The sequence below is a fragment of the Astatotilapia calliptera genome, chromosome 19, assembly GCF_900246225.1.
Source record: "Astatotilapia calliptera chromosome 19, fAstCal1.2, whole genome shotgun sequence".
Classification (NCBI taxonomy): domain Eukaryota; kingdom Metazoa; phylum Chordata; class Actinopteri; order Cichliformes; family Cichlidae; genus Astatotilapia; species Astatotilapia calliptera.
This window is the reverse complement of record NC_039320.1, coordinates 4,066,011-4,138,099: the sequence shown is the minus strand read 5'-3', so window position 1 is coordinate 4,138,099 and position 72,089 is coordinate 4,066,011. Positions and strand designations below refer to the sequence as shown.

At 40.2% G+C, this 72,089-nt stretch overlaps 2 protein-coding genes across 3 annotated transcripts; both read left to right on the top strand.

Moving 5' to 3' along the window:
• The first annotated feature begins 24,255 nt into the window (after positions 1–24,255).
• Positions 24,256–31,217, top strand: cdc25b (cell division cycle 25B). 2 transcript variants are annotated; one of them, XM_026152738.1, is made up of 15 exons: positions 24,256–24,808; positions 24,981–25,063; positions 25,436–25,487; positions 26,664–26,705; positions 26,852–26,885; positions 27,112–27,240; positions 27,474–27,593; positions 27,685–27,819; positions 27,918–27,995; positions 28,249–28,437; positions 28,944–29,048; positions 29,133–29,195; positions 29,290–29,388; positions 29,605–29,850; positions 30,038–31,217. In XM_026152738.1, exons 1-15 carry the CDS (start codon positions 24,609–24,611, stop codon positions 30,176–30,178), a joined length of 1,716 nt encoding a protein of 571 aa, XP_026008523.1. In that variant the 5' UTR covers positions 24,256–24,608; the 3' UTR covers positions 30,179–31,217. The 2 variants fall into 2 exon arrangements, with proteins under 2 accessions (XP_026008523.1, XP_026008522.1); XM_026152737.1 differs by having other exon boundaries at positions 27,918–28,001.
• A 7,776-nt stretch (positions 31,218–38,993) lies between these two features.
• On the top strand, positions 38,994–47,103 carry ap5s1 (adaptor related protein complex 5 subunit sigma 1). The gene is made up of 3 exons (XM_026153026.1): positions 38,994–39,297; positions 41,575–41,866; positions 46,003–47,103. The coding sequence occupies exons 1-3, from the start codon at positions 39,116–39,118 to the stop codon at positions 46,129–46,131; spliced, it is 603 nt and encodes a 200-aa protein (XP_026008811.1). The 5' UTR covers positions 38,994–39,115; the 3' UTR covers positions 46,132–47,103.
• Positions 47,104–72,089: the final 24,986 nt, after the last annotated feature.

The window sequence follows — 72,089 nt, the reverse complement described above, 5'->3', positions numbered from 1 at the left end:
TACGACCGGACCACCCACCCCATGACCGGTGTTTACTGGCGTGTACTGCGGAAAACCTCTGCCCCGACGAGTCCTTTAATTCACATTTAGTCTTGAAAAGGAAAAGCTTTAAGTTGGTGCGCAAATGTAAGCCATTTCAGAGTTAAAACAGCGTTGGAAATTATTTGTCGACTAAGGCCTTATTTTCTGACGCAGAGAAAAGGACTATTGTAGTGTCAAAAAATTATCAAAAGAAGGGAAAAATACATAAATTATTAACTTCACATTCTTCCTGTGAGGCCAAGACAATTAATAAGCAAATACAAAAATAGTCTAGGTCTATATAAGAGACATTTAGATCCAAAAGTTATGTTATAATATGTTAATTTGTATATTTCAAGGATTCTTTTCTGTTAAGATGGACAAAAGTGGAATATAGAACATAAATACATTCTTTGATGGATTCACATTGAGCTGTGGGGACTGGTGATGGACATTTCCTGCATTTTCTGGACAATTTAGGCTAAAAAAGAGAATTGAATAAATTCCATTTTAAGTCTGAACTATGTTTAATATATTTCTTTTTCATTTTCAGCCAAATCCTCCAATATTTCAGCTGTAAATATTTAATCTAATAACATTACTTCATCTTCAACAACACTCTTTTTCTTTATATTGAGAGTTAACCTGAAATAAAAACCCTCTCTGGGTCAAGGTAGTCACAGAGCATGCTTGTGTATTGGAGCCAGACAGGGAATACACGCGCCTTTGTCCAGGGGAGTTCCCTTTTCATAGTCATGGCTCAAGAGAAGAAAGACAACTAAGGGCTGCTCTCTAATAGCTCCGTGGGCCACCCTTCCCAAATGAGGCTCTCAGCAGAAGCTTGAAACTCATCAGCATCACTTAGTCATTCAGCATCTGGCTGCATGTAGTGATGGCTCATGTTTCTCTCGCCTCTTGGTATTTGTTTTACTTCTGTGAGTGATGCAAAACTCTACCAAGATAAAGGGGTCATACAGTAAAATCAACCCTCCACACACACTTGGTGAACAACCAAAACTCCATCTAATTAACATGATGCATAAATGGTAAATGGCCTGTATTTGTATAGCGCTTTACACATCCAGTCATCCACCCATTCACACACAATCTTAAAATTTCATAGAAAGTGAAACATTTTCATACATCAGAGTTTTAAAGGCAGTTTGTGGAATATGAGAGATCCATTAGCTGCTCTGACAGATGCCATTAATGTTATGTTAATACAACCAACAAGCATGCAAGCCTTCGCTTCTACAGGGAGAAAAAAATCACAGTAGTCTGTCAATGATGGGTGGCATTTAGATTCTCATTTTATTTGCGATTCAGTCAGTTGTGAAAGTTTACCCAAGGAGCAGTCACAAACATAGACAATAAAGGTGCTGTTTTTAATCAAAAAATAAAAAACACAAGAGCTGTCAGCAGAAATGAACCTCACATTCTCATATTTGGTATACAATCAAGTTGTGTAATAAATACTTGTATGAAAGATAATTCACCTACAGTTTAAGTAGCATGAAATAAAATAAAACAATCAATTAAAAGTTCCAACAAAACACGGCAACTGGAGATGTAAGCCTACTCTTGCCTACATGCTTCTGATTTCCTGTTTTACTTTCAGTTACAAGTTACTGCGAGGTTTTCAGGATCAAAGCCGTCATTTTAAAACAATGGATGTCAGAAATATTACTCCAGCTCATGGGCACATGACAGAGGAGTGAGAGCTATACAACTCTGTTTAGCTCTGTGCACATGCAGCTGAATGAGACAAAAGCAAAGAGAAACACTATCATCATCATCATCATCATTACCACTGCACTGAAAGGGATCTTTTTCTCACCTGCTCGACATATTTAACATACACTGTAATCTCAGTCTTTCCTGTCTCCACACATTCCCCACTAATGACTTTATGAAGCTACTTACTAAACGATCAAGAACGACTTGTTTCTATCACTTTGCCACTGGGAGTCATTAGGTATTACAGGGGCCTGCTGGGCTCTGGCCCTCAACTTGACTATGAATGAGAGTCCAGTGAATGGGCAGGTATGCCGTCTGACTCCAATACACATTCAGGGACTGCTGTGGGCTGTGACTGTAGTTGGTCAATGAAGAACCTCACACGCCCTAAAGATGAAACCATAACATGAGACTGTTTTTCAAAATTGTTACTTTCTAAGTGTTTTTTTTTTAAATTTCTTAAAAAAGCGAGTTGACCTGCTAGAAGTGGACAGCTTTAAAATCAGCTTCAGTGCTTGAACCCCCTGGGTTACTGTTTAAGGAAGTGTGAAGAGGCAGGACACAGAAATATTGAGATATATTAACAAAAAACAACAAAACACCAGTGCATATCATTCTCTGTCTCTGTATGGTGACTTCTAATAAATACTGTCGATAGCTTAATAATTGTTCTATATTTCTTTAGAAATAAGTCAGATCTTGTCACAACATGTCTCAAGACTTTCATGATAAGTCTGAGGGGGGGGGGGGGGGGGGTGTCACAGGCTATTAAATTGCAAATGAGTCTTTGAATGTAAAAGACTTTATACCCGTGTCATCAACCATTAGTTTCAGATAAAAATCTTTCAATCACATATAAATAACATTTATGATTAGCCCTGGGGAAACTTTCTTATATATATTTGGTTCTTTTGGCGTTTTACTAGCCCAAGTCATTAACTTGAATATATTTACCTGTAATCATACAGCAGGTCATTTAAAAGCAGTTATAAACTGGCTGTCTAGAATGTATGTGAACATACATGTGTTTAATTTTGCTCTATAACAGCGGTCCCCAACCCTCGGACCGGTACCGGTCCGTGAGTCGTTTGGTACCAGGCCGCGAGAGTTGAGGCTCAGGTGTGAAATGTATAGTTTTCAGGGTTTTTATCGGTTTTCAGCGTTATTTTGTTATCATTTTTATCGTTAACTCGTTTTTCCTGGGTCTTTTCACGTGTGTTATGAATAAATTTTCTTTTTTTCGGGACAGGTACTAGTTTTATTTTATTGTATTTATCCGGTCCATGAAAATATTGTCGGGCATAAACCGGTCCGTGGCGCAAAAAAGGTTGGAGACCGCTGCTCTATAAGACCTGATCTCATTAAAAGAGCTGGAGAGAAATAAAAATCGGTATAAAAGCGATGTTTTGTATTCCTCTAATGAACAAAGTAATTACAGTATTGGAAATAGCTTCTTTTGCATGTGACTATGTATATTCTGTGTGTTTTCCATTTATATGTGTGGCGGCAGAAACAGCCTCACTGCAGCTCTGTCCTTCAGTGTCGACACCGGAGCTGTGAACTGACTGCATGAGCTGCTTTCTGCCACCATTCACTTAAATAATCGTCTATACTGTCAACTTAATGAAGGATTAACTTTCTTGCTGAGGAGTTTCTGTTCACTGGCTTTACAGGCACCGCAGCATCAGTGTATTCAAGCTGTCAGACACAGACAAGCCACTACTGGGCCAAAGAAAGAGTCTGTTAATCGCTGATTTCAGCAGAGCAAAATCCAAAATAAAGAGCCAATTCCCTCGGTAACTTTTAAAAAATAAGGATTTCAATAAGTCATTTGATAGAGAAAAGTGGTGATGGTGAGACACAATAAAAACAGCATTTCAATATTTAGATAGGATAGCCTTTTCAGCCATGCTAGCAGCTTAGCTATCATATCTGTCAGCTACAGAAATATATATATATATTATATAGTTCTGTCCTCCGTCAACAAACCCCCAGTGTCTTTCCTTTAGGACCGCTATAAGGTGGACATTTGTGGTTTTAGTGGATCGTTTTTTAAAAGATGCTGCTTGCCATTAAATTGATGTCCCGTTCTATGGATTTCTGATAAGTTTCATGATCTAACAGCTAATCATCTGACCCCAGATTACATTTAACAAAACTGTAATTTTGTTCCTAATTTACTTTATGACCACATAATGACCTACAGAAATGAAAGTCCCATTAGCAAAACTTGTGTTTAGAACACAATTCAGTGTAAATTCAGCAAGCTAACAAGCTAAACCTAGCAAACATAATAGCAAGGTGTAGCCCAACATTACGCTTCAACCATGTATTCCAGCTGTGCACATTTTCCCTTACTTACAGGAATTCATGCTGCTGCTGCTGCTGCAGCTGCTGACCTTATAAAGTATTTATTGTTGCATACAATGTAAAAAAAATTGCACCATGAACTGAGACACTTGCTGTACGTGAAGCCTGTGCAGATAATTGTGGGTGCAAATCTGCCTGGTCTATTAGAACTGATTTCCATCATGCATGGTTCTGGCACACTGATGTGGTCAAATATATGTGCAGCCATTGTAAGCGACAAGCTTTGGTAGTGCTTCATATTACCGGTTACTTTCAGTACCTAAAAATGCTTACCAGTAGGCACAGACAAGAGGTAACAGCTAGTGCTTTAATAGGAAAAACAAATTATACTATAAGTATATTTCATGTATAAACAATGTGATTGCATTTTTTGGGGGAAATGGGCTGTAAAGTCCTCCAGATACTGTGTTTTTCAAGTGGCGCTAGTTTCCAAAAAAGATTTCAGAAGTAATAAATAAATAAAAAGAAAAGTACAAAAAAAATTGAATTAATTTCAGAGGCTTTGATTATCTCAATTTATTTAAAATTAAGGGTTGGATTAGTTAGTTCAAGACAATTTGTTCTTTTGCTTTTTAATATTATAATTTATTATTTGTTTAACATTCAGTTTATTCTGTTCAAAAGTCGACGTTAATTAAAACATTGGTCAATTAAAAATGTTGCAGTCTAATTTACTCATCACTTACTTTAATGCTGACAATTGTTACCCAATTATTCTCCCGTGCCTACATTTATCCCCTGAAAACATGCACATGTGTGCATTTTTTCTAATTATTACTCATGATATAACATTGTCCAGACATGCTCTGTAAGGACACGAGGAGGAAACGGTCACCAAAGGAGCTGTGTGAGGCTAAAAGCAGTGGATCCCTCACCAGCTGGGCTACAAAGAGCACAGGTCACAATAACACATGTACCAGTTGTTGCATTGCAGAGGTATTCAAGTATAAAAACAATAATAAACACAATGTTTTGGTTCTATAACATTTTTCTATCATTACTTTATCATGGATTAGGTGCAAGAGTTGTTAAGTGTGGATAACTGAATAACAGTTTAATGCAATAGCAAACTGTGCCTTGTTCTCAGATGGACAGCAAGTGGAGAGTGATGGATGAGATGAGGAGATGGAAGGAGGAAGAGCGTTTTTTTAAATCTCTTGCCTGATGGTTCCAAGTACTGTCACCAATCTTTGCATTTTATTATTATCTCATAACACTTGTTTAATCAGCTACCATCTCTCCTATGAACCTTTTACAGTCTACAGTCTCAGATCAGCACAGCCCTGCCCACCAGCACTATCAGCAGCAGGAGCAGCAGCAACCCCTCCACAGCAACCTTGTACCCATCAGGTAAAACATAGGCTACGTTTGCTTTGCATTGTCCCCACCTGATGACAGTGATATAATATGATGTGAGTCCATATTAGATTCTTGATGAATGTGTGTTGTTGTTAGTCAGCCTGTTTCTGTGTGGCCCTTTTTAACTTTGAGCACCTTCAAACATCTCTGCATGGCTCTGACCACTGCAGTGGATTTTAAATGAAAAAAAAAAAAAAAATCAAGATGTGATTGAAATACCAGCTTTCAGCTTTAATTCAAGGGTTTTTCCAAAAAAAAAAACTTTTTCTAGAAGTTGTACCCATTTGTGCACATAGTCTCCATTTTCAGAGACCTGATTAGATCTTGTGAAGTTCTTTTTCTTTAGGATGGAAATGATTCTGTCATCATGCACTTTAGTTGTTTTTCACGATCTTTCAAGCCTTTGGTGTTTCTGAGATGGTCATTCATTCTTTTAAGAATTTACCAGATTGCTGATTTGTCCACTCCTAACGTTTTTTCTGTATGTGATGGCTTTAAATTGCCTATTTGTGCCCTGTAGTAAAAATTACAACCAAAAGCTGCAAAATGCAAAATCAACACCTTGAATTTTGATATTATGTTTGCATCATTTGCCATGTAATAACAAGGGAACAGGTCTCACACAGCCATGAAACTGTTTGTCAACTTTCAAATTCATCTCAAGCCTCTGAAAATGGGGGACTGACTGTAATTCCCGATGCCAGCATTACCTCTGACAAGGAGATTATGTTTTCATTAGCATTTGCGTGCAGGTGTGTCATCATTCTGTTTGTAAACATGATCGTTCAATTTTTTAATGACATTTGATTAAACTTCATGTGGGTGCAAAGTGGGGTCCTGTTCACAATCCATTAAAATTTGGCTTACAAGTGTACTGCGTATTGTCAACACATAGAAATTACTGGATGAAGATTTAAAATGTTTTGTCATGTTTGACCTCAAAATGTTAAACTTCCACAAAAACAAAAACTTCCTTAAAAATCTGCTGCCTTTGTTTGTATTGGCAAAATTTAGAAAAATGGTATATGGTGATTTTAAATATCATATATAATATTATATGCTTAAAACTAAATCCGTCCCAGAGAGTGAACTGCCTTTATGGCCTCTGAGAGCTTCATGTTTTAACTGTGATACAAAAATTTTGCTGTGTCTGTCTTTAAAGTGTAATAAGATTAACGGTGCGTTCCCATCTAGCAACCAGCTAATTTAATGGCCAAGTCAGTCACCTGATCTCAGCCCAGTAGAGCATGCATTTCTTTTATTAATAAGTGAAGGCAGAGATCTGAAACACACTGATTGGTGAAAGGCCTTATAGGTGGCATCATCATAACCTTTTTGAGAAAAGTTTGGTCAGACATAGATACCACATTTAATAACAAACTTTTCTTGTCTCTCTAGTCAAATTAGCGTCCCCATTAGTCTTTTGATAAATGCATAAATTGTAGACTTTTGAGATCTTCACTGAGTCATAAGGCTTCTTTTTAAAACCAGTCTTTCCAGTGTTTAAAAGGGTGGGCTCTTCCCAGGTGCTTTGAGGGACCCCCTCTATCTTTAACGGAGGTGAGAATTGGCGGGTTGGACTTTAACACTTGACCTCTGTTTACACTTCCTGTGGGTGTCAGAGCTTGTCTATAAAGCACTTCTTGCAGGGTTTTGCAGCATTGAAAGAAGACAGAGAGAGGCCAAGCACCCTGGCGCTGTGAGCTCAATGCACTGCTGCTCCTGGGCTGTGATTATAGGGACAAGCCATTTCCTCTCTTCACATTCTCTGTTTGCTTATGGTACTGCCACACTTCCTCCACCCCCCCTACACTCAGGCCTTTTATAGGAAATGATGACAAGCCTGCATATTCAAACCCGACTGTTCAGGTCACTGTCTGGCTGACAATAAAGATCTAATGAATGGTAGAAATCAGAAAACTCCTGTCTTCCTCCACTGACCCCCAACCAGTAATAGGGTCTTTAGGGTCTTTACCTTACAATATAAACCACCTTCAGGCAACCTTGTTGTGATTTGATGCTATAGAAATTAAATTGAATAGATTTTTGTTTTGTAGTCTGTTTGACATTGAACTATGAATCATTCAAGGATTAAGACACCTAACTTAAGGCATAAACCAATGTTGTGTAGACACATAACTGAGCAAAGAACCCATTTAAAATTGCATCTTCAGGCATCTTTAGTCATTTTCAGCCTGTCACAAAAACAAGCTATTTGTTCCCAATTGTTTAGGTGAAACCATGAAAAATGCCAAAGATAAAACAGTTTGATCTCAGCATGCTGTGCAGTGGAAACTGGAGGAAATTGTACCAGTGGAAGACAAAAGAAGAAGTGGCAGGCCTAAAAAACAATCATTAAAAATATCTAAAAGTCACACTCTTAAGAAAGGAAAAATCCAGCAAAGACCTGACACAGGACCTGAGTTAAACCATCTACTATTCACTGGAGCCTTGTCAGAAATGCTGTCAGTAGAAAAGTGGCTCTCAAGAAGCCATTATTAAGGGAAACGGAGAAAAAAGACTGGTGTGGGAAGATACACAAGAAATGACAGCAGGTGACAACAGGTCTCACGTAGTGAAGAATCTAAATTTGTATGAAATTGTCTGAAAAAGAATCACATAAGCTGATTGAATATGTGACCGGCATTAGCAAATTAGATTACTGTCACCAGGCATAGAGGAAATTAGGAATGAAGAACAAAAGTGAGTGTCTACATCTATCTATAAAGCATGGTTGAGGCTCTGTCATGGTTTGGAGCTTCACTTAAGTCAGTGGATCCTGTTAAAAATTTAAGGAAATATGAAACAAGAAAAGTACAGTCAGATCTTGATCCACCATGCAATACCAAAAGCGTCAGCTTGATCATTAAAATCTTCCATTTAGAAGATTTTGATGTGAACAGACAACATGCGGTCAAATGAGTTCTCTTTGCAAGTGAAACAAACCATCCTTAAGCTGCGAAGACAGAAAAAACCCATCCAAGAAAATGCTACAATATTAGGAGTGGCAAAATCTACATTTTGGTGCATCCCGAGAAAGAGCCAAAAGGTTGATTCTGTTCAGTGGGAGCGTTTTCCCACTGAAAATGCTGCTGTCAGATGAACTGAATCAACCTTTTGGGATTTACTTACCTGGATGGTTAAGCATGCATCAAGACATCCTGAGAAAACAAAGAAAAAAGAAGTCAGTGAACTCAGCAATGCAAAAAGACCTGGACATCCATGGAAGGCAACACCGGTGGATAATCGCAGAATCATTTCCATGGTGAAGAGAAATCCCTCCACAGGAGCAAACCAAGTGAACAGCACTCTTCAGGAGGTAGGCATATCTACATCAAGTCTATCATAAAGAGAAAACTGCATGAAAGTTAATACAGAAGGTTCACTGCAAGGTGGAAGCCACTCATAAGCCTCGGGAATAGAAAGGCTAGATTGGCTAAAACAAAAAACAAAACTCTAAAAAAGCCAGCACAGCACACACAGGACAGAAGCAGCCGAATGAATTCTGAAGTGTTCAGAGACATACTGTCTGCTTAAATCCAGCTAAATGCACTCAGATTGATTGGGAGGCATTTCATAATACAGACAATGAACCAGAACATATTGTGGTGTACAGAACCAAAATGAGAAGATGGTTGTCTTTATCCAAATACTTGAATCAAACTATATGCTCAGTGTATCAGAAGAGTACCTGGGCAAGTGCTGGTTTAGCTCATTGGGTGAACAGGCAACACATGCTGCATAGCCACAAAAGCAGTGGATTGGATTTAAGTCATAGCCCCTTGCCTCATGCATAAAGGCAGTGAAAAAAGTACAAGTTTATTAAAAATTAAATGTAAAAAGCTATTGATTGTGGGCCTGTGTAAATAAAAAAGGTTTTTAGTTTGTTCTTGTGTATGCACAGATGGTCAGCAGGCAGCTTGTTACAAAGAACAGAACCACGATAGCTGAAAGCACCTTCAGCACACTTCAATCTAATTCTTTACAATAAACTAGTAAAAATATTTTAGGGGTAATTCCACATTACACTGGGAGCCAGTGAAGTCCCTTTAATGCTGAGTAATATGGTAAAATGTCCGTGTGGCCGTAAGGATGGTGCATTTTGAATGAGCTAAAGTTGTCCTATTGATAATTTGGATAATCAGGCAAATACAGCATTGCAATAATGTAAACTGGTTGATGTGAACGTATCGACCAATTCCTTTTTATAATCATTTTGTGTTAGGAGTCTTCTAACTTTACATATATTTTTAAGTGACAGAAAGCAGTTCATGTAATACTATTGATGTGATTATCAAACCACTGTTTTCTGAGCACTGTTCAGAATGACTCCTGAGTTGCTCAGTGCAGTTTAAAGACAGATGATAGAAATATCACCTGCATAAGAACGGTAGGATATATTAGAATTCTTTATGACACTGACAAGCAGGAGCATGTAAAGGTTGAAGACTAATGAACAAGGACTGACCCTCAGGAACCTTTGATTGAAAGGGTTGTGCAGATCTAACCTGAAAGCACTACTTTCATTCTTATGTTGTAATTTTGGTGATGGGATAAACATTTGTTTACAGTTAGAAGGAAACTGTAAATGAATGTTGTGGTTTGACGCGTAACTTCAAAGTTTATAGTTGGCTCACCTTGGCTGTAGTCTTTTGTTTCTGTCATGTAGCCTGACTTTGAGCTGAGCAACAGGGACTTTAAACAGCAGATCAAAGCAGCTGTCTCCATGGAGAAATGACAAACAAAGACAGATTTGCAGATTATGTGGGCCATGATAGACAGAGTGCAATAATTAGAGTGGACGGCCCACCTAGAGGCACACTACATCTCACTTCCCTGTCTGCTCCAGTATGCAAAGAGTCAGGGGACACAATGGCTTATTTAGTGTTTTTTCACAAGAGCAGACTGAGCACTTCAAACAAGACCACACACAGGCTCACAGGTAGAACCAGGGACGGCATCTGGTGACATCTGGTGGACAAGTGAGGTACAAGCTGTTAAAGTGATGAAAAACATCCACATGGAAAAAAAAAGTCATAAAGTCAATTCGTGTTTCAGTTGTCCAGTTTATTGCCACCTTGGAAAAAATGTTGCTCTCCTCAGTCCTTCAAGAACTGGTGGAGTCCTGAGTTATCATCTACTGTATTCAGAAACTGTAACATTCTGCGCAAACATTTTTCCCATGATCCTTTGTCATTTACAGTAAATTAAAATATTAACTGGTTATAATATCCTACTGTCACAATATCATGCTGTTCAAAGTACACAAAGCAGTCAGAGTCAGTAAAAGACCGGTAAAATAATAGAATTTAATTTGCCAAAAACTTATCAAAACTGAAGCACAAACCTCTTGGACGGCTTGTACCTCATTTATATCATTTTAAACGCTTTATTCAGGCCTAATAAATTCATATATAACATGACAACATTTTCATACTTTGTAAATGATGGATTAACCATTTCTAAATAATGTACAAAAAGGATTTAGGAGCTCTTTATTTCTCATGGTATCATTTAGAAAATCTAAGTAAATGAGTAAGAAAGTTTATAGATGTACATTCAAATTAATCTTACTATAATGATCTTAGCTTATGTATGTACATATGTACCCATATCCTCGTCAACAGGTAGGCTTATATGAATGAAACTTTGCATAAGCATCTTAATACATACAGCAATTATTAACATCTATATGTTTTTTTTTAATGTATTATAAATCTCTATTCTTTTCATTTGGATTTCTGCAAATGCAATGTGTATATGACATTCTCTGTATTTTTTTTTCATGTTAGATTCAACATACGTCACACATATAACTTAACAGTGACCAAAATTTATATCCATGGCTAATTCAGGCAGTTACAGGATATTTATTAAGTATTTTACAGCACACCGTCTACTATAGGCCTTATAAAACATTTGCAAATGAATCTCAAAGATCAGAATGACCTTGAGAGTCAAAACAGTCTCAGCTATCATCATAACAGAAAAGGGAAACAGACAAAGCACAAAAATGATGCGGAACAAACAAAGATTTATTGTTAAATAAAAAAAAAATAACCCATCCGAGGTTTATTGATTAGTAAAATGTAAGTTGGGCTAGAGACTGTAGGAATGGGATAAAGAGGAAATGAATTAACAGAACACTTTCAACTTAAATATATTTACTTTGTATCGAAATATATTTTTCAATTAAAATAACACAGATGAGGTTATAAACTGTTGTAACAGTTGTAATCACCATAAACAAAGTGAAGTCTCAGAGGGAAACCTCTCTGGGACGTTTAAGAGTTTGGAATTTCTTTACATCATCATCCTCAACTTCTGCAGTCAGTTAGTTAGTTAAGGCAGAGTTAATGAAAACTCTGTGCAGCTCCTAGACAGCTTCAACTTCAGCCAGCATCTCCTGGCTTCTTGTCGCCAAACAACCTTTTAAACCGGCTTAAGAGATTAATGTCTAGATGCCTCCAGATGCCTGGTATGTCCATTGAATTGGTGCCATTCAAACCACCTCCCTCAACTCCTTGCTCTGCAGTTTGCTCACTAATTTCTGCAAGACCAAAAGCACGTGAAGAGGTGATGCTAGCAAACAGACGACCTGCAGCTTATTGATCACAGCAGCCAGGCCTCTAATTTTAATAATTACCTGTACAACAAATGTGTGCGTTTGCGGGTGCATGTGTGTGTGATTTGGTGAACGACTCTTTGAGTTTTTAACTGAGTAGAAAGGCGCTATATTGAGTACCAGTCCATTTATGAGTTGTTAAAAAGAAATTCACCCACCATACGTTTGCTTTAAAGAGTGATACTACCTCTGAAGATCCAAATCTTTTTGTGTTTTGTTTTTGTTTACATCAGGTTAAAATAATTTTTTTAAATGAAAAAAAGGAGATTGATTCACTTTTGGAGCTCGCCTCTAGAGGCCATTAAAGGAACTGCACCTTTTTCTACACCGTCCTGTGCTCTTCGACTGGTGTTACACTACAAGTGACACCGACACTACACCCACATGGTCAATACATAAAACAACAAACAAAGAAAACCTTTAATATTATATTATATTATATTATATTATATTATATTATATTATATTATATTATATTATATTATATTATATTATATTATATTATATTATATTATATTATTACACATTAAACAACCCCTGCCAGGGGAAATTAGTGAACAAAACTAGTGTGAAAACTACTTCCTATAACTTCAACTGAAGTTTTATTTGCTGGGAGAAGTTAAGGAGGTGCCAAGCAAGCTAAAAGTGAGCCCATGGAAACCAAATATCTCCTCTCACATAAACTCTCCGTCAGTAAAAGAACAGTTAATCATCAATTCAGTTCATCTCCATGAAGATGATGCAAAAAAAAAAAAAATTATAATTATCTGCATAGTTTGTGAATCCTCACTTGGAATGTGACATTTATTTCCCAAAGAAGAGAGAAAGAAAAACAACAAAGTGTCTGTGAAGGTTCTCAGTCATCCAGGTCATCGTAGTCAAAGGAGCTTGCAAAGAAAAGCGTCTGGACTTCTTTAAGTTGCTTGAAGACGTTTCACCTCTCATCCGAGAAGCTTCTTCAGTTCTAAGGTCAAATGGTGGAGAGTCCCAGATATAAACCTAGTGGGAGTGACCCCCCACAGAGGGACAACAGGACCCCCTGATGATCCTCTAATCGCCTGAGCCAAAACAACAAAGGTTTTCTTACTCCCGTTTTTGTCTTACACTAATGTCGCCAGTAGGTGGCAGCATACCACCGCTGGTTGCAGCACATGTTGAATCAGTTACTTTATAATAAATAATAACAAACACAATGTTAAAGTTGTCTGTGGATTATTTTTGAGGGGGAAATTACTAACTGCAAAAGAATAAGCAGTAGAGTGAAAAGTGAAATTACAGGAGTTTTTAAAACGTTGCTGGTCAGAAAAAGTGTGGGGAACTCTTTAAATCAGTGTTGCCCCAATACAGTGGACGTTTTCTGAACAGGAAGTTAATCCCTGCATAGATGGATGAAATTAATCCCAATTAATTCAGTAATAATAAGGAATCAGTCATTTGGGTGATAATCGGCAAGAGCTCCTAATTGTTGAGCGAATATTTAGTAACGTTTCCTCTGATACTTGTGGAACTTATTAACTTTTAATCCCTGACCTCATCCATGATTAATAACTCTCTGTCTGATCCTGTGAAAATGAAGCCCCGCACTGGCTCTGACAGATGGGCAGCCCAACTGCTGCCAGCTGCTTTCTATGCAATATTCAAGATGCATATGCCTGAGCGTGCACGCGCAGACACACATATACACACACAACCAGTGCCCATGGCTCACATTGGCAGTTGAACAAAAGGACAGTCTCAGTATCACAAGGACGGTGATTTTATTCCTAGACAGGCTGCCCCTCTTTTCTTGTAGTTATCCATCAAGGTGACAACAGCAACATAATTTAGGCTATTTGAGAAAAACTGGGAGATGTCATAGAATGATGACTGTTGAGGAATTTTCGGAGCTATCTGTAACATACTTTATTTTTATGCATCATTTTTTTCTGTATTACAAATGTAATAACTTAGAAATGAAATAATCAAGTTGCAACTGAGCTTCAAGTCAAGGGCTTGAAGACGGATGTTTATTTTTACATGCGTTTCTGCCATTGTGACACTTTACTGCAGCTATGTGCAGTGTTTGCTAGTGGCTCTTTCTGCCTTTAGTTTTGTCCCTTTTCTGACCAAGGGAGTCTCGCGTTATCACTCAGTATCCCTGATACTAAGTGATACTCACTATCTCACTATATCGGCTAAATGTATATCTGCTACAGTTCTGAGGGAAACTTCCAAGAAGGTAAATGCTCTCTCCAGAGGATGAATACAAACACCACAGAAAGAGGATGAAGAGACTTGGTGGTAAAATGAGGAACTGCGTTCAAAGGATGGTGCCTTCAGCTTCCAGGCCTCTATTGCATGGACTCAGCTCCCAGTTTGGATTTGACAGACACACACCTTAACTATTTTATGATTAGACTTAAAACCTTCCTTTTTGATAAAGCTTATAGTTAGACCTGAATCAGGTGACCCTGAACCCTCCCTTAGTTACACTGCAACAGGCCAAGGCTCCTGTTTCCACTCTCTTTGTGTTTATTCACCACTTTGTGTTTAATCATAAGTTATTGTTAATCTCTGGCTCTCTTATACAGCCTTTTGTCTTTTGTCCTGTCTACCTCCCCTCACCTACAGATGGCTGCCTGTCCCTGAGCCTGGTTCTGCTGGAGGTTTCTTCCTGTTAAAAGGGAGTTTTTCCTTCCCACTGTCACCAAGTGTTCGCTCATATAGGGTTCGTCTGAATGCGGTGGTGTTTTCGCTATATTATTGTTGGGTCTTTACTTTATAATATAACAATATAAAGCACATTGTTCTCTCTTGTGTGTGTGTGTGTGTGTGTGTGTGTGTGTGTGTGTGTGTGTGTGTGTGTGTGTGTGTGTGTGTGTGTGTGTGTGTGTGTGTGTGTGTGTGTGTGTGTGTAAAAAAAACTGTTTTTGACCAAAAAACGTGTGTGAGGAACATTTTCAAAGACTAAAAGCATCTGCTTCATGTACAAACCACATTAAACTGTGTGATCTATGCTCGGTAGTACTGCATATGATTATCTGTTTCCTGTGTAGTACAAGTGTACACTTTGTCACTGAAGCCTTTTAGAAATTCTTTTTTTTCTTTGCTTTCTAAGACAACAGAGCAGTGTCTATCAAATGCCATGAAACAGCCTAAGACTGAGCGCTCTGGGGGAAACTCATGTCCTTCAGCTGATAATTGTTCATGTTTTGAAGCAAACGATGCGTTATAAACACATTTAGTTTAAAAGTTTTAAATCCATCTCTTACTGATGACCTACATACACGGTTTTATCTGCTTATAATAAACGCGTCAATAGCAATAGCAATTTTGAAGAATACAATAGTTAAAAATGCTAAAAGCAGGAGATACTTAAATGTCACCAGTATGTGGAGTTTGTTCTGAGGTGTCCCTGTAAAACACTATGATGGTATCTAAATCCATTTCCCCAGCTGCTGCATAGATAAAGATCTGCTCAGCAGAAACTGTAAACAGCCAAGGGTATTCACTCACAAATTCTCCCACTGAAGTCGTTTTTTTTTCTCACAGTGTGGAGCCTGACTTAACAGCCTGCTCAACGCAACATGATGAACTTTGCCTCACTCGTTTGCTCGGCTTAAAAGCAGTTTGTTTTATTCTATAACTATACATTTCTGTATTACTTTTCTTTATCTTTGTTGTTTTTACATTTAAATGCAGCTAAGATTGTATTTATTAAAGTCTACATTTCTTCTTCTTTGCCTTATGGATTCTGTTATTTACACTAAACAATAAACATATAACACAGATACCATATCTATGGTGTGGTATATGTGCCATATACAAATAACATAAACCAAAGGTAAAAATAAAAGTAAATAACCTAACAAGTGAAAGATCGCTGGTTCAAACTGAGGAGGAGGCGATCGCTTAGGTGTTGTGTCAGGAACAGAGATGGGTAACGCGTTACTGTAATCTGATTACTTTTTCAGGTAATGAGTAAAGTAAGGGATTACTATTGCAAAATCGGTAATTAGATTACCGTTACTTTCCCGTAGGAACGCTGCGTTACTGCGTTACTAAAACCGTGATTTTTCGCGAGAATGTCTCACGACAGTGACATAAGCAAGTGCGCCGTTAGTGACAACAGCTGTCTGCAGATCAACAATGGATCACATATTGAGTGTGGAGAGAGTATGAGCGTGCAGCGTTTAAAGCGTGGAAGTACTGACCTTACTTCCATAAAAAGTGACAAAAACATTAGTGTCCGTTGTGCGTGGGAAGAAAACTTCATTTTACAGCGAAAAATACCCCTAAACTTCCAAGCAAGCACCGAGTGGGCAACGACGTAATGGGAAACTCACAGAGAAACTCGCGGATTCTTCAACTGACCGCGGCACACCTGCACCAGGGCAAACCTCCGCCTACCCCACTCCTGCTTTACAGGTGAAAATAGAGCAACAGGACTGCTGAGTCTTTGACTTTATTTATTTTCTGCTGTGTTTTACTTGCATCTATTTGAAAGACTGAGTGTAAACACAAAAAATATTTTATTTTATGTGCTGGAATGTGCAGAAAATAGGTTTAAATGTTAAACTAATTTATTCAAGTCAGAGAATGTTGCATATAATAAAATTTTTGCTTGATGCATAAAGTTAAAAGATTAAAACTGATAAATCAAGTTAAAAAAAGAGATTTTTCTATTTGATTACATTTTGTATGATGGATTATGTAGAAAAAGTAGAATTGGGCTGAAAGATCTATCGCTTTATCACCTCCTCAGGTTGTAAATCGTGTTTTTAAGAAGTAACTAAGTAACTAAGTAATTAATTACTTTTGAAAATAAGTAATCAGTAAAGTAACAGGATTACTTTTTTGGGAAAGTAATCAGTAATTAGTTACTGATTACTTTTTTCAAGTAACTTGACCAACACTGGTCAGGAAGGGGTTAAAAAAGATGGAAGAAAACATGTGGAACTACCCATTATAAATCAGGAATAAAGTGTTAACCATGCATACACATGCAGGTATGAATACCATAAACCAGAAAACAAAACAAGATGTAACATCTAAACAAACATGAATGTACACAATCTTGTAAAACGTCCTTCCATCTTTGTTTCTGAAATCCTTTTCAGAAACTTTCAGACATATTTGAGATCCTTCATTTTTTAATTGCTTTATTTTTGTAGCTTCAAATCTATAGATCTGCTCATATCTTTTGTAACAGTTAGTGGTGTGGTGTTTTTACCTTGTGTTTGTTATTCTTTTCTATTTTTAAACCGCTCTGTTTTGTATTTTTATAATCATAAAAGAGCAGACTAACACTGTGTTGCTCCAGCTGCTTAAGAAAAGGCTCATTTCCTTCCTACTCTCAAATAATGATGATAATAATAATAAGGACTGACTTCATTTATATGCACCTTTCAAGCAAAAATGGAGCTGAAGATGTGTAATAATATCTCCTTTTTAAAAAATGTCTGCTTTCTCTCGCTTTAATATTGTGTATTAACAGAATACACTGAGCTTTATCAGGATGTCATTTCACTCTATTAACCTCTATCTCCTCCTCCTCCCTTTCATTAACCCCTTCAATCGCCCGCTGCAGCCTCCCATCTTTGCCCCCTCCTTGCCTTTTGTCTGTCTTTCCCTCCAGAACTTCCGGCCAAAGACTGGAGCTCTTTCCCCCCGTGTCCATCTGTCAGCCTTCTCCAAGAGCTGATATTGACTGCTGTTGCATTGGCCCGCGCCTAGGGGTGTGGGTAAATGTGGAGGGAGCTGGGGTATCTACGAGTGAAAGGCTACCTATACATACTGACACTAGTAGAGACAATGCGCCAAAACAATGGTATGGATGGACACCAGGCAGGACACCAGGGAGGAGGATGGGGGTAACATAGCTGCCTGACTGTGTCCATGCATATGAAGCCTTCATTCCTCTGTAGAGCGGAGGGCTGTAAACATACATAGGACGAGTTAAAGCTTTCAAGGGTCTTGACTACCGCAGGATTTCTGCTCACAAAATGATCTCATCACTATAAAATGACCTAAAAGGTTTAATATAAATATAACAATATAATGTGCAAGTCCAAAACACCTCTACATAATGTCTATTAAAATTGGATTTTACAGCAACAGACACTTCAGCACAGTACCTCACGTAATTTGCTTCCATGACAAGAAAGTGTTTTGGCAACATAAATGCATCTTACTTTGCAAATGCTTATCACTTATGCGAAAAGTCCACTGGTGAGAAACCAGAAATCCTGTGCTAGGGAACGTTAAGAAACACAATAAGGAATATGGTGTTTTGCCTACTGTATTTTATAGATAGGAAAATGTTATACTACTGCCATGAAGCTACCCAGTAACTGCTGCTTAGCTTAGCATAAGGATAGAAAGCAGGTTGAAACAGCTAGCCTGGGTTTATCAAATGAAACAACAACAAACCCTCAAACTATGTCTTTGTGCAGCTATAAATACCACAAGTTGTGTTTTAGGTGGAGAAGCTGCTCCATCTTGAAGAAATGTTGTGAATCTGTGTCATAAATCTGGATTGAATGCATTTTTTAAAGCTTTGCAGAGAGCCAGACTAGGCTAGCTGTTTTACCCTGTCCTTTTCATCTTCAAGCAAAGCTAAATAAGCTAATCGATTAGCAGGTTGTTCAGGTTTAAAATGTAATAACTCTGAGAAAGCAAGAAAATAAGCATAATAAAATGGTCAAATGAAAAGAAGAACAATATATGGAGCAGTTAAATGTTAACTTACTGCAGCATTTCTTTCATAGTACCACTTTTTTTTTAACACTGCTGAGATTTCTTTATCACACAGCACATTTTAATTGTCCTATTAGGAAACACAGGGCTTATATTAGTTTGCATTTACAGGTTAATCTCTGTTGCATTGATTGAAGCTGCGAAGATAGCTCAAATGACTCATGGAGGACTGCAACAACAGTGAGAAAACATGCCTATAAATTTAGTTAATTTGATTGTTTAATTCTTTCTTTGTAAAGGAACAAAGCCATAGCTACAGCAGTGCTGTTCAACCTACAGAGAGATCATTATTAGCAGCTACAAGAGACGTTGTTTTGTGAGCAGTCTGCCATGTTAATTACCCTCTGGTGTCATCAGCCTGAGGTGGTAAACTGTCTCCTCTGTCCACATGACAGTCTGAGTGCTCTGCCACTGTGCTAATGGCCTGTTTGAACTAGTGTGAATGTAAATGCTCCTTCCAGGATTCATTTCCAGATAAGACAAATTCAAATGCGTACCTAAGTGTCCAATCAACAGCTCCAGCTTTTATCAGCTCTTAACTTCTGCTGAGGTTGTCGGCTAGTTGTAAAAGCCCCTAAATTAATAGTTAAACATAACTAGGTGCTCCCAAATATTCCATATAATTTAAAGATACTTCCTTTAAACTCACTTCCTGTAATAATAGAAATGTTTCAGTGATCCACGGGTGCTGTTGCGTTGCTTTCATTTTGCTGGGAGTATCTGTGATACACTTGTGGGTCACGTTTTTATAACCGAAATGCACCCTCTGCAGTTTCACACAGTGACAAGTCTAAACTCCCCGGTGCCTTTGGCAAGAGATCTGTCAAACTCCATGACCTTCGGTAGTCAAATTCAGAAGTTACTCACAAAGACCACCTTGAAAGTCCAGTTTCACACCTATGAGACTACAAGGTGTGTGTGCGTGTGTGTGTCTCTTTCTCTCTGTGTCTCAGCTCCCTTGTAGTTACACAGCTGCAGAGGGGGTTGAAAAGAGCGCAGATGGTTTAGTCGGGGGACAATTGGTGGAAAAGCACTGATGAACTCACACTTGCAGGATTCCACAGTAACACAAACAGCTGCCCACAGATAACAGCCTGCTAACTGATCTGACAGAAATGAACAAGAAGCAAAATGTGCCTTTAACTGTTATTAATGTATATAAAACGTTAGATAAAACTGAGTACAGCTCCGTGTCAAACAACTTGTTGCTATAGACTAAAACTTACAGACTGTGATTTTAGTTTTTTCCCCCAAGTAGCACAGGGGCTTTACAACAGTTTACAACAGTATACCGAGATAATCACTGTAACGTTTTAAAAGCTCCCTGGATCATCATTTTACTGTTTATTTGTTTGGGTCTTATCTATAATTATGGCGCAGTGAGACCCTCCTAGTCAGCCTGTCGGTGTAGAACTGTAGAAAAGTTTGAGTTCAACGTTGTGTTTGCTGAGTCTTGATAATAAAGATGCTTTTTTGACATAAGCTGACTGTGATGGATTACAGTTGTCAAGCAAATTTCAAGAGTCTGCTGATTCACTTTGTACATTATGGTGCAAAAACTCCACAGCAGCATGCTTTGCAAAATGCCATTGCCCTTGCAGTGATATTTAAAGCTGTATTGACTTGGTGTACTGCAATCATAAGTGTAGGTGATTTGCAGCAAATTGGATGGAGCACAAAACCAAAGACAATAAAGAAAACATAGTAGTCTTTATCACTCTCTGACACACATTTTGCACACCAATTCACTTGTGATGTGTAATGGGTATCGCAATAGGCAGAAGTTAAACACAACTACAGCGCAGATGTGTTGCAGTTGTGTTTAATGACATGTGAACATATTTAGAGATAAGCAAAAAGGCTAAATGAGATTTACAAACTTTATCTAACTAAGTAAAAGTGGTAAAAACAAAAGACAGAAAATTTGGCTCAGAGATTGGTTTGAATACTGAATGCTCAGTAGTGTTGTTATTTTGACTGTGTGTGTGCATGTGATCTGAAATTGTTGTGTGGTTTTGAAATAGATAAGAACGGTTTTGAGGCATTTGAGTGATTTTGGCGAACGAGTCGGAGGTTTTGCAAATGTTTGTGTATGTGGATGTGTATCTTTGCAATTATGAATAAACTGTAGCCTGGCATGATCAGAAGCTCAGAAAGTGCAATCATAGCTAACTCTGGGAAAACGTAATACTTCTGGCCAATTCTACCCTTCTACGTTTGCTTCTTTTGCAATTGCAACATGTAACACATGTAACACATGTTGCAATTATTCTGTATTTGGTTACAATTCACTTATTTAAAGTAACAACAAATACATAAACTGATGTCAGCATTGTTTCTTTAAAGTGTGAAGGAAAATGAATTCTCATAAATCCAAAAAATCAACATGTTTATGGTATCGGATTACTTGAATGGTATCCGATTGTTCAGTCTGACGCCGTGTCTGGGCCTAAACTCCGCTGCAGGTCCATATATCAAGCGATCACTGTGGCATTACTGAGAGTTGAAAAACTGTCTAAAGTCTTTCATCCTTAATAAAATGATCAGCGTTCTGCTCTACCAGGTGTAACAATTGAGTTGAACATCCAGGCATCCATGAAAACGGAATTTATGAGATTTAACGGAGTTAGAAGTTAGCAAGGAGTTAGCTCGCTAGCTTCTATCTAAATACAATATAGCATGTCCTGACTGCGGGGTTTTGGAAACAAATTAAAACGTACAGCTCTGCTATCACTTCCAACATAAATGAAGACAGAAAACTAAACAGCAGTGACATTTGTAGGGTTACTGAAGTTGGGCTAGCTGGTATATAATGATGTGCTACGTGACCGCTAGCGACACAGCTATGTTAGCATAATAGACACAAGCTAACTTTTTTCCCACTCGATAAAAGTTAACGTGAGTGTTCTCGGTGGTCAGGAACAAATGTAATCGCATGGCAGGATGCTGTAAAAGGACCAAACTTCAGCCAGGAGAACAACTGAGATAATCCATCCACAATACGAGGTTAGTCATTCATATACTGCTGCATGGGCTGTGCTGTAGTTACATCCTAAGGTTTTAAAACTGAGCTTAAATAAATGATTAGTGGTAATAAAAGCCGAGGGAGGTCAACAGTGATCACTGACTGTTTTAGGAGCTTTTTGAGATTAAATAGAAGAAAATACATAACATTAAACATGTTAACAACACAAAAGCCATATTAAACGCAGACTACTTTAGACCCGGAAGTAGGATTCGTCGCGTCATCACTGAACAACCGGATAGAGTCTTGTTTTCAGTAGAATGATTCTCAGTGATCTCAGTCTTATTTGCATGTTTGTGCAGCTGAGGTTGTGGTGTGAGTGCACTAGCACTATCAAGTGGGAGCAGTAGTTTTGAAGGGGGTTCATTTGGGATGATTCACCTTCCCTCTCCCACCTTTTGTCTCCCTTTTTCACTTGCGGGGTGTGGAGCCTTGGGTCGTATCGCTGTGCTCACACCTTTCCAAAGAAAGTTCATTTACATTTGAGATGGCAGTTACAAGGATACTTTAGCTGAGCGAAGTCCAGTGAACAGCGATTAAAACCAGAAGGTCACAGGGTCAACACACCGACTTTGCTGAAAATGTTAGCCGAGGATCTTCTCACTGAAATACTAAATCACTGTTGTCATGTTAAAATGAGTGATAAGATATCAGATTTTCAACTATACACCACTGCGCCCTTAGCTTTGTGAATGCAATCAAAATGTGGGAAACCTGGACTGCTGGTGGAAGAAGTTTCGAAATGAATCACGCAGAGATGGATGAAAGCAAAAAACAAAGCCTGACATTAACCTCAGGCAGAATACCGATGTGGTTTTACGAACATCTGTCTGGTTTTGTCGGTTGGACAACTTCAATTGTCTGGTTGAACTAGTTGCAGGAAGGTGTGTGCCTTTCAGTTCAATATATGGCATATCAGTCAACAGCGAGCATGTACAAACTTTATGACTGTTAGCCCACTGCACATAGGAGATTGGGATAAGCATAAAAGGAAATAAAAAGTCTGTGCTGAAGCCAGCTAGAACCAGAACCTACGTAATAACCTGCTGTACAAATACAGAAATCATGAACCATTTACATTTTTTGCAGTTTATAATATCATTACATTGTACAGTCAAAAGTCCATGCTTTAAATTGAAACATATGCGTGGTAAACTCTATTGTCCAGCAGCGTGAAAATGGGTTCATTCTATTTGAGATGCTTTCTAAAACATTTAGTTGTAATTTTAGGAGCCAGGTTCTGATGTTTAATTTCAAATAAGATGAATTTTAAAACACTTAGTTGAAGTCCTAACAACTCCCATATCACGCCACAGCATTCACAATCAACAAGGAGCATTCATTAGAACATGAGTTCTATTTTCTCATCTAATCAATAAAATGCTTCATGCATTTAACATGATTTCAGAAAGAAAAGCACAAGAGAAAGAACGTGGTGTTCTTAATACATGTTCGCCCTGCGAGAAGCTGATTTCTTTGACTGACTCACTCTGCCATTAAGCATGTACACAATCAGTGTTACAATGGGATTTACCAAATTTTTGTGCAGCTCAGTCCTCTTAAGGAACAACCTGCGGTTCATCTGTAAGATTTATGTAACATATTTGGGCCTTTTATGCTTAATTATTATTGAAGTACTGTACTTATAATTTGTTTGTCCATTTGCTTTTCAATTCTTCTTCACTGCCTTTTGAACAACAATGGATATCTGTTTTCTGTATTTGACAAGTTTGTTACACACACAACCAAAAACACCCACTTGAAGCATTTTTGTAATTTCTGCAATTGGTTTCATGTTTTAAACCTAATGTTGATAATGCTTTGTACATAAAATCATGCATTTTTATGCTTTTTTACTTTGTGTCTTTCACTTAAAAAGTACTTTGATATTTCTGCCTTCACTAAAAATATTCATGAAAATATGAGGGAGAACGTTTTGTTTCAGTTTGTACTTGAGGTTAGATTATTATTGATGCCCTTAATCGTCGATTTGAGTACAGGTTTGTAAAAACGGGCATTTTGTTTGCAAGACTGTCCATTGTTGTTCGAAATATTCAAAGTTCCCTATCAAATCCATCATTTACAGTTAAGTAAATCTTACTCCACAAATTGAAAAACTAATAAAGTAATCTGAAGACATGTTTTTCTGAGTGTATAGTCCCGGTAAATACATAATAAAAAATAAAAAAATTCAAATTTCTTCTCAGAACAAAAGAATTGCGAGGAAGAAAAAAGATGAATATTGTGTCATATCCTCCTCCTTTTTTCCCTCATCCGGTGAGAGGACAACAGCGGAGACGCCTTTCGCGCTCTGATTGGTTTTCCAGATGTAACAACGTCGCTGATTGGCTCAAATATTGCCGCTTCTGAGCTTCTATTTTGAACATAAATACGAGCAGCTTCAGTCCTTTCCTCACAAATCAGGGGTTGTCAGAGAGGAGGTGCCTTATGCTGTAACTCTCTGGCATAAACAACAGCTATGTGACTTTAGTGATTTGGAAAGACCAAATCTAGGTTTTACACCTCACGGAACCACCGTCTAACTTACGGCCGGTGTTTTGCTTCGTATTTTTGGAAATGTAATCTCAATTGTTCCTAGCTAGCTGCTTAGCTTCCGGGTTAGCTCGAAACTTTGACTGTCTTGCTTTCTCCGACTCGAAATTCAAACCAAATCTATCATACAGTAGTACTCCCGCGTGACTTTTGCACAGATTTCACAGCGAAAAAAGCAACATGGAATCTTTTTTTAGCAGGATTAGTCCTGTTAAGACGAACAGGCCCGACCGGATCCCCGAGCTTTCCTTGCCCTCTCTGCTTGAGCACAGCACTAAGACCTCGCACTGCAGGAATCTGTTTTCCCCTGGGCCCGCGGCTGTGCTGTCTCCTGTTACCAATTTGGCTATGGACATGAACAATTTAGCTGGACTCGGAAGGTACTACTAAGTTTTTATTTGTTAATTATTTTCATGTAACTGCAGTTCCCGTTTTTCAAACCACTAACTACCCTGTCATCTGTTTATTCCTTTTGATCGGTTCTTTGCAATGCACAATACGTTTCAGTCTTGACATTAAGGAAAATTTTCTGTTTCTTTCTTTGTCGTGCAGCCAATGTGATACCCCGAAAAGGAGAAAGCATGCACCCCTCGAGAAGGTTCCCTCCTTCGCCTCTGACGTCTCATCTGATGCTGGTGAGACCCCGTTAAAGCTATTGTTTGTGCTAATTTATGCTATAAGGCCAAATGTTCATGGACTGAATTTGATTTCAAGTCACAAGATTCGATACGGTTATGCGGAATGTAGTATTGTATTATTTATTTTAGCTGCAGTAATATTTTATGTATTGTAATTTACGACTCAGTTACGACTCAAATGTATCAAGTATAGTCTTTTATTTATTTATTTATTTATTTATTTATTTATTATTTATTTGTAATTCCAGTCTTCTAATGTAAAGTCCTTACTCCACCAGACAGCTCACCTATGCACTGCAATATGAGAAATGTGTGTATACATGTGGCAGGTCAGTATCATCTATTAGTGAAACATATCTCTTCCTTCAGGCCTGGGCATGGATCTCCCCAGCCCACTAGATGCCATCGAAGTGGAAGACACGTAAGTTAAACTATCCTCCTTCTGACTATTGTTATCAGCCTTTGAGCAGTGCGTCTCCTTACCCTTTTGCCCCTTCACCCGACCCTCCACCCCCACCCCAGTGCTAGGGTTCAGCAGCGCTAAGCACCATTTCCCATCTGAGGGATTAATATTTCTGCCGTTGACTTTAAGACGATGACCTCGCTCCTTTTTCTTAGACAAAGCAGATTAGCTGATACACCATGTGAGCTTTACTTTCTAAATCAATGTAGTGTGACATATTATGGACTTAACTTAATAGTTAAATATTGCAATTTTGTAGGTGGGAAGTAATACAACTGGGACAATATGCTCTGTAAAATCAGTTGGAAACCCTAGTGCTGCTCACTGAAAATACTGTTGCACTTGTGCTCAGCGTTATTATCTTGATCAGTTTGTTAGCATACCCTCAGCTGCCTAATCTTGGGTGGCCCTTTTCCTTATTCTCAGTTGGGTGAGTCTGCCCTGCAGACATCTGCCGAGGTCTGATGTGAGTTCTTTTGCAGCAGTTGGTGCTCAAGACTTCATTCACCTCCTTTTACAGCTGTTAGGTTGCTAGGAGTTTTCCATGATGGGGGGGGGGATGTGGCGTGCGTGCTCTGGTTTGATAACCCACCCCCTCTGAGCTTTGGCACACTCTTCTACTGCAGCCTTGTTTCAATAGGGAATTGAGGGCTGGAGTTTCTCTGCATCAGCTATTGAAATCAGGGCACCCCCAGAGAACAGCTGCCCTCCCTTCTTGTGGTCTGCACTGAATGGGACACGCTCCCCCCTCAACAAACAAAAGAGCTCTTGCAGAAAGGGGGCTTTGCAGCTTCGGCTCCAGCAGGCATATGGTCGATTAGCTGATTTCCGCATCCCTTCCCCTGACCTCCCTCCCACCCCCTGAGCTCTCAGGCCCACTTATTTAGCATACAGGTGGGCCGTACTCCCAATGCAAAGAGTACGTCTTGCCTCCATGCATTCACCCAACTTCCTCATGTCCAACCGTTCCTCTCGGTGTCTCAATAGAGTCCCAGACTCTTTGTAGTTTATGAGTATGCAATGTTTCGACTGACAGTTGAGGCCTTCCTAGTCTCTTTTCTTAGCAGATCTTCTTGCAAGAATATATTAGTTTTGTAATTTCTGAAGCATTCCTTGCTCTTCTTTCTGTTACAGATTTGAAAAAGCCATTCGAGAGTCAAGCAGAGTTGTCAATGAGTAAGTTTTGTACCTGGTATTATTCCCCCCCCCCCCCCCCCCCCCTAAAAACAACATTGCAGAGCAGTTTAATTTTTAAGCCAAAAAAATCTTATCTCCTTATTTTATTGACTGCAATTCTTTTCTCTGCCATCTGTTGATTATAGGAGAATGCCAATTCGAAGAATCAACTCATTGCCCGTAAGTATTTTACAGCTTGTGTGTTATGCGTACACATATTATCTGTTATCCCCAGAGATAACAGATAATGTCCTGTTGTAGTTGTGATTTTGGCGCTTGAATAGGATTTAATCTTAATTTTTAAAGAGGAGTTGACAGTACACATAAACACAACTCAAACAAACCATACAGTGGAGGTTAAGCCTAAATGCGTTGCTAACTGATTCCCTTTTATTCCCCCACTCAGCTCCAGCTCATGGCCTTCAGTCCAGCTCTGAAGGGGCAGCAAAATGATCCAAACCGCTATGGAGTATTTGGTCAGCAACCTTCCCAAGTATCCACCTCTCAGCATGAGAATAAGGAGAACATGCCAGAGGTCAGTTGGACCAAAATCATTTACTTAAGTCTCACTGCCTTAGAACTAAGGCGATGCTAAATGAGCTTTTATTACTGTGGAGACGGCATTTCATCATTTGGGTTAAAAACGGGATATTTGCATTTTATGTAAGTGAAAATTATTAGTGTCATTAGCAGGTGCTTTTATTAATCTGTCACGTCTGTGTTGGCATTCCTTGTTTAAAATGCCTTGTTGTTTTTTTTTTCTTTCAGGAAAGCTTTGAATTCAAGAAACCCACCAAACCTGCTTCGCGGTGTCGTGGGCGATCCTTTAACAACGGGCAGTCTAAGGATGCCTTTGCCTGCCGTCCCAGCTCCGCACCAGCCCTCATGGTATGTGAAGAATCTGTCTGCAAGTTAAAAAGGGGTGATCTGCTTCTAGAAAGATGCTGACTGACGTTTTTTTTTTCATTTTTATGTAAAGCTTTCTTCACCTCCTCCGGTGCAGCAGCTTGACTTTCATGACTCCAGCCCCATGTTTCTGAGAAGTTCCTCCCTCACCTCCTCAAATGATGATGAAGACGATGGCTTTTTGGATGTACTTGATGACAACATGGAGGTGAGTCCCTGCCATTCATGTTTTTATGGATTCATTTTTTTTCTGCAATTCCTTTTTGTCAGACTTGATTTTTAACGGCACCCATTTGTTGTTTGCAGAATGACTCTGGGGTACCGATGGGCATGGCCAGCTTACTCACTGCCCCACTGGTGGCTGACAGTATAGGAGAAGACTCTGTAAGTGTGCGTACTTTAGGTGCCGTATGTAAAGTGTGTGCCTGCTTTTCTCAGTAGCCACAGATGACTTATCCATCTTGACAACCATTTTACAACAAACACAATATGTCACAGCATAGTATAAAGAATAGTCCTGATGTATTTTGATGCAATCACCCAGAATAAATTTTGATGCTTTGCTGTCACAAGTTGTAGCACCTCACGCAAAATGTGGGTTGAATTTAAAAATGTACTTATTCTCGCATTTCTTTAGCCTGTGATTCGGTGCAGACCACGAAGCCTGTTTCGCTCTCCTTCGATGCCCAGTCCTGTTTCCCGTCTCTCTGTGAAGCGCGCTGACCGCCCCGGAGATGAAAATACACCCATCAGGGTGAAGAGGCGGCGTAGCCTTGCAGGAACGCAAGTAACCACCCTGGAACAAAACCCAGAATCCCCAAGAATGGTAAGGCCATACTGCCTTGGACAACATGCATCACTTTTGTTGTTGTGATAGTTGATGCAAGTTAGTTGGATGACTTGATCATTTTAACATGTTGGCCAATAACATGAGGAGCTGAGGTGAATGGGAGGAAGTAGCAGCATCTTCTTTTAAATGAAAACGGAATGAAGTGCATGCATGCTGAGATTGGTCTTACAGCATTGCTCAGGTCTAAGCCACACGGTGCAAGATTAATAAAAACTGTCTTGTGTTACAAAAACGTGCTGTCGAGCTCAAGTCCTTTTCTGATTGAAACATTTAAAACCAGTGATAACATGGAGCTGCAGCTCTGAACAGACAGCAATGATCTGTAGGCGTGATTTAAAAAATCTCCACTGACCATCTGTCACCCAGCTTCTGAAACATCCACTGAGGCTTACTGGCTATTGTTCCAGGCTTTGAAGCTTATCTTAAATCGCTTCATTTTCTCCTTGGCTACCTCGGTAAGTGTCCCTCTCCTCTCTTTCCAGGGCTGCTCACTGCTCCAGAGGTCCAAGTCGTTCTGCCAGGCAGAGATTGAAAAGCTGTTGGACAGTGAGGCTGGTTCTAATGAGCTAATAGGCGATTTCACCAAGGTAAGGGAGAATGAAAACTCTTCTGTGTGCTTGTTAGTTAGTTGCTTGAAAAAGTGGAATAACGAATCCTCTTTCGTCTTTTAGCCTTTCGTTCTACCCACAGTGCATGGAAAACACCAAGACCTCAAATACATTACCTCAGACATGGTGAGTAGACGCACTGTGTCAAAGCGCTCAGTCCCTTCACAGTAATCACTGCTCCTTTTGAAAACATTAAAAGTATGTTCTGTGTGGTCTTTAGATGGTGGCAGCTCTCACTGGCCAGTTTGATCATGTAGTTGAACAAGTCATCGTCATTGACTGCCGCTATCCTTATGAGTTTGAAGGAGGACATATCAAGGTGAGTCAGTGACAGACATTGCAGTATACATAAAACTCGAGTGTTTCCTAATTTGTGTTGGAAAATCACACAGAACGATGTGAAAATCGGTGATAGATGTTTTCAGTAACAACTGTGGGGGGGGGGGGGGTAATAATGATGTAAAAACTGCTTAATTAAAGACTTCTCTGTAGGTGATCCATCCCTGAGCTCTAAAGGTATTTGTTTTTGTTCCAGGGAGCGCTAAACCTACACCAGGAGGACCAGGTGAAGGACTTCCTCCTCAAGAACCCGATTGTCCCATCCAGCCCAGACAAACGAATCGTCATCATCTTCCACTGCGAGTTCTCCTCGGAGCGCGGCCCCCGAATGTGCCGTTTCGTCAGAGAGCAAGACCGCGCCATGAACGAGTATCCCAAACTTCACTACCCCGAGCTCTACATCCTCAAGGGCGGCTACAAGGACTTCTTCCCTCATTTTCAGGTTGGGTTTGATTTGATTCTCAAGGAGTGAAATATAAATGCTGGTGAGGCCTTGTGTATCTGGAGCATAATGCTTCGGTTTTAGTCCAAAGAACTGCGTGCTCATGTTTTAGCATATCAGTTATCACAGACCCACATGAATCTCAGCTGTTCAGTCCTCTGAATCCTCATCTCGTTCTCTTGTGCAGGCACAATGTGAACCTCAGTCTTACCGACCCATGCACCATGAGGATTTCAAGGAGGACCTGAGGAAGTGCCGCCTCAAGAGTCGCACCTGGGCCGGAGAGCGCAGTAAGAGGGAGATGTACGGACGACTGAAGAAGCTGTGAGCACGTCCTCATCTTCCCAACCTCCCGCTAAAACACACTGCCTCTCCATGAAACGGACTCAGTGCAACCTCCTCATGTGTCTAACGCCTCACTCTAACCAAGGAGAAATGCCTTCTGTGATTGCGCCAGCAGAAAAAGGGATTTTTAAATTTCCTACAAAGTTTCATTTATAGCCAATTTAGTTATTTATGCGAGTTAAAGAGAGAAGGATGTGGAATGATGGATCCTTGAAGAAATCAGCAGTGCAGTGAACAGATTTTATAAAGGTGATTTGAAACAATTTGTATGTTTTAACAAAACAAACCACTAGGACCTACTGCCTGTTTTTTACCTTTCCTTTTCCTTTTTTTTTTTTTTTTTTTAAATATAAGCTGGCATTAGTGATATGAATCAATGCCATATTGCAATATACAAACAGACCACACTGCCAGGACTTTGTCTTTCAGTCCCCCCCACTGGATTTTTTCTTTTTTCTTTTAATGTCATGTACTACATTATATCAGCACTTAATTAAAGAAAAAAAAAAGTTGAATTGGAGAGGTGTCCCTGTCCCCAAGATTTTTATATATACATACACACACACACACTTTGTTTTTAAAGAATGATTTGAGTATTCTTTGGAGTGTGCATTTCTCCAGGCATTCCAAAATGCAAATTGGATACTTAATGATAACATGTGAAAGCACAAGATCAATGCAGAGCTTTGCCCCATCACCTCCACCCACATCTGTTGCAATAATTATTTTCCTCAGTCAGAAGATACCAAAGCAAACAAAGCTACCTGTTTACTTTGCAGTGAGATTTCTCTGATGCTGCAGGTCAGCAAGTGTGGGCAGATTTTTATTTTTTTTTCTTTTTCTTTTTCTGTCTTATAAGAAGTCTTTTGTTTCGCTTTGACACCTTTTAAAATCCAGAGAGAACTGTCTAACCCTCTGCCGAGCTAATAATGTTGGTTTATAATGAGCAGGGTGCTTTCGGTATTTTGGTCCAGGCTTGCGGGGGAGCTGCTGAAATAAAGATCTGATGTGTGTTGAAATGAGATGAATAGCAGCCTCTTCTTTCTGAGTTTTATCACGCAGGATTTTAAAATTATATTTCTTTGCAAGTAGTTTGTGAATGAATAATACTTTTTAAAATAAACTTAAAATTCTTTAAAAATGGTTTGTCAGAATTATTTAATAAAATCAGGCTTTAGTTGAGCTTGACAAACTTTAAACCTTTATGGTTTTGGCAAGACCATCAAAGATCGAAAGTGTTGAGCTCTAATGGCCACAACCACTCGTGCAGAGTTTAAGGGACTAAAAGTGCCCACTGGCTTCATGATTGCCACGTCTATTAGCTGAAACCAGTTGTTCTATAAGAAAGTCTCAATGTTCAGTATGTATGTCCTACTAAGGAGTTGAGCTGCTTTGGTGAGGTACGAATACTAAAATTCATACTTAAAATTAGGACTATCAGTTCATAGATATATCGATCTCGGTCTTTAATAAGGCCTAGATTTAAAAATGTACAAAAGGCTCAATAGATCAATACTTTTATGCAATTTTTAGCCTTTGATGCATTTGAATATACTTTATACGTGAGTGTAGTCAGTTTATTACCCTGCTAATTGAATGCTTTCTTTGAAAAGGCAGCAGGTTTCCTGTCAATGATTAATAATTAATTGGTTGCCCAGAGGGAGTCTCTCCCCCCCCGACTATTTTTCTGATTAGTGTTGAAAATCAATGACCAGTTCAAAGTGAAGTCACTTTAGCATGTGTGTATCTCACATCTTATTCATTGATATACATGCTATGTGTCAACAGGGCCACTATTCTTATTTCCTCTTCTCGTCTCAGGATTAACTTTAGTCTTAAATACACAAAACTACATTAAAGAAAGATGCTGATTTTGTATATTAATATTGACCAAGTTGTGATATTGAAATTTCATTCCAAGCGGAACAGTGATTTGTTTCTGATTAATAAAGTGATTTATAATGTAGGAAATGCTCTCTGATGGCTGCACGAATCACATTAGAGCCTCTAAACAACATTTGTTTTTGTAATTTTTTTTTCACTGCTTTCTGGCAAAAACTAACTGAAAGAACTGATAGACCAGTTTAGAGAAACTTTATTCATATTCCGGGATATACACATTATTTGTACACATCCTGGACCTAAACTTCCTTCAGCTTTCAGCCTGAGTTCACCCAAAGCCAGTTTTCCACATTTGATCTCTAAGAATAGCCCGTCTGCCGTTTTGTTTAGCATGCCTGCTGTGCACGGTGAAGGATTTCTTTCCACAGGCTGCTTCCTGTTTTTTCAAATTTTCCCTCTCGAGTTGGCCGTGGGAGTGGCCTCTCCTTTCCAGCACGTGTCCACGCATACAAACACATTCCTTTCTGTGAAGGCAGTACCTGGAAGCTTGACGTGTCCTGACATGAGGTTAACTGTCCTGTTACAGGACAAGGAGTGGAGGGAAAATATCACAGTCACCACGTGCTGAAAACACGTGACATGAAGGGAGGAGAGGTTGTAAAAGCACAAGCCTGCTGGCACCTCACCAAAGTTTGAAATCAGACAGTTTCCCAATGTCCATGTGGCTGTGGGAACGAAAGGGCAAGGCTTTGTTTGCATTCCAGTGAGTGAAGTCTAACTTATTTACAGCCAGTGGCAAATTGCCGAAACTAATGTCTGTTGGTTGAATTGTGCAACTGAAGCTGCTTCAAGTCTCTCCTAAATCCTCTAAAAAATTACTGACAGCAGCACTAAAGAGCAAACACTACACAGCTTAATAAACGACTATTTAGCTTCCACAGTCTTTACACATACTGGTCCGTGAGTCTATGGTATCTTTCACCTTTTTTTTTTGCAATTACCAGGCCAGCTGCTTAGATTTGAGAGGCCTCACACCTTTACACGAGGCATACATAATGCAACACTTGCGAGATCCTTTCAATACAAGCTTCCCTTCTCCACCTCAATAGTCGTTTTTAAAATGTAGATGAGTCCTTGGCAGGTCCTCAAAAAGTAAACTGAGCCAGGTTTTACAATTAGACTCATCCAATTAGGAGATTCAAGAATTCAGCAAAGCAACAGTGGGACACTTAAACTGATTTCCACGAATGAATGCTGCATTACCGAGTGGCTTGTTCTCAAAGGTGTGCTTTGTTTATCTGACGGCTTTCAAAAGAGTTGAATGAATGTAAACTCTAAACTGTATACAACATAAACAGAAACAATATCTTATGTGTATGTTTTCCTTTTTTTCCCTCCCACAATAGAGGTCTCACTCCCTGTATAGTGGAGGAATCCCATATTTCCATAGTGAAAACAGTGTATATTATAAAGACATACCCTAAAGGGTACCTTCTGGGCACAACAGAGAATAAAATAAACGACATTTTCCATTCAGGAAGACTTGAAAACAGCAATCGAGTCTGTAAACTTTGAGGAAAGTGTCTCCTGGGGACATGGCTCAAGCGAGCCCAGGGCTGCTTTCCCACAGCTTGCTAGATTGTTGGACTTCTTTTTGCAACAAAGGGAAATTCTGAATGCATGTTTAAGGCACTCACTTCACAGACTCACTACCTATACTTTGCGTATACAGTGTGTGACTCTCTGATGGTGGATGCTGTTTGATGACCTTTCATTACTTTGGTTTGGATTTAGTCAAATGACTAAATGTGGACCCTTGATGGTGTGAAGCAATGTTCCTGTTAAATCAGTTTAATTAATTCAAATATGGCCAAAGACTGATGAAGATATGTAAAGACTTGACATGAGATGAAAAAGCATGCCAGCGCTCTGTAGAATTGCCCTTAAAACCTCGCCACCCTTCCTGTGACTGTCTTTCCTTTTCTGCAAAGCCGATCAAAGGTGCCCTCAAACAAACCTCCAGCCTGGGTGTCACCCATAAACCTCTGTTTGCTGTGCGACTGCCGACATTGTCAGTAAACTGACAAACCAGCCTGCAAATCAAAGGGTCGCACGGGCCAACAAGGGTGGTGAAATTCTGAAGCGTAACAGTGTGGTTTCAAGGAAAGGGTGGAGATTGTGGTTTTCTAAGGTGAAGTCAAAGTTTTTGAGGATTAGAAACTTCTTAATGTCTCACTCACAGTTCTGCTTTCTGCACACACACACGCACACATACACACAATTTAAGAAGATTTCACCCTGCGCAGCAGACAAAATGTTCTTTATGTCACTCGCTGCATGTTGTCTTCAGCTTCCTTTAATTCAAATTGGCGGGTTTCATCATTATTGGTCCGTATGACTGGCTGATTGCCCTTGCCATCCCCCACATCCTGTTGTTCTTCATATTCAGCTGGTTTTTATTTCATCACAAGGAAATGTGACTCATAGGTCAAAAACACCGAAACGTGTTCTGACTTTTTTTTGTGGTGATCTCGACACAAGTTTCTGCACTTCAGTCACGCTCGCTGCTTTTGCTTTTTTGTTTTCCTCCACGCTGAAAACGCGATCCTCGTCAAACAGCTGGTGTTTGAAGCTGAAATTTCACAATGACAACATAATCTGCCTTCACTTTCATACTGACTGCTCTCAATGATTTTGTCTAATTATTACCTGCAGTGATCTCCACCCTTTACTTTATTGCTGAGGAGCAATGTGTGCATGTGTAGATCATTACCTTATGTGTGTGTTGCAGAAATATTGCTCTCCTATGTCTATTTTGATGACAAGCTCCATAAAAGTAGGCTGAAAATTCTCTCTTGGTTTCCGAGCATGAATCAAAACCAGACTTGAACTGAATCCAAAGTAGTCAGTGTTTAAAGCAGCAGAATCGTTTTTGTTCACGGGCCACTTGATCTCAAGTGGGACGCAAAAGTATTGGATCATTTTTCTTTTAGTCTCAAGATTTATATTGTGGAAACGTTCACATTTGATGAACCACCCATTCAGAAAAATTGATGACGAAAAGCTAATGAAGTCTTGAGAAAATAAATGCGTCTTCAACGCTCTGACTAATTTTTTCCATGTTCAGTCATTTCACTGTCATCATAGAGAAATGCACCAGCCACGCAGTCGTACAGATTAAGCTCTTTGTTAGGCTTGTTCTTACGTTTGACACACTGGTCTAAAGAATAGTTAGTTATTAAGTTACATTCATTCAATTCTTTTCTGTCTTTTCTGTAAGTGGAACATAATTTCACCTGCACAACATTCATATGTTAACCAGTGATTTGAGAAGTGCTACAACTATCTTCATATTTTCCCATTTTTATGTCTGTTCTTTTAAACATGGAATTTTTATGCGCATCTTAAAAGTACAGACAGTTGTTTTTTTAAAAAAAATTATTTAATAGAGTCAAAGAATGTTATTCTCATAAATGTACAGTAATTGTTCCAACAAATGTATGCATTGTCATAACTTTGAATTCACCCATTAAAAATACACAGGAGTTAACACCGGTTTGTGGCAGCTACTATGTTGCTCCGCCATCTTGACTACAATGGCCAAGATGGTCATCATGTTCCACCTACCGTAATCGCATCTTATGTATGCGTCTGGAGACTTGCAAAAGGTGGAGAAGAAGAGAATCTGGACAGCTCAAGGCTGGCTAGCTTACAAACAGCTGTTTATAAGCTAACATTGTGAAAGCTAATGGAGTTTCCTAAAAATCACACTTTCCCTCTGATAAACAGTTTGATTACATTCTCACGTCATATGAGTTTATTTACAAAGTGCCAAAGTCCAATAATGTTATATTAACTTCAAAGTTCCAATTTTCTCTAACACCAGTTAACAGCGGCTAACCGAGTTTATTGGTGGCTAACAGCTAACAGGATATCTTCAAAAAAAGATCATAGTGTCTGTGCCATTGAACAGAAGTGAACATTGCTGACACATCAACTCGTATTCAAGTTTTACAGCCTCCTAAAAGTAAATAGACGTGGACGCCTCTCATCTGCATATTGACAGTTGAGGCAAACAGTGGCCTGCCCAGATAGCAAAAAGACTCCAGGGCAGATTTGGTCCAGAGTCACTTTAATGCCTGAGTACACTCACTACAGATTAATGGTCTGTCTTCTGGAACAAATGGTAAGCATCCCATGTGTGTTGACTGGAGTCTGCAATCTACAGACATCTAGTAGTAAGTTTTTACACACTGTCATTTTAAGCTACAATATTGTATGCTTATATGGAGACATCTCAAACAAAATAAAAGATAGTAATTTTTGTGTGGGGTTACAGTAACTCCCTGTATTAGTGTCTTTCTCAGTTGTAGTTGGTTTACAACTCTGCTGCTTGACTTCTAACTGCCTGACAACACATCCCTCCTTTTTTAGCTCAGTTGGACTGTCTACCTGTGAAATAGAGTTGTTTTTAAAATATTATTATTTACTTTAAAAGCCCTCTGAGGATCAGCTCCACAATAGTTCACGGATGTTTTAAGCCCAAATTTTGCCTCCAGGTTCGAGGTCACTGAGGTCATCCTCCAGCAACGTCTCTCAGCGTCCCCTTTTCGCCTAAAGCCTAAAAGCAACCGCATCTTTGTTTTTATAGCCCTCAGGCTCTGGAATAATTTGCCATCCCATATAAAAACCTGTCAAACAGGTGATTGTTTTTAAATCAAATCTGAAGACTTACTTTTATTTGTATTCCCTTTGAGTTAAGTTTGAGGGGCCTCGTGGTTTTTGTCATGTCCATTGTGAATGTTTTATTCCTGCTCATTTATGTCAGCTGCTGTTTGTATTCTTAGACATTGTTTATATAGTCATTTCTATTTGACTGGTGGTTTTTATGTGAATTATGGTACTTGAGTTTTTGTAGACCTGGAGTATAAATACATCTGCTTTAACTGGATAGAACTCCTGTTGTTTTAAATGTGCAATAGAAACAAAGGTGACATGAGTGTCCTAGCTAAATAATGAAACAAGACAGCTTAATTTCAGGTTAAACCTGACTGAGGTAACTAAACCAAACTGTATATCTAAAAGAAGAGTCAGGGTACCACTGAATTCAGGAAGATGAATCACCAAAATGTGGAACCTATCGAAAGCAGCGAGAAGTTGTTGTATTCAATTCAATTCAATTTTATTTATGCAACGCCAAATCAGAGCAACAGTCGCTCAAGGCGCTTTATATTGTAAGGTAGACCCTAAAATAATACAACCAACCCCAACAATCGTATGACCCCTATGCGCAAGCACTTTGGCAAAAGTTGGAAGGAGAAACTTCCACAGGAAGAAACCTCCAACAGAACCAGACTCAGGGAGGGGCGGGGCCATCTGCCACAACCGGCTGGAGAGAGGGGAGCAAGACAGGATAGAAGACATGCTGTGGAAGAGAGTCAGAGATGAACAATAACTAATGATTAAATGCAGAGAGGTGTATAAACACACTTTGAGTGGAAAAGCTGACTCAAGAAGAAGGGCTCAATGCATCATGGGAATCCCCCAGCAGCCTACACTTATCGTAGCTTAACTAAGGGAGGATTCAGGGTCACCTGATCCAGCCCTAACTATATGCTTTAGCAAAAAGGAAAGTTTTAAACCTAATCTTAAAAGTAGAGATTGTGTCTGTCTTCCAAATCCAAACTGGAAGCTGTTTCCACAGAAGAGGGGCCTGAAAACTGAAGGCTGTCCCTCCATTCTACTTTTGAAAACTCTAGGAACAGCAAGTAAGCCTTCACTCTGAGAGCAGGGTGCTTTATTGGGATAATATGACACTAAACGATCTGTAACATATGACAGGGTCTCATCGTCATGTCAAATTGCATGTGAGAAGAGACTTTTTAAAGGGTTTTAAAATGACATTCTAGATTTTACCTGGAACCAATGAAGAGAAGCTAATATGGGAGAAATACAGTCCTTCTTTCTTGCCTATGTTACTTGTTTGCTGTGGCCTTTTGGATCAAAATAAGGATTTCCAGGATTTCCTGCCTGATGCTAAGGAGTCTAGTTTAGTCTAGCCTAGAAATCCCTAAAATACCTACTGAGATGTTTCATTCTGGACCAACGTGGTGAACTAACATGAGTCCCTATTACCTAATAATAAAGCCAGACTGCTAACAGCCTCATGATGCTACTCTCTTCCAGCTGTTAGAGTTGTAATAATGACATACGGAGTTCTGAATGTCATAAAATCAGCAGTTCTTTTAATAAAATAAAATAAAATAAAATCCTATGAAGAGCTAGAACTATCCCCAGGTCTTGTTACACTGTGTTTCAGTTACACCAAGTAAGTTCAGGGCTGAGGGTGAAGAGGTTAACAGGATGGTGGAGTGAATGCTAACAAAGCAGAGTGAATGCTCTCTTTCTTCTTCACACACACACACAGACAGACGCATGCACACACACAGAGGAGGGCCTCTCAGTGTAAAGAAGCATGACCAGCAGCAGCTGTTGGATTACCAGCTGCCTCTGTTTATCTGCTGAGACCCCGAAACCCTCTGTTCTCACTCAGCCTCTCTGCAGCCTCTCCTGTCCCTCAGTCCTGAGAGCTGTACTAGGAAGAAAGAGACTATTGAGTTAGTGAGGTATGTTGAGCTGAAAGCAGGAGTGTTTAATTTCACATGTGACCTGTTCAATAGAATGTTACGGTCAGAATTATTGATCGTATTGTCTATGATCAGTGTACTATAGACTGTCAGCTAAAGCAATGCTATTCTGGCTAAACCATTCTGATTTTACACACAGCCACCACACAGCTCCATGCTGCCGTTTAAAAACAATCATTTGTAAGTGTAAACAAACAAACAAACAGTCTTCAAAGATACTGTATGGCTCTGAATAACACTGCTGGGAGCATATGTGGGAGTCGCTGACTGCGAGCGACCTCTGGTGGTTATATTTATGAAAAGCAACAGTGCACGAGACTGGTCAGCTGACCAATGCGGAAGTGCTTAAAATCAGCAGTGTAAACAACGATTCAGAAGAAATAAAGTAAAAAGCTCTGTTTGGATAACTTTTTCTCCCCTAGTACGACAGCATGGTTCGGTGTTTCCTCATACACACCGTGTGCCCGGTGAGTGCTCTGTCTGCCGGGGAGAGCCGTGTTCTGTACTCCCGGGTTTTCGGTCCAGATGACGGAGTCCTGTCCGAGCGGCACCGAGACTTCAGCCCGGAGGAAAGAAGGCTTCTGCAGAAGGAGAGGGTGACCGCAGTAGCCAGGTGGGTGTTTGTGGTTAACAGTTAAAAATAAATCATTATTCGAAGTCATTTTTTTTCTGGACATCCACAGATTGGGACAGAAGTGGACACTTTAATTAAGCCCTTTTTGTGTAATTTTGCCTGTAGGAGTGAAGAGATAAGGACAGCAGACATAATTAAATTCAGTTAATCACCTTTCTGTGTTTTTGCATTACATTAACATAGTGGAAACGACTTGACAGCCCAAGGCTCTGTCCCATTACTTGAGCTTCATTCATTTTCCACCAGGTAGACAGAGTGAGAGCCCCAGGCCTGCGCAGTGGACCTGTTGTGGTAGTCTTCTGATTCCGCTTTGTGGATGCATCTGATTTACACTGTTCCCTCGTGTTTACAAAAGGATTCAGCAGTTCATGCAGAGACTGCAGGGGGCAAAGATGTTTTTGTTTCCTCCTGAATAAATGTCTCAGTCAGCTCTGATAGCTGATGTGTGTTTTCTTTTCATGTTTTGGAACTAACACCTGTCCAGATAAAGACATGCAGCCAGTGTATTCTGTTGAGTGGCGTCTGTTCGTGTCCCTGCATTGCCTGTTGATGTTTGTCATATACAGTATTGTTCAAAAGGCTCTTTGAATGCTCTATTCATATCCGTCATGCAGTGTCATGAAGATCTATCCAGCGATGAGCACAGGAGCTATGTTTAGACTCAAGAACACAGGACTACTTGTTATACAGATGGTCTGCCAGACACCGAGATGGCCTCAGTCTCAATGCTTTAAAAAAATGAATTTACCTGCCAGAGTACCTAGAGCCATTTTTGGCTTTTGAGCAATTTTTTTTTTTTTACTGCTAATTGTATGAAGGTAATTTAAAAAAATACTGAAAATAGCACCCTGGCTTTATTTCTAGTGATTTTTAGGATTTATTCTTGTTGATAACTCATAATAGCAGTTCTTTCACCATCAATCACCTCTCTGTTTTCTCATATAAAGCATCCTGCTATTTTGATGGGAACACACAATGTAAAATGCCAGACAATAATATTTTTTTTCAGTGACTCATGAATCATTGTGTGTAGGGATGGGTATTGATAAGATTTTAACGATTCCGATTCCATTTTCGATTCTGTTTAACGATTCGATTCTTTATCGATTCTTTTTTTTTTTTTTAAAAAAGGAGAACACTAAGGTCGATTAGCTTAGAACTTTGTTTTATATCTTCTCTTTGAACAAGATAGAAACTTAGGAGTAACATGGCCTTACAAACCCAACAGTGAGAGCTTCAGAGATCCAGCCTACGGCTCTTCAATGGGGTGTCACAGGGTCCCCAGGAAAAAAAATTGTAAATGTAAAATAATAAAATAAATATTCTCCTGTAGCAATAACAAAGTATAACATAAATTGTTCTGTGGCAATTACACAAGAATATCCAGTAATGTCCCTGCCTACAATTAAACACATTCACTTACCAAAAATCATCTGCTGTGGCAAACGGGTGCAAGGCTTTGACCACAAACTGAGTCACTGCTCTGTGACGTTCGTCTATCCTGGCCTGAAAGGAGACGCTGCCGGCAGACTGCAGCGAGAACTGCCAGCATCTGAGCCAGACTCTGTCTCTCTCATCATGGTCACCTACATGTACAGTAATGGCAGGTCTTGTAATAAGGCAGATCACGCTAACATAATATGCACTGTTAGTTGATTATTTACCTGCCGCATTAACGGAAGAGGGCGTGCAAACGTTACCGCTGCTGCTGGGAGAGTCACGAGTCCGGAGTGGAATTAAAAACACGACATTCATTTAAGGTCATCGTGTGTTTTGTGAGCAAATGCTTTTGCATATTCGTAGTGTTTCCTCCCTTAAATGAAATATCTACTTTGCAAGTTGCCCTGTTGTCATCGGTTCTCATGAAGTATAATCAAACTTTTGAGCGTTTGAGCCGCTTAGGCGCCGTGTTTCCTGCCAGGTAAATGACGCTCCGCAACGTGGTGACGTCATTCGGGGCGACTGGAATCGATAAGGGAATCGTTTGCAAAAATGGCAAACGATTCCAAGGAATTGAAACAGTGGGAACCGGTTCTCAACAAGAACCGGTTTTCGATACCCATCCCTAATTGTGTGTGTGTGTGTTTTGTTTTTCTCCTGTTCCAGCCTGTAACTAGTGATTACTACTGTCAAAGACAACGGTTGTTCTAATGTTATCAGTAAAACTGGTTAAATAGCTCAAAATAAAATGAGTCCCACAGTTATTGTGACTATGAAAGCATCCTAACTAATGGCAAAACACTTTTTGTGTCTCAGACAAGTCCGGAGTGCTATCTCTCTGTCCCGGGAAGCCTCGGGTCGGCTGATAGTGGAGACGTTGCCGGGCGAAGAGAATCTGGCTCTGCAGGACGCCGACTGCGGCGTGGTGCGGCTCAGAGCCGGAGACCCGTTCTCCGAGGAGACGAGCGCTCTGTGGCTGGGGGTTCAGAGTCTGGGCTTCACGCTCGTCTGTGAGCCTCATGAGAACCTGCTGCTGGCTGAGGGAACACTGCGCAACCTGACCCGCCACTGCCTGGAGCACCTGCACATGCTGGGGCAAGGGAGCGAGGTGAGCCGTGGACACACATTCTACTGCTCAAAAAAATGAAAGGAACACTTTTTAATCAGCGTACACCATCAAGTCAGTTAAGTTTCTGGGATACTGAGCTGGTCAGCTAAGTAGCAGTAGGTTGTAAATAAGTTTCAGTTGCTTTGAAATTAAGAGTAGGTGCACTAGAGGGGCAAAAATGAGACAACCCCCAAAACAGGTTTTACAGGTCGAGGCCCCTGACATTTTTTTCCTGCCTCATCTTTTCTGATTGTTTTCTGGTACCAGGACCCTACAGAGGTTGCACAGGTACTCCAACTCCTTCAGGATGACACATCAATATGTTTCAATATGAAGGTTTGCTGTGTCTCACAGCACAGTCTCAAGACCACACAGGAGATTCCAGCAGGCAGGTAGCTACTCTAGGAGAGCTGGACTTCTTCTAGAGTGAGCATACTCACTCTGTTGCACTCGATGTGTGTTTAATTTGGACCTGGGGCCCGTTCTTCGTACGTCGCTTACTACATCCAAGATCAAATGACACATCCAAGACCAAATCATCGCGCTAACCGTGAGCTCGCTAATCCGGTTCTCCGAACACACCTGCTGTTGACGATTAGTACAGCTGGATGAAGTAATGTGAGATCACTGGGTGTCGTAAAAGGGGCTACGCATCCATAGTAGAAACATTGATCGGCAACCCTCTGATTGGTCGGCGAAAATGTCGAAGGAGCGCGCTCAGTATTTTTCGGCAGCAGAGCAAGAACTCTTGAGTGAGGGATTTCAGGAGTTTAATCAGAACTCAAGGGAACACTGCAAAGGCTGCAAAAGCAAGGAGAGAGGGCTGGCAGAAAGTTGCTGACAAATTAAACTCGTAAGTAATTTCATATCACACTAGGGCTGCTCGATTATGGCAAAAATGATAATCACGATTATTTTCACTGAAATTGAGATCACGATTATTTGACGATATTTATTTAACCCTTTAAGACCTACTATAGAACCAAGTCCACCAGAGCTTATATTATTTTTATTTATTTTTTTTACATGCTGTAGTGCCATTTGTGGGAGCATTTCAAGTTGCTATACATCAATACAACTGTTATAGCCCATATTTTAATAATATGTATGCATTAAGTCCATAGTAATTACATAAATTGCAAAAAAGTGCAATAAACTACAAAAAAAATTGAAAATCGCTTTTGTTTTGTTTACATATATTTCTACTTGGAGAAGTTTAAGAGGTTTATCCCTCAAAACTTTAAATACAATAAAGTTGCAAAAAATAGTTTACAACAACAGGAAATTTATTTTGAGTGTCTTCATAGTTTTATTTTGGAGATACAGCAATTTTTATATACTGCAGGAAAAACAAAAAACAATCCTATGATGCAAATTTGCAAAGAAAACAGCAGGTGCATCATTTCACTGTGGGAAGTGTTACGAACAGCTGATAGGAACGGCAAAGCGTGTTTCTGGAATATTATGTTTTTGTTGCTGCAAGCGCTTTTTATGCAGTTTTTGCAAAGCTATATGTGGAACGAAACCGTGACCGAGGACAAGCTGATGGCATCAGATGTAAGTACAACTCCTCCGGTTTCATATGCAAAACAAATTATTGCGCTAGCTTACACGGTTCAGGTTCTACAGGGGTTTAAAAATAGTTACGCAAAACGGAGCATGCTGCTCTGACCGGCTTTAAAGGGTTAACAATGACTTTAAAAAATAATATAAATAGTGTGCAACACCACTGAAGTTTTTTTTTTTTTAAACTCTCTTTTCAACCAACGGCAGTCACTCTCCAAATAACTTCTGCTTAGCTTTCAGAGCTTCCCTCGGGTCCTCTTAATCAGCGGTCTCCACCCTTTTTTGCGCCACGGACGGTTTATGCCCGACAATATTTTCACGGACCGGCCTTTAAGGTGTCGCGGATAAATGAGGGAGGGGCTAATAATCGGCTCAGTCATTTTTAATGATCGTTGAAAGCCCAGATCGTAATCGTGATTAAAATTCGATTAATTGAGCAGCCCTATATCACACTATATTATCCAATATTATATTACATTATATTATATTATATTATGTTATATTATATCCCCTTTCACATTAGAGCCCCAACAGGACCCACTAGAACATGGGAACAAGTAAAAGTGAAATATAAGAATATTCTACAGAATGGTAATATTTATCACTTATATTGCTTTTCGTCTCTTGGAAAGAGACCCTGGAATACTCTGTTTGTTTGTTCATAACAGCAACCAAGAAAAGGGCAGAGCAAAAAAAGACAGGTGGTGGTCCTGCACCCCCTCGTCAACAAGTTGGTTAAGTAAATAATACCCTCACGGGAAAATCGATATCTCTCTATGAGCACACTGTCGCGCTGAGCTAAAGGATCCTGTCTGTCCCGCAATATACGCTGAATTCTGAAAACTCTCCTTATCCACCTTCGCTTTTATAGCCGTGGTCTCTCATCTTGATTACACGAAGTAATTTACAATTACTACTCTGAAATATGAATTACATCTGTAATAATCACATACATGTAATAGAATGTTAATAGTACATTTCCCTTTTTTAGGATATGACCTGTATGTATCTGTGTGAAACCAATAAAAGGATCAAGTACTGCATTATCTTTAGTTACATTGATAATATTTATTTATGGTGAAACAGTGGAAAAATATCGCTGTTGCTTTCGTATAAATGAAGCGGACATACCTGCGTGGCCGCGATCTAATCCTGTTTACATAAAGTAAACCTGCTCCCGAGCAGGTTTACGCTTACGGCTCTGTTGCTACGACAGCAAGTCCCGAATGAGCTTCGGGGAACCGAACGATCCAAGATCACGCGAAATCGTCAACAATCAAATCCAGCTAACTTACTTAGCAAGGTACGAAGAACGGACCCCTGGTCTGGAGTATTCAGGATCTATTTTCACAAATACAGTTTAGATTTCATAAATATGACAGAGTTATAATAAGTGCCCATATTACTATAGTTCAAACTTGCCAATTCCAGTTACTGTAATTTGTAAATGGCTATGGTCTGGTGCGGTATGAATTTTCATATGTTAAACCCATTTAAATTGGGTTTAAACTTTGTATTATCAGGAGTATTGTCCCTTTGATTGAGAAGTGGACGCCTGCCTGCGGGGTTGTAGCCAGCAGCAGTTTCATGAGCTTCATCTCAGTTAATTCACGTCACTGAATGAGAACTCTGGTATTGATGCCTTTTTGAGTGTCATCAGTTCAATTATCTGACAAGTAATATGGGGCCATGTGTCACTGATTGTGCTGACAGACCATGCAAGAAGTCTTTCTCTCAGTTTTGATGAATGAAGTTATGGTGTTTTATGTGTTTGTGTGTTTCACAGCACTTACTTTTAGCGCCTGTGCGATAAACCTGCTGATAGCTTAGCGCTCTCATCGAAATATAGTTGCTTCTGGCTAATCTTGGTGTCAGCTAAAATGCTAAACATGGGGATGTCACAAGCTGAAGTGCAACATCACATTTGTTAATGCCTTCTTTTATATACTGTTTAAGGCTTTCATAGATTAAAGAAGTGTTATCTCTGATGGCTGCTTCAGTGAGAAGTGTGTGAAGAACACTGAGACATGTCATTAGCTTTGAAGTTATTCTCAACAGTGAAACTTTAAAGACCTCTTGAGCCTTTTGACTTGTACAAACCTAGTGAAGCCATGAGTCACTGACCAGCTGTTGATAAAATGTATTGTTTTATTTCATTTCTCCAATTTTTCTTTTTTTCTGACAGGAATAATTGCATAAACATCTTTTCTTTACCACAAACATACAGTAGATCACTGTGACTCATGCATCTTCCGGCTGCTGTAAAGTGCATTTGTATTCAGAAACTGTAGCAAGTGTTTGTGTCTATATGCGTCCTAAGGCATCATCAGACTGCAATCCATTAACTTAAACAGTTTACCTCCCCAAAGAAAGATGATTGTCGAACACTGGTATCGAGACTCGCAAGAGCAGCCTCTCATTACGTGCTATGAAAAATATCAATAAAGCAAAATTCAGCAGTAATGAAACTAGATTGCAGCAGCGCGCATTCTTATTACCAGCTTTTAAGCATCTCTTGATTAATCGAGAAGCCTGCTCGGGGTCATCACTTGTGGCATTTTTCTCTCCAGGTCCTGCTGAAGAGCAACCGGATCGACGTCCTGCTCAGTCGCCTGCTTCCTCACGGCCAGCTGCTCTTCCTCAACCACCGCTTTGCCCAGAGTTTGGAAAAGGAAGTAGCGGCTTATATGGCCAAATAAAGCCGAGCAGCCACGGTTGCCATTTTCAGGGAGGGCGGGCTATCATTTACAGCTACTTCTAGCTATATCTGCTGGCTTCCAAGCAAACAAGCCCTCTGTCATTCACCTCCGGTGACATTTCCACGCTGGAAGACGAAGAGCGGACTACCAGCTGCTGCTGCTGCTGTTGTTAGAGATTGCATGATGTGTAAACACACAGAGTGGTAAATACCTGCCTCATCCACTTGCAGCTCACTCTTGGCTGTTTACTGTGTGGGTGGCTTCACTTCAAATCCTGTTTGTCAAATTGAAGAGTGGAAAGAAAAATGTGGCAGATTAAAGAGTGCAGTCGCAGAGGCCAGTTAAGACGTACTTGTCAGCATTAAAGCCTGCTGTTTATCTGATTCACCATACTCGAAATGTCACAGTGTGACCTTGAGGAGCCAGACTTGACCCTTTTTTGTGCTTTTTCAGATTTCAGTGAGTATAAATGAAATCTCGGAGTGTTATTGCCTTATAGTAACTCCTCATAAGACCTTACGTTTCCTACTACTCATCGGGATAGCGAATGGGTTTTAAAAGAATGTTTTGGGAGAACAAGAACACAGTATAAATCCTCTTAAAGAAATGCACAATAGAAAGGGAAGAACAAAAGATCTAGATCTGAGTTGTTTTATGACAATTTATAGCAGAAATGCCGCAATGCCAGTGATGCTAAGGACAACGGACGGGGCAGGAAGTGAGGAGACGTTTGGATAAACTATTATGAATGAAAGCAGAAATGTTGGCATGCAGAACATGGAACAAAACATGAGGAAATGATGACAAGTAGACCTACAAACACAAACATCCTGACTCAACAAATAAAAAATGTATTCCTGTGTCTTGTGAACATCTGTTGTTCCCCCCCGACTGCCTCTCCTCACATCGAGCCAGACTCTCCTGCTCCTCCTTCTGGCCTCTTAAGAGCTTCTTAAACCCCACTTTTTGTGCTGGCAACCAAAACCAGAGCTGTGTTTTTAGGTGTGTGTCTGTGTGTGTGGAGAGGAGATTGTGTGGATGCCAACATTGATTGCTTTGATCTTCTTCTTTTTCCCCCCCTGTATTAAAAATAAAACTAATTTCTTGTATTACCCAAGGCGTATGCTTTGATACTTGTGTAGTCTGCAATCAAGGATGCGGCACATCTCCCCCACCCAAAAAAAGAAAAAAAAAAAGAAGATATCAGCGAGGAGCTGGGGATTGCACCTTAAATGAGATGTAGCACACAAGAGGAGAATTTGATATGCTGAGCAAAAATTACTGAAAAAAAAGAACCACCATAAACACCTTTACACTGATCGTGACAAGTAATGTCATGGTATGACCAGGAGAGGGAGCTGTTACTGTGACTTTCAGTGTGCCATGAAGGACGTTGGAGGGGAAATCTTACTTGGAGCTCTCTTCATAGAGAAAGAACTTGTTAAAAGATGGATGCTGGACTGAGGGAGACTTCCACATAATTGCAAAATAAAAAGGACAAGTACAAGACAAGAAGAAGTATTACTGAAGAGTCCTCACGGAGATGACAAGAAAGCTTGCCTTAGAAAGTTGGTAAGGTGGTCATACTGAATATTAACTTTCCAGCTTGTACAAATTGTTTTTGCCTTATATATGTATATATATATATATACATATATACATACATACACACATATATAGCAAAATATAAAGAAATGAGGGGCGGTACTGTATTTTATCTGTTTTGAGAATGCTCATCTTTCCATCCTGAAGCTATTATAAATAATGCCAGTGGAGACATCAGCTAAGTAAGTGTTGGTCCATCAACTTTCCAATAACAGCGTCTCTACTAATAGCGTGTAAAACACAGAAAAAGTATCTGACTCCAGGGGAACATTTTCTAAGGACAGATCCACTAAATGGAAGACATCAAACGGAACTCAAGAGTTCTTTCAGTCAAGAAATTGTTACATTTCCCTTTTTTCCAACCAACAAAAACAGCCATATAAAGAAATATAAAGAAGTTGTGTAGAACTGGCCCGCACAGAGACCTGACTTCAACCCCATCCAAAACCTTTGAGATGAGCTAGAACATTGACTGCGAGCCAGAACTCATCATCCAACATCAGTGAGCGACCTTATGAATAACTCAGAGCTGGTTCAGACAGGCAGCGCAGGTCCTCTGCTGCACTCGCATGGCCTGCTTTTCTCTCTGCGTGCAGTGCCGTGCAGACGTTTGGGCAGTAGTGCTCGTCAAAATGACTCTGAATGGCCAATAAAGATGTCCTGATTTCTAAAAGGCACCGAGTTAAAGAGGATACATTTGATTTAATATTTCACGCAAATTGCTTTTCTTTAATTTGCATATTCCACAATTTCAACATAAAAAAGAAAAAATGGCCCACAGCAAAGATAGGTCAGCGCTTAGCAGCGTGCCCTTTGGCAAGGATCACAGCATGAAGGTGCTTTCTGTGGTGCTATGAGTCTTTCAGTTCTTGTTTGGGGGGATTTACAGTTGTTGTTTGAACACAGCAGAATGCAGTGGCACCACTCTAAATCTTCATGAAGGTCTTTTGCACTCAGACTGTGCTTTTGATTTGCCTCTCTAGCGATTCTATGAGCAATTTTCTCAAAGTTTTCCAGGTCTTCCTGACCGCAGCCTGGCCTCCACCGTTCCTGTTAACTAACATTTCTTAATTGCACTTCTAACTGAGGAAACATCCATCTTCCTACTGTCTTCTTGCAGCCTTCTCCTGCTTTGGGGGCATCAATTACTCTAATTTTCCAAGTGCAGTGCAGCTGTGTTCTCTACTGATTACTTGAGCAAGGTTTAAGGAGTGTTTATAAAGCTTTAAAATGTGCTCTACCTGACCTTTATTATGAATGAATGTGAACAAGCCACAACCTCTTGCTTAGAGTGTTATCTGCATGTGAATAATATTGAATCTTTAACTTCTATGCCTTTTGTAGATCTAATCTAATGAGAGCAACACTTTTTCTTTGGAGCAATTAGCTTTAAAAGACTGGAAGTCTTGTTATTGTTCAATAACATTATTTATACAAATCCGAAGCAGGAGATTTTAAGTAGGAGACATCTTTTGACATGCACACTGTAAGAAAGAAAAAGGCCATTAAACTTAAAATATCAACTGATTTCAATTCAATACATTTTTTGATTTTTTCTCTACTTTTGAGCGTTTTTATTGACTTTACTAATATTCACGGGCTGAGCACTAAGTTCTGGCATCTTCTTGTTCGACTAATTACAATAATTCTAGCTTTAATTTCATGCATTTCTACCTTTAAAAACAGAAATTCTTCTTGTTAGTCTGGTGCTAGTCTGGTGAAAATTGTAATTTCTGCTGATTGTTCACAAGTCAACAACAACAGGAAATGCATCAGAATAATAAAGTTTATTTTTGTTTTTGTTGTGTTCATGATCAAATGATCAAATCTGTGGATAAAATGATTGTTTCAGGAATATTGCAGTATCAACAAAAACTATGACCCAAAATTTGAGTTTGAGTGAAAATGTATAACACTTATCACACTAACATATTTCAGATAATTTAAAAAACATATTAGGAAAGATAAATAACCAGAATTTTTGGAAAGCTCAGTTCAGTTTCACTAGTCACACCCAGGCCTGACCACTGTCAGACCTGCTGAATCAAGAAATGACTTTAATAGAACCTTGTCACAAAGTGAAGCAGGCTCATAAAGCAACACACCATGCCATGATCTAAAGAAACAACTGACAAAACAAAGTCATTGACATGTTACCGGCTGGAAAGGATTCTAAAACCATTTCTAAGGCTTTGGGACTCCAGTGAAGCCCAATTGAGAACCTTTGAAAGGAGTGGCCATCTTACTGAAATTACTCTAAGAGTGATGAATGACTCACCCAGAAAGAAGAACTTAGAACAACATCTAAAGACCTCCACTTGCCAGAGTTAAGGTCAGAGCTCATGATTCAACAATAAGAAATTGTGTCCATGGGAAGAGGTCCAAGCCCAAATCCACTACTGGCCCCACAAAAAGAAAAGAAAAACATCTCGATGATCACTGAAATCTTTGGGAAAATATTCTGTGGACTGATGAAAGTCAGTTGAACTTCATACCACCAGTCAAGCATGGTGGTCTCGGTCTGCTTTGCTGCTTCAGGCCCTGGACGAGTTGCTGTAATTGATGAAACCATGAATTGTGCTCGCTACCAGAAAATCATGAAAAAGAATATCTGGATATCAACTCAAGCCCTGAAGCTTAAGGGCACTTGGGTTATGCAGTAGGACAATGATCCAAAACACAACAGCAAGTCCTCCTCTGAAAGTCTCAAAAAGTCAAACTTGACGTCTTTGAGTGACCGAGTCAAAGTCTGGACTTAATTCCGGATGAGATGCTCCGGCAAGACCATAAACAGGCTGTTCATGCTTGAAACATTTTAGTGTGACTGAATTAAAACAATTCTGCAGAGAAGAGTGGGCCACAATTTCTCCACAGTGATATAAAAGGCTCATTAGCAGTTATCACAAATCCTTGAATGCAGCTCTTGCATGGGTGGCACAACTGAACGTCAGTGTTGTGCAAATTAATATTGCTACAAATGTGTTTTTCAGGGCATGCATACTAAAAGCAAAACTTGTACATTCACTCATGTTTTATTAACAATCAGTATGATTGGGCGCTACTGCCATGCCATGCACTCACAAGGAGGCGCAGATGCATGACGCATTTGGTTTTATCTGTGGAGCAGCTAGTGGGTTTCCAGTGGCATATTTTTATTTTTGAAATGGAAAACTTTTCAACAATTGTTAGTTGTTTTTTTTTTTTAATAGCATTTACATCTTAAATGAAAAACATTAGCATGTTTGTTGAGTCTGGTTCTTTTGAGGAAGAAGAATTCAGACTTTGTGTGTTAAAATCATAAAACTCATTCAAAGTGTTCTTAACTGTCTGTAATTGTATTCAAACTTAACTTCAGGTAGTTTCTGAGTTCTTTAAATTGTTTAGCAAATTTAGTTTACTTCATTTTATAATCTCCCAACAAAACATTTAGTTGATTCAAATGTGGAGGCTGGCCTCCATCCAGTTACTTGGCATCTTTAAAAAGTTGTGTTAAACAACCAGGTGCAGCATAAGGACTGACAATGCAGCGCCTCACCACTAGGGGGCAGTATGTAGCCAAAGACGATCCAAGCAGCTACTCCCTGTGTTTCTTCTAATGGAAGACAAACAGTAATAGCAGAACCGGCCATAAAATCACAAATTCTACTTATTTGAAACCATTTAAAACAATATGATAGACATCAAAACAAGCAGGCGTTCAAACTGTTTTCATGTGTGTGGATCCTGTTTGTGATTACGTCTAATTAGGGAAGCTCGGAAAATCAGAAGTTGATCTTTGCCAACAAGCAGCTGTTTGATAAAATGCATGACTTGGTGTCAAGTGGAGATTAAATTTACAGTATCTGCTGCAGATATTTTAGCATGTATGTTGTGCTTTCAAAGCCTGTGATTGTAATGGCCTAGCTACATTTAATTACAGCACAGCTCGGTTTGAAAACAGGGACTATTAAAAAGGACATGTTACGCAGCAGAGTGTACAAATAAACACGTGGAAGTCAGAAGGGCGAAGGAGACGCTCAGCATAATTGCACAAAAAAAATCCCAGGGACAGAAAATGCAATGATGCCACAAAATGAGCATGCGCAGGTTGTCTTGACTTTGAAAGGAGGGCGCTCTCAGGTCAAAGTTTAAATGGAGGAAGGTCATGAAGAGGTTTTTCTACTGAGTGCTACCAAAAGCCCAAGAACTCCGGCTAAACACTGCAGGTGATAGCTCCCTGATTAGCACAAGGCGCGAGCCGGCTGCTTTAATGTGTTGCTGAAATGAAAACTTCAACACTCTCTGGCTTCAATAGCACTTACAGAGGGAATAAATTGAAGGCCATTAACTGAAGTACAGAAAATTCTCATAGCTAACAAAACCCGGTTCTGAGAATGGCAAGCAGATGGTGAGTGGGGCAAGGTTAAAGAAGACCCAAAGGTCAAGCTGCATGAAGCAGCAGAGCCAGTGGATCAAAGGCAAAATCTGGGTATCTGCTTTGTACACGAGCTGGACTGCACTGCTGACCCACCAAGTCAAGAAAGAAGGTGTTTCCCAGAGCACCTGATACTCTGTAGTAGCGAGCAGAGTGGCTGTCCTACACAGATTTTCACTCTTTTTACAATATTCTTATCCACTTGGCAGCTCCCTCCTGCTCTGGTTTTGTGCTCCGGCTCTCCCCTCCTGCCTTTCTTCTTCCAGCTTCCCTCATATTCACTCATCATCTGTGCGGGCTGACCAGACCAAAGCTGACATTGTCACAGCCCATCTCAGTCACTCACTCAATCTTTTCTTCTCCCCGCTTTTTGTTCTCTCCCTCCCACCGGCCTCAAGCTCCTAACAAAAAAAACCAAAAAAAGATTTTCTCATTGCATTTAGAGTGTGGTCATTGAGTATGCCAACTCCTGAGTTTAAGGATTTTGCTCTTAATATTTTTTCTCCTGCCTCATTAGATGTCTCCCTGACTATTGTATGGCTCATGGCGAGAGCGCAGTGGAGAAAATGGGCTCAGCCCCAGCCAGAGATACAATATGAATTTCAATGCGAGTTGACGACTTATTCACTTTAGCCTCTGTCAGGGCATGCAGTGTGAAATACCTGAACGCCATGGCTTCCATTCATATACATTAGGCATCATTTCTATTCCCTTTCACGCGTACATCGCTAGAATTTCAAACGTTCCTCTGCTCCTGGGCCACAGCTAAGTGGAGTTTCTATTGGAGTGGAGGTGGAGGAATGCTCAGTGCTAACAGCTAAACGCCACTCATATTAGATGTCACAACAGATCTGCGTGATCTGTAAATTTCTGCTTTCTCCGCAGAATCCGTAGGAGGGAGATTACATGTTTGTGGAGTGCGTGGGTGCGCACATGCCAAGCTTGAATTAATGGCTGGAATGTAATAAACATAAATTTGTCATGATGATTTTTTTCCCCATAATTCTGTAACTTATACCTGGAATCATCTTTAAAAACACACACACATATGCAGAGGGAGTATCGCATTCTCTCTCATCCAGTCTATCGGGCATCACAAGTGAGACGTTCTCTCTTAGCATCTCAAATCGCGTTAGATTTCCAATTTCAAGCCCTTTATTTCATAGCTTTTTTCTCCCCAGTCTCTGAAAAAACATCTTTTCCGCATTTCAACCAACATGCGCGCAAGGTGCCTGCTTTCTAAAGGTACGGTTTGTCAGAGGCAGACTTCAAACAACCCCATTAATTGAAAATATAAGTCAATTATTTCTTAATTAAGCTCCCTCTGCTGCGGGATGCCTCTGTAGGATTTCTGTTTTTGCTCATTACCAATGAAAAGGCAGCGCGTGGGTCTGCGGGGAAACAAGTCGAGTAAATAACTTCACACCAAGAAATGAAAACGGGGACTTTTATGGCGTTAATTTTTCTGCTTTCTGTTTGTGTTCTTTTTTGTTTTTCACACCAAATTGATTTGTTGATCTGTAAATAAGCTAAGCGATAAAGTAGTCTAGACTGATAAAGGCCACATGCTCCGGATGCTCTGATAGTGACTCAGAGGGGATTATATAGCAAACTGGATGCCATCTGTTTCTGCACGGGAGACGCTCTTAATATTTGTCACCACTGTTTAAATCACAGATAGAGATACTTTCACTTACTTTTCGCTTTTCTCTTAAAATCACAGCGACAGGCTGTGCACGCACGGCTCCGTATAAACTCCTAATAAGTTCCAAGAATTGTAGCAAAAACACACTCGTTTCTTTATCACGCAGAAAACCTTCTGCTGCTTTACAGCTTGCAATTAGCCATTAATTGCAATTTTCAGCAGTAATGAAAATAATTTCAGCGAGGCTGGAAGCTCCTCAGCAGTATGTCTGGGATCATAATTTCAACAGCTCTGAACAAATGTGGTCACATCCACTACAGAGTACCGGCTATAAAATGTTACAGCCTCCCCAATAAATTTACATCCGGGGAATGGTTGACTCCTTTATGGTAAAATTACAGTGAGAGTGCGTGTCACTGTGTCATAGTCGGGCCTGGAGTTTTTTTTAATGGGTCATGCCCCTTTATCACATTAATACTCCCCTATGTCTCCTCCCTGCTCCTCACTGCACTTTTCTTCATTCAGATCAGAAAAAAGCTGTCTGTATTATGTTTATGTTTTAGAAATACAGCCATCTCTCCCTGTTCCTCACACTCGGTATTCACCACTCATCCAACGTGTGAAATCTGCTGTGAGGACAATTAAAGTGTGGCCAGAGGGGACAGACGCAGTGCTCCAGGACAGATTTAAAAACACAGACTGGAATATGTTCACCCACACAGACCTGGACCAGTACGCCTCATCTGTACTGGATTACATCTCCAAAACCACAGACAGTGTCACCACCCAGAAACGGATCACCATGTACCCCAACCAGAAGCCTTGGATGAACCGGGATGTTCGTCTCCTCCTGAAGGCCCGCAACACTGCCTTTAGGTCAGGAGATGCACACGCCTACAGTACAGCCAGGGCTAATCTAAAGAAGGGCATCAAAAAAGCCAAACACCATTACAAAAAGAAGGTAGAAGAACACTTCTCCAACTCCAACCCCCGACGCATGTGGCAAGGACTCCAGACCATTACAGACTACAGGACCACCAAACCCTCCCCCGCATCCTCTGATGTCTCCTTCCTCAACGAGCTCAACAACTTTTATGCTCGTTTTGAGCGAGGGAACCCCACAACCACAATCAAAGCAGACATGACGCCAGACCACCAACCTATGACTCTCTCCCCCACCGATGTAGGAGCGGTGCTGAGCAGGATCAATGTCCACAAGGCTGCAGGCCCTGATGGCATCCCCGGGCGTGTTCTCAGAGCGTGTTCTGGGGAGCTTGCAGGAGTGCTCACAGACATATTCAATCTGTCCTTGGCCCACGCTGTGGTACCGGCCTGCTTCAAATCCACCTCCATCGTCCCGATACCCAAAAACTCCAACCCATCTTGCCTCAATGACTACCGCCCAGTAGCACTCACCCCCATCATCACTAAGTGCTTAGAGCGACTGGTCCTAGCACACTTCAAATCCTGTCTCCCCCCCACCCTGGACCCCCACCAATTCGCATACCGCCGGAACAGGAGCACAGAGGATGCAGTCTCCATCGCACTGCACTCTGTCCTCTCACACCTGGACAACAACAACACCTACGCCAGAATGCTGTTTATAGACTTCAGTTCAGCATTCAATACAATCCACCCCTCACAACTCATCAGGAAACTGACAGATCTGGGTATCAGTTCCCTCATCTGCAAATGGTTACTGGAGTTCCTGACCAACCGCCCCCAACATGTCTGGCTGGATAACCGCTGCTCATCTACCATCACAATGAACACCGGTGTACCACAAGGCTGTGTGATGAGCCCTTTCCTCTACTCCCTCTTCACCCACGACTGCAGACCTGCTGATGGTTCCAACACCATCATTAAGTTTGCAGATGACACCACGGTGATTGGCCTCATCAGTGACAACGATGAGGCCGCCTACAGGGAGGAGGTGGATCGTCTGGCTGAGTGGTGCGACAGAAACAACCTGCTGCTTAACACCGAGAAGACCAAGGAGCTCATCGTGGACTACAGGAGGAATGCTGACCCACATCCACCCATCCACATTAAGGGGACGGCTGTGGAGCGTGTGAGCAGCTTCAAGTTCCTGGGAGTCCACATCTCCGAGGATCTCATCTGGACGACCAACTGCTCCAAGCTGGTCAAGAAGGCTCACCAGCGCCTCTTCTTCTTGAGGACTCTGAGGAAGAACCACCTGTCCTCAGACATCCTGGTGAACTTCTATCGTTGCACCATCGAGAGCATCCTGACCAACTGTTTAACAGTCTGGTACGGGAACTGCTCTGCCTCGGACCGGAAGGCGTTGCAGAGGGTCGTGAAAACTGCCCAGCGCATCGCCGGAGCACCACTTCCTGCCATAAAAGACATCTACAGGAAGCGGTGTCTGAAAAGGGCTGGGAAAATCATCAAAGACCCCAGTCACCCATCACATGGACTCTTCACCCTCCTGCCCTCTGGGAGGCGCTACAGGAGCCTCCGGACTAAGACCACCAGGTACCGGAACAGCTTCTTCCCCACAGCTGTCAGACTCCTGAACTCTGCCTCCTGACATCTGACCCACGTTAAACTCATGGACTGAACATACACACACACACACAATGGACAACTGTACCCTCAAACACAATAATAACATGGACTGAACCACCACTCACAACCACCAGCACTTTATATAGCCTCTGTAGGAATTATATCTCACTTATCTTAACTGCACTACTGTATAGCTCTGTGTAAATAATCATTCTGTACATTCAATAATCTTTAATCCTACAACTGTTTACAACTTGCACAGTTCCCATTTCTGTATAGCTGTATATCTCAGATTCTGTAAAGTTATTTATTTCATATTCTGTATAGTTTTTCATATTTATATTCATATCCTGTACATAGCTTGTACTCACTACAGCCTGTACATACTTATAGTTATAGAATATTCACAACATACTTCATACCGTGTACATTATAACATACCATAATAGACCCATTTCTGTAATATACTCACATATCTATATTATTGCTAATATATATTGTAATATATCTATATCACTAAAGCACTTCTGGATGGATGCAAACTGCATTTCGTTGCCCTGTACCTGTGCATGTGCAATGACAATAAAGTTGAATTCTATTCTATTCTATTCTACATACAATTCACCTTTCCTCTTTGATTTTAACTGAATATATCAGGACATCTATGAAGCAAATTCACTCAGTGAAATAAGGGAGTGCTTCAATCACAAATTGGCTTTTAATGAATGAAATATCCAAGTTGAAATCCTTTAATGGTATACATTTTGTAATTTGTTGAGAGCAATATGGTCAATGGAAACAAAAATCACAAACGGCTTGAGGGTTTGAAATTTGAAATCACAGGCCATGTTCACTCCTGACAGTGTCACTCCTGATAAGATGGTAGATCGGGTCAAGGAATTTCCTTCCAGACCTGGGTCAAGACATCAGTAAGCTCCTGGACAAGTGCTATTTGATGGCTTCAGATTCACTGACACATCCCAAAGGTTCTCAGTTCGATTTAGGCCTGGAGAATGTGAAGGGCTGTCAATAGTTAATGGTATTAACATCTGTCATCACCCGGGAACTTCCTATACACTCTTGTTGGACACTGGATGTTCTCTTGAAGCAGCAGGAACTCAGGGCCCATGACACAAGCACAATTTCTGATAATGGGCGTGAGGATTTTATCGTCCATCCGCAGCATCTCCAAATTCTTTCGTGCCACTTTTGGCCACTAGGGGGCAGAAGACCTTAGAAAAAAGCTCTGAGAAGGCTCTAAAGTTCTTACTGGCCACATGTTAGCAAAGAACTGCATATTCACCCAGTTGTTCCCAGTTTGGGGTCGTTGTCATGTTACTACTTATCACAAATGTCAAAATTATTAAAAAAAAAAAACTAGCTGAGGATTTAATTCTTAATCTTATCTATAAAGCAGCTCAGATTGTTGATTTTTAACCACAGCTTGTTATTCTGCTTTTGCCAGCTTATGTTTAATTGACTTAATGCCATGTGGCCCTATAGGCAAGCATTATATATTTAATTTAATACAGATTTACTGACAGTAATACTATTCAAAATATGCATCATTTACTGTTAAATGAACTAATTTAACATATATTTAATTTAAAAAATGATTAATTGATATTTAAAATGATAACTTGGAAACTTTAACTCTTTCTCCCATAAAGACTAGATATCACCATCTCCCAGCACCCTTAGAGACAGGTTTTGACATCTCATTATATCAATAAGGACAGGGTTTGATTAGACTAGGTACCAGGTTCTTCACTTGAGTTGTGCTAAAATATTTAACTGGGCCTTTCCCAAAATCATTTTTCTGATCTTCTGAGATAAAATGCACCAGTAAATAACTCGAGCAATATTGCACCCATTTAAAATATGACTCTGCGCATGTCTTAAGAGCCTCATCCTTACGTTGGTTCACCGCAGCTTTGAATTCAACCGCACAGTGCTCGTGGCACGTGAGAGCCTGGAGATGGGAAATGCCTCATTATGACTGCTTTCCAAGTTAAATGGAGAAGATGTATTATTCATTTTGGAAAATCCCCTGTGAGTGAGACCCAACAGGAAAACAGGAAGTGTGGGAGGTTTTCTCTCTGCCAGCCATTAACCAATTGGTTGATACACCCAGTTCTGCATTCGGAACCCAGGAGAAGCCGTGCAGCATTCGCTCACATAAATTACAGGATGTCCAGGAGGCCTCATCAAACGAGCTGGCTTTTCTTCGGTCTTGATAATAGCATCTCTCCTTTGCCAGACTCTAGTGTTTTTTACTTTCCATTCAATTACAATGGCATTTAATACAAACTCAAACTGTAGCCTAATTCAGCATCTGGATTCTGTATCAGCTCAGTGTCTCATTTCAAAGCAATGCACCCTTCTTCTGCTGATTTAGAGGACATACTGGCGGGTCTTTTAGACTCCCCGGCATGCTACACTCCATTGTCCACTGATAAGTTGTTTAATGAAGCATTCTGGAGAGCCTAATCAACTCGCAGTAGTTGAGATTTATAACAAAACCACATTGTATGTACAAGGACTTGTGATGCACGATGAGACACTGATGAAGACGTAACACTGAAATGTTTGTCTGTGGGCATTCTTGCACTTTATCACTTTTTTTGCAGTCTGGTGAGCTGCAATAGATGTTTTGAGGCTTTTTTTGCCTCTTCTGCTGTCATTTGATATGACTCTGGTAAATATATCACCTAAACTAGACAAATGAAAACCCAGTCCCAGTCGGAAACAATGGAAATGTATCTTGTTAGCACTCTGAACAATTTGTTGATCACAGTAAATTCATTTTACGTTTTCATTAACACTTTTCACAGCGCAGGTAAACTGTCACAACATATGTTGTAAACCTGTGGTTTTAATGTTTCCGTGTGGATGGTTTGATAAGGATTATGGCAGATGTGTGAAACAAACTTGTCTCTGTATAAAGTTGCCTGATGAGACATTAATTTTCACATTTCTGGACTCGTTTTAGGAGAGCCCCCTTTATTTCACTGGATAAAATCGCATAATACAAATACACCGCATGAGTTCAAGGGTTGCAAAGTGTATAATAACGTATGTGCTTGTACTTGCAAACTAAACACACAGAACTACTGTGAGAATAAACACTAATTCCCTTTGCATTTTATGCGTGTCACTGCAGAAGGCAGTTGCACAATGCATCTTCGGGTGTGCATAGTAATACAGTTTTAAAGAGGGAATTGCAATTAGAGAGAGGGGGGAAAGTGGGTCACTTGTGACACCAGGGATGTGCAGCAGAAAGCACTATGTGCTTGTCATGTCATCTCTCACTAAGCTGCAGTCACTCAGGAGCGGCCCCCAGTGTCAGTGATGTCAGTTTGGGCAGGTTGGATCCACTCTAAAAGCAAGCCTGTCCAATTTTCTCCTTACTGGCCATTATCCCTCACAGAAAGAGCCTCTAATATGTTGCAATACAGCTGTCATAAGGACTGGGCTCATATAAGGAGATTAGATTAACTGGATATAGGAATGTTGTCAATGTAACATTTTTTGAAACACCGTGTGTAGGTAGTAAAGCTATTTTAGACCATCATATATGCCTTGAAGGTGATGTTAGGATACTGAAGGATAAATGGTAGAATCCCTATTCTGTAATGGCAGCCTAATAATTACCTGTGTGTGTGGGTAGCTGTGTTGTTGTCACCTATTTGATATTTAAAGCACTTTGAAAAGATCTTTGAAAATCGCTGTGACCTCATTTGAACACATCACACGTTACACTTTTGACTGATGCCTTTTTTCAGCTCTGGCTGGAGTCCAGCCATGTATATGTATAATTTACTGCAAACCAACAAGGTGTATGCATGCAAGGGTTGGAGGAGACCCATAATTTCTACCAGCGATAATCTCCGGAGACACGTCCACATTCGTTGGCACACTTACGTGAATGACACATACAAAGGCCTCTGTGTTATTTACTGAACAATTATTTGCTGTGGATTTTCTCGAACATGGAAATTAGGCTGTTTTTTTTTTATCCTTCTAATAACTTTGCACGTACGTGCCAAAGTATGCAAGAAGATTAGCATTTTTCGCAATCCTTGCCAAATTTTACCCATGTGTTTTCCAATTTGAGTCTCAGGCAACACAAAAGCAGCAGCATATTTGGGGTATTTCAGTTAAATAGTGTCAAATAAAAGACTAAAATATTTATAAATTAAAAGCTAAATGGTACCCCGAGGTGTGATTAGTGGTGTTATTAGTGGGTATGTTGTATAGTTTACGATGTTACAGTTGCGGTGTTTTGTTCCCGTTGGGAGCAGAAGATGAAGCTGTACACAATGTCAGGGGCAGCTCAAAGGCTCTTAGCAGTCCCCGGTGGTCCTCCTGGTGGAGCTGGCCTTTTACCCATCCTTTCTAAAAGGTGACATTTTTTACCATATCTTTGCAGTGAATGACTTCGGATACAATCTTGCTCTGATCTATTTTATTCATGTTTCTGTCACTACAGGGGCCCTGCTATGGGTAAAGGTTAGGAAGTGTAAAAAACAGTTGTTCTTCCCATTCCATCTGAACTCCAGAAGTTTTCTCACAGTCCTTTGTGACTACCTGTCCTGTTTTAAGGTTTCCAGAGGTTGTCCGTCCTCCACTCCATGTCTCTAGAGAGTCACAATTAATTTTTTCTCTCCCATCTCTGTTTAGCTACTTTTATCCCTAGCCTTATCCCGCCTTGATCCTTTATCGGTTTCAACAGTTAGAGAGCTGCCCACTCCCCAGAGTCCTCCTCTCTTACCTGGAAAGCTCTGGCTTCAAACTGTGAAGAGAGGCTTATTGATTTTCAAAAAGTTTGCTGAAATACAAATAATTATGCATCATTACCTAATGCTAATACGATTGCAGCGTATATCTTCAAGGATTTTCTTTTCCTCGTCCCGATCTTTGTGAAATAATAGTTTCCCCTCCCAGAGGGGTTTTGGAACACCAATGAGACTTTTTGTTTTGTTGGAACAAAACTGATATTTCTGATCTAGTGCGGCTGTTATAGCCAAGGTGACAGTGGAGGAATGATGACCTGGTAAGCTATGTTTTCACAGTTTTTTTTTCTTTCTTAAAATTGTTTCCCCTGCAGCGAGGATGGATTTATATGTACCTACAATGAGGGTGGCATGCATCAACCCCAAATTACCTTGTCCTGCCCAGGATAGAAAGCAATATTTAATAACTAGCTGGTCTTTACTCTCAGTGCTAATGAGGGAAATTTCTGTCCACGGCTTTCCAACTGTCACAGCTCATTACAGCAGGTTTCAAAGCTATACCTGCCTGAAGTCTGATGTCTTTTGAGACTGGACCTTTTTTCATTGTTGCCTCCTTCTCAAAGAGAAAAGGTAGTCAGGTGATCGCCACATTAAAAACCTCGAGAGACCCTGCAGCTCCAATTCAAACATTTTCTGTTGTATTGATGACTAATGTTAATTTCTTTAATTACAGAAACTAAAGCTACATGTCGTTTATGCTGATTTTCGTTCAGCTTTTGGTTCACTTTGCCCTCGGGCATCTATAAAGGTGAATGCATCTAAACATTTTTATTTCAAAGAATCCTTGTTTGAGTAAACTGACGACCAAACGTCCACACCAATCCAGATCATGGTAAAAGTAGAGTTTCGGTGTTTTAGTGCGTGCTGACACAAGCTTCAGCTGTCCCAGAAAATGAATTATGGGAATAATTCTGTGTTCTTGCAGCTCAGCCTCATTCAGCAAGCTGGGGCACAGCAACACCTTTCATCCTAACCTCCCTAATGAAATTACAGACTTGCCCTATTTTCTAATTTTATTACTGAGATCATGTATGTACAGTTTACTGCCCCTAAAGTAGGAAGTCCCATAATGAAGAAGAAAGAAACGTCTGTCATTCAACTTCAGTGTAAGTCATGGTGGACTAGGTTGGTAAAAACAACCCAAACTTTGGTGGCAAAATGAGGCCAGAACAAATGAAGTTAGTAATGTGCAGGGATAGCCTTTAGTCGCCGAGGATAGATGGACATAGGTGCAAGAAGGTGGTTGGTTTAGAACAGATGAGAAAAAGAGCGCAGAAAGGAAGTAGGACTGCTGGGCGAAGTGTTCTCTAGGGGTTGTGACACCTGAGGCGACTCGACGCCGGGTAAAAGAAAATGAAATGAAGCTGAGCCGAGTGTGGGCTTGACAGACATTGTTCAAGTTGTGGTGAAAAGAGAAATGGGTTTCTGTGGCTCTAGTAGTATCCACTGGTCACTGAGGGTGCCAATAGAGAGGACTTGTTAAAATGATAAAAATATGAGAATGCTGTATTTCCTCAGTTTGCTCTGCGACACATACACACGAATCGTGAATAAAAGGCTGCTGAAACATGTTTGCATATTGTGTTTTGTATATTTAACACATGTGCTTGCAGTGCGCTGACCTGTATGCACATTAGAGGTGGGCGGATTGATCCAAATGTCGACGCTGGTATTTGTATGGGATCAATACTGCCGTGATCGATCCTCTGTTTTTATCCTCTAAGTTCATTATGCAGCCCACTGAACTGTGTTGCATTTTTTTCTTGGAAATGAAAAAAATATAACTGAAACATGCGCTATGAAAAATGTCTGAACCTTTTCGTGTTGACTGTCTCTATTTTAGCATATTTAAACAACAGAAGTTTCCCCAAAGTGCTTTAAAAACAGGCACATTTACAAAAAAAACAAAACGAGTGATTTGTTGCATTTACTAATTATTGTGGAAAGTAAAAATCAAAGTGATTTAGCGGTCATTAAAATGTGTTCAGAATTTGCAAACTAATAATGATTCATCTCATAAATCACGACACACTCTCTCCTACATAAACTGGCTTTATAGTATCGGTGCTGGTATCAGTATCGGCAGTATTGTCCTCGCATTTCCTTGGTATCTGATCAACACCCAAATTTTCCATATTGCACAGCAGTGATGCACATATGTAAAAGGTAAGCAGGCTTAAAGGTAATACTGTTTGCTTCATTAAGTAATAAAACTCATCCTTTTCCTGTACTGTGTTTCTTTTTCAAAGTGGCTACTCCCCAATGTATTTTCAAAATAAAAGCAACCCTTCTACTGTAGTCATGAAGCTCCTTTGCTGCAACCTGCATAAATGCCACTTGCTCTTGATAGCAGCGCACGCACTATTAGCAGACACTCTTTCACCCAGCTGAGGGCAACAATTAGCCAACAAAAGGGAATCTCAATCAATTTCAATTTCACCTTTGTAGAGACAATTGAGAACACAAGGGGTTAATTATCCCTCTGCAGTATTGATTGGTGTTCCTCGTTGGCCTTTTAATTAGGGTGAATGATTTGGTGCTGAGGTTGGAGTGAGAGTTAAATGATAAGCATGAGTAGAGGGAAGAGGTGTGTGCAGCAATTCGTCGCCTCCACTCAACAATTTCAGGCCTCCTCCTGTTCATATCCCCCCTCCCCGCCCCACTTTCCTGTACTTATGAATCTGACTGTGCTTTTAGCTGAATAACGTAGGGGCCTCTGATTCAATCTTCTTTTCTCCCCTTCTAGTTATGTTTGACGAATGTGGCTTGATGGAGGCATTTTCTGTCACTCAGATGTCTGAGATTTTGCATATCACATGCTATTTACCTGTGACAGGCAGATCTGCTGCAATACATAGTTTGTTTCTTATGTATTTTTCATGAAGAAGATGGCATAAAAGGTTATTTTTCTCTTCAGTGAAAGAAGATACCTCCTCAAGCTGTCTCGTTGTCATGTCTCATTGATGGGGGTATGATATGGAATGAATAAAACTCAGATGCAGAAACACTTGCTGGGAGCTTTCTGTGAGCACTGGGCTTCATGCCGCTTGGCTATGCTTGGCTACACAGGTGACAGTGTGGCTTAGCTGTGAAAGTAAGGCAGGCAGAGCTGCAAGGCAAGCCTAATTGAAATCCCCTCCTATGTGAGACAGAAGAGATGGAGCTGTAAAAGGGCCTGTAATTACTGAGGCCACTAATGAGAGATAATTAGGTCATATGGCAATGTCTCTACTGGGGCTGTGCTGCAAGAGATGCGGTTAGGAATAAAAAGGTGGGAAAAACTATGAACTCCTGTTGCTCATCACCATTATGTACCACCATTACAAATGAGCAGTTCATTAGTAGCAATAAGTTATGCTCTTTTTCATCATCAGCAGAGTGAATTCTACAAGAAGCCACGCTACACACCTGGCAAGAGATGCAACGACGTAAAGTAGATTTTTGCGCCTAAAATGATAGTAAGGACCTGATAGAGAATATGCAAAATTTCTATCCAGTCGTGTGAAAAAGAGCAGTTTCAGAGGACTTATTGAAATTAGAAAAAATGGAAAAAGTAAGGCTTGTTTGAAGTGTTTGTCAGGAGACAGTCTCTTCCCTGTGAAAAGAACATGACAGGACAGCTTAGAAAAATTGTATTTCAACAAACCACAAGACCTCTGGAATAACACCCCTTGGGTAGATACGACCAAAATGGAGATGTTTGCTCATATTGAACAACACCACATGCTAGCATATCAGTAGGGATGGAAATTGATAAGAATTTAGCGATTCCGGTTCCATTATCGATTTTCTTATCCGATTCTCACTGGCTCCCCTTTGAGATTCACCACTATCGCTAAGCAGCAGATCAAAGGTATTTGTGCAAAGTAATTGCATGCTGTGTGGTTCCACACACCAACACAAACACCTATGCTAATGAGGACACACTATGATCTTTCTCTTAGTATTTAGGTATGAACACAAAGCTGACAACAGAAAATAAAGATGGAAACCAGCGCCGAGACTTTAAAGCGATCGCCATGGTGATTCCACTTTAGAAACAGGTAGAAACAGAGGTTGCAGCCTCAATGCTCGTCAGTGCTTTTGATACCCGTTGAAGTTCAGTTTCAGGCTGCTGGCCTGGAGTCAGCATTCACTCAGCTTTAACATCACTTTGGCTTTCTTGGCTAGCTTAGTATTAGAATGCTGCTGTGCAGATGCTTGCAGGCTTGAAGTTGTGTTAGCAGCATAATGCAGCTGTTGCTGTTCTGGATGCAGTTTACCACTTCACCATTGTGCTCTTGTCCTTTTTTGCAATAAAACACAAATAAATTATCCACATCAGTGCTCTAGACTGTACTGCTAATGTCCTCTTCTGGTACAAGAACTGAAATCAGGTGATTGTACGATTGATAAGCGGCAGACTAAGAATTCCAAGGAACTGAACTAAAAGGAACAAGTTCTTACCAAGGACTGGATCTCAATTCCAATCCCTGCATAGCATCGCAAACACCTCATGCCAACTGTCAAGAAAAACGGGGAGATATCCTGATTTGGCTTTGTTCTGCAGCCACAGGACCTGGACACCTTCCAGTCATCGAGTCAACCATGAACTCTGTGTACCAACTTGTTCTAGATCTGTCCAAGAGCTGAAGAGTGGCTGAAACCGAGTCATGCAACAGCAGCAATCGGAGAAGTTGGATCCTAAGAGAGCCGTGCATGAACAAATGCCCAAAACTTGCAACGAAATGAAACAACATGACGAGTGGGCCAAAATTTTCACAATAACATGAGAGAATGATCAGCTCTTGCAGAAAATAAGTGCTTCATGTAATTGCTAATAAAGGTGGTTCTACATGCTACTGAGTCGAGTTAGTTATTTGCAATGCTGCACTGAGTCCTGCGAAACTCTCGTTTTTTTCACATGACTGTATCTGGTGGATCTGTTTCGAGTTAATTGTGCTCCTTGTGTTTTTTCTTGACTAATTTGGCATCAAGCTGAAATTGTTTTTCTCTGCATTTTCACATTGCAGACTTAATTTGTACTCTTTAACAGTTAAACAATAAAAAACAGGTTTAAATGTTAATAAGAAGTAATTATGCACTTAAATAAAAGTAATAATATCACAGTGTGTGATGAACATATTAAAAAATCCGTTTGAAACAGAACATTTTGAGCCTGATGTGCCCTCAGCTCATCTGGATTATTTGTACATAGGATGACCAAAAATAGGCAAAACATAATCCACTCAGAAATGAAAAGTAACTGAGATTAATTTAGCTGTTTATCACTGATGCTGAATTTACTTTCATTGTGTGTAACAGTCTTAGTAAATTAGAGTCACTCTATATAAGCAAAGTGAGAAACTAGTAACACTCTTACAATTCAGTCATACCCTGGTCTTCCAATCTCATCAGAATTTTATGCTCTACTTTTAACCACTTTCTACAGACATCATTTGAAAAAAGCCCTTTTAAATAAATGTAGTTTTAATCCAGAAGTCAGTTAAGGGATGATGGGGATTCGGAAGAGGCTGAAACAGACTGCTTCATGTTTAACGTGCTGGTGGGACTGCATGACTAATACAGGAGATGCTGCTGTGATGTTCACAGTTAGAGTGTGATTATGTAGAGCTGCTGCGCATGAATGAATGATTCCAACACAACGTGCATGTGGAATCCAGTTGAAAAAGACTTTTATACACCCGGTCCCTTTGCAGTTGTATATATTGATGTTGCAATTCATGTTTCTGTGGCTGTTCAGGGAAACATTTGTACTTTGTTTAGTTTACCATCTCTTTTTCAGGGCTAACGTGAAAGTCAATATTTCTTGGATTTGTTTTGTGTGCAGTGCTCAGTTTGTGGAAAACATTGATTTGTTCTTTGGTCTTTTTTCCTTTTGGCTTAGCTTGGCGTAAAAAGGATAAAGTTGCTCTATAGCTTATACGATGCGTCACAGCTTATAGCAGTGGATGTCTGATAGAGTGTGTTGAGGATTGAATTTACGGACACATGACATGCATGACTGCACCTGTTCCCCAGATTCAATCAAGGTAAAGAATTTAACAAAAAGGCCAACAGCCTCCATAAAGCAGAATCAGCCATGTGTTTTCTTTATTGGAGAAATGTAAAACTAAAGTGGGAGAGTCATGGGTCCAGCTTTGAAAAGCCCTAATGGGTTTCTTTAGAGCTCTTCAGGATAATGACCTCTTCAGCTCGCCAACCATTTAAGTGATCTCCAGTTAATTGGGCAGGAACCCCAATCATGTCGGCACATTCACCCCATCTGACCCTGCTCTCTTTTAATCCATTAGCCTTATTTTTCTTCTATATTTTACAGGGAGCCTTCAGAGAAAATCATCTGTGAGTCTGAAGCAGGGTCTCGAAGCGAGTGTATAAAATTTGCAGCACTATTAAAGGAAAATAATACCGCTTTGGTCCACTAAGGCAGGGAATGCGATCAAAGACAAAGAATGATTTTAAGCACCCTTCAAGCGTCACTATATCATCAAACCAGTGAGTACATTCAAAGGGGTTTGTGATGCCACAAGGACCAAGATGGCATCGCTTTTGCTTACAGTTAGACTTCAAACAGTCAATCATCAAAGTTACCTTGTGTCGTTCATAGTATTTTTTTGTGATGACATACTGCACAGTATTGGGAAAACTGTAAACACTTTGTAATGTGAAAATTTGTAAAAGTGTAAGCATTCACAAGGGGTGAGTAGTTAATGTTAGGTTTATATCTCAATACTGACAGAAAATACAGAAAATACACATTTGAGCTGATGTCTCTAATTTTCCTGCCACGTTCTGTTTTCCAGATGCAAACGAAAAAGCTTTAAACCGTAGTCAAACCATAAAAGGTGAAAAAAAAGGTAATGGAAAAATGCAGTATTTTTGGTGAGGACATACTGTTATAGTCTCTTAATCTCTCCACATGGATCTGACGCTTTTGTCTGCTGCTACTTTTAGTCGCCACAGCAGCGCAGAAGCTTCAGTTGCTTCATGCGCATCGTGACGTATTTGCCAAGCCTGTTGTAATGTCACTGTATTACATTTTGATGCACTGATACAGGGATACAATGCTTTTTTTCTTCATATGTTTACACAGTTGTTTTCATGCTCATTTAAAAAAAAAAAAAAAAAAAAAGCACCTTGCTTCATTTCAAAGTCTAAGAAGCCACAAAAGTCAAAAATCAGTCATCTAAATGAGATGCCTGGAGGAAAAATAATGAACGTGAGCAGGAAATAAAGGTTGTTGATTGTTGAGAAAGACTGATTGTTGATTACAATCCCTTACTGCAAAAAGAGGAAGAAAGAAAGAAGTTGTAAAATCTGATTAACATTAATAAGTCTAAATTATTATATATGCCCACAGTGCCTTTTCAAATTCTGTCACATAACTGGCTGACGTCATTGCCCACATTCATGCTTGTGTGTAATTACGTGTTAATTATCGTGTGGTATTACATATGTGGTGCCAGCTGATAAAAAAGTCTCTCAGGTTTTTCCACTTCTTCGTATTCACTCAAGTCCATTTTGGTCGTTTCAGCAATCTCCCTCCAGGAATCTGCTGACATTCGATTCCTTATATATATATATATATATATATATATATATATATATATATATATATATATATATATATATATATATATATATATATATATGCTATTATTATTGTTCTATGTGCTGAGGCGATGATTGCTATTCTGCCACTGGTAAGTTAAAAAACAAAAAAGTAGCTGGAAATGGTGCTGAACTGACCAGTTATATATTTGATGTGTAGTTATTTTTCAGGTTATGTCGTAGGGTTAAAAGTGGTTTCTAATTACATCGTAGTTTGTGACATAGATTTCTGTGGAAGTCTAAATCAGAAGAAGTTATGGGTGATGTACACTGAACATGAGGAACAGGAAGAATATGCACAGAAAGCCAGCTGGGTGATTTGAACCCAAAATAGTAGGAATTACATTTACAATCATATAGACTGTGATTAAAGTGTAACCAAAAAAAGAAATAAAAAGTCAAAATTGTAACAAAATAAGGAAACATTTTTTCCAGTGTTTTTCCAGCTGTCTGCCTAAATCTGTCTAAATCTGTGATTCTGAGTTCTGGGATGTGTCCCCGTTCTTCATTTCTCTTTAACATGGAAAGTATCAGTTGGATGTTAGTATGGGTGGGAATCACTGATCTTTCTTCCCTCATCGGGCTTAAAGAGAAGAAAGCTTCCTGTGGGTCCCATCTTGGCTGAGACAAATACATAGTGGCATCTGTGTTCTGCAGGCCTCTGTGACACGGCGGCCGGGAACAGCGACTGGCGGGACGAGATGAATATTCATCACTGGGTGCTATTTCACCCCATCAGCCCGTGCCGGCTGTTCCCTGTCCTCTGTCAGGGACTGAAAGAGAGAATGGGGCTAAGAATATGTTGATGAGAATCAGAGCCGAGACAGATGAGAAGCAGACTGAGGGAAGAAATGACTATGTTTTGAAAGATGCCTTTGACCACCAGATGAGAAAGACAAGTTGGATGGGTGAACGGTAAGTGAAGGGAGAGGAGGAAAGAGAGAAAGGCTTAGGTGTGGGAAAGGATGGCTTTAGAAAGATAACTAGACAGCCACTCAACAAAGGAAAAGGTGTGGGAGAAGAGAGAAGGGGTAAAAAATGGCAAAGGGTATAAAAAGGAGGGGGTGTGGGTGGAGCTCAGAGAGGACAACGAGAGGAGGACTGAGAGGAAGTGAAAGAGATTGCTCTGGAAAGATGAGTAAATTAAACTGGTGTGAGAAAGTGGCAAACGATGCAGCAAAATGGAGAGCAGAAAAGGATGACTCTGCAGCGACGAGCAGACAGCATGGGCAGAGACAAAGGTTTGGAAGTTTGGCGCTTGTGTAAAGGATGATTTATCCCCGGATGAAGACAGAATCACACCCCTCCCGCTTGTCCTGGGCTCTGGCTGCACGCTTACCTGTGGACAGGAGTGCTGCTGCTCTCTGGTCGAGGGATAAGTAAACAAGGCTGTTGCTCGCAGATGGGACTGTTTGAGATGAATAGCCTTGTCACAAAAATATGCATGCACGTGCAAAAACATACAAATCCACAGCACACTCACACCAAACGGTGGAAAGGAAAACAAATACTCATGCATGAGCTAACCCCCTTGGTAAAAAAACACTTTAGGAAAAAAAAACCAAAATGTGTCTGCAGCTTTTAGGTGTTTTTGGTGGTGGGCAAGGCCGCTGTGAAGGAGATGGTGTTATGTTTGATTCAGCATTTTCAGGGCTGAAGCAGGAAAAAAGCTGGGGGCCAGCGTGTCTGGCTTTCCTGCTGTGGCTGACTGTCAGTACGTGTGTGTGTGTGTGTGTGTGTGTGTGTGTGTGTGTGTGTGTGTGTGTGTGCGTGTGCGTGTGTGTGTGTGTGTGTGTGTGTGCGTGTGTGTGCGTGTGTGTGCGTGTGTGTGCGTGTGTGAGGGAGAAAAGGGACAAAATAGATGGCAGACTTAAGGCGCTTGTGTTTCTGTCTGAGTGTGGCTGAGCACCCATTAACTTCACTCTTTCTTTTAGCACGTCTGTCTGCATTGTGTTGTTGTCTTGTTTGCATGAGAAACCTGTAATCTTCCGGAAATGTGGGGAAGCAGTAATAACGAGCAGGTACCGAACACAAGGGCTCAGAAAAGACATCTCCAAAATCTTGACAGGAAGCGTGGAGAAACAAATGAAAAAAAAAAAAAAAAGCAGTCATCAACCTGATATTTTTCATTTGTCAGTGAGGCACGAGCGTGACAGTGTCACTTCCCACATGAAAAGGAAAAAGGGAAACGCATCGAACTGTAAGCCTCATCACTCCACTGCCTTTTCTTCCCTCGGCCAGCTCTGTTCGCCGTGAAAAAAACAGACCAGGGAAATTCATTATCGCTAATGTATTCTGATGTGCCAGATTTCATCACACCTGAAGAGCATAATAGCAGTTTGGGTACTGTTAGTACATATTGAAGATTTTTATACAGTATGATCCACAGTGCAGATTCTAAAAATATTTATGCAGCGTGTATGGAGCGTCTCCGTCTCTATGTGATCTTCTGTGTTTGTGGAGCTGAAGGTTAAGAGAATAATGCATGTTGATGGAGGCTTTTTGTAGCTGTAAAGTTGAAGTCTTTGGTCCAACAGTCTGAGAAAATGACAACACATGTGTGACTTCAGCATCTGTAAAGGCGACACGGCAGTTGTGGAGGGGTAATTATACAGTCATGGGGAAAAAGGAAAGTTTTCACAGTCTTTCTGTGTCGTCCTGTGCTCAATGTACATCATAATTCAGTGACTTGTGGAACCACTATTAGCAACGGTATCTTTAAGTAGTCCTATGTTGTATGACTCTCACATCATTGTGGAGGAATTTTAGCCCACTCGTCTTCACAATGCTGCTTCAGTTAATTGCGGTTTGTGGCTATTCGCTTTGACAGCTTTCTTAAAGCCTCAACGCAGCGTTTCAATCCAGTTAAGGTCTGGACTTTGGCCTCACATCTGACTCCATATAGGTGGCCAGGCCCCATGACTGCAAAACAAGTCAAAATCATCATCCCTCTTTCCCCCATTTGTGCTAATATGCTGCGTGTAGTTTTTTGCTAATTGGCAAACATCTCTACAAAGGACACAAGTCCAGAAGTCCTGCAGTTTATTCATAGGCTACTCTGCAAACCTAAGCTTTGCTTCAATGTTCCTTTTAGAAGCTTGAGGCCTCTGAGATGTAGCTCTTTGCTGTGTGATCACTGTGCACTGTGTGGTAAGGTCTTTGCTAAGACATACACTTCTGGGAAGATTGGCAGTTGACTTGAATGTTTTCCACTTGTGAATGAATTGTTTCCGCTGTAGAATGAAGGACATTTCTTTCCCCATATTAATTTCAGTGCAAAGAAGCACATTCTGAAAACACTCATTCAACATTCACATTAATGAATCAACTCTATACAAAATAGATGACAAGCAGTCAA

Excerpts from the sequence above, each read along its gene's own strand:
- ap5s1 (XM_026153026.1), top strand. The coding sequence starts at position 39,116 with ATGGTTCGGTGTTTCCTCATACACACCGTGTGCCCGGTGAGTGCTCTG. Across the intron at positions 39,298-41,574 it reads AGGGTGACCGCAGTAGCCAG|ACAAGTCCGGAGTGCTATCT; the intron begins GTGGGTGTTTGT and ends TTTGTGTCTCAG. Across the intron at positions 41,867-46,002 it reads TGCTGGGGCAAGGGAGCGAG|GTCCTGCTGAAGAGCAACCG; the intron begins GTGAGCCGTGGA and ends TTTTCTCTCCAG.
- cdc25b (XM_026152737.1), top strand. The coding sequence starts at position 24,609 with ATGGAATCTTTTTTTAGCAGGATTAGTCCTGTTAAGACGAACAGGCCC. Across the intron at positions 26,886-27,111 it reads GAAGAATCAACTCATTGCCC|CTCCAGCTCATGGCCTTCAG; the intron begins GTAAGTATTTTA and ends TCCCCCACTCAG. Across the intron at positions 29,851-30,037 it reads ACTTCTTCCCTCATTTTCAG|GCACAATGTGAACCTCAGTC; the intron begins GTTGGGTTTGAT and ends TCTCTTGTGCAG.